The sequence below is a fragment of the Thermobia domestica genome, chromosome 8, assembly GCF_964235325.1.
Source record: "Thermobia domestica chromosome 8, izTheDome1.hap1.1, whole genome shotgun sequence".
NCBI lineage: Eukaryota > Metazoa > Arthropoda > Insecta > Zygentoma > Lepismatidae > Thermobia > Thermobia domestica.
Window position 1 is genome coordinate 89832908 of NC_137461.1, and position 72089 is coordinate 89904996.

A 72089-nucleotide genomic window follows, 5' to 3' on the forward strand; every position below is an offset into this window, starting at 1 on the left:
GATTGAAAGCCAACAACCATTGTTTGATCGCCACGTGTAATGACGTAACATGCATATTTTGTAGGAGAAGTTAACAAGTTAATTTCTTCGCCCCATGAAAGCAAATTGATCGGAATTGAAACAGATTGTTTGATCGCGAACAATCAGCATTTAATCGCCACACTTAGTGACGTAAAACACAAAATTTGCATAGAGTTAACAAGTTAACCTATTAGCCCTTTATGTAAAAGTAATTGATCAAAATTGAGCCAGATTATTTGATCCTCGTTAGATTGCGGTCGATCGCCTACAATCATCGTTTGATCACAATGCATAGTGATACAATTAGAATAAATGTGGAGAGGTTATCAAGTTACCTGTAAGCACTCATGAAATCAAAGTTCCTCGTAATTGGGCCACATTGTTGTTTGACCGCATTTTATCGTCAATAACTCTCGTAGTGACGTAATACGAATATATTTAGGGGATTCTTGAAAGCAAAATTAATCGGAATTGTGCCAAATCGTCTAATCGTAATTTCATCGCGTTTAACCTCTACGGTCCCCTAGTGCTCATTTGAGTACATTCATTTTAATACTAAGTAAATATATGTTGTTTCATTTCAATCGCATCCTTACACGTTTTGCTACTCAAGTACTTTTTCGAGAACACATTTAGTGCACTCTGGGTCTATTGGATGGCAGCATTGAGCACACAGTGTGAGATTCAGAAGAATGTCTGCAACAGGAGTGGAAAGGATTGAAGGTCCTCACAAAAAACGTGAGTATATTCTTTTATTTACCTTCGGCATGGTTCAAAAAATTATTTTCTTGTAATTTAATATCAACTTCCTGATATAAAGGTATTATTCGTAGCAGGGACGTTCTGTACATTTGAGAACTGAGTAAAAACTACCATGTACTCAAATGAGTTCTTTGGTACTTACGTATACATATTATTCCTACTCAAATGAGTTCTTTGGTACTTACGTATACATATTATTCCTCTGTACTCATTTGAGTACTTTTCATATTGCTAGATATTTTTTTTTTTATCTCTGAAAAGCTATTTTAAGTTTTGTTTTGTTTTACTTGCATTTAAAAATAAATAAGCATTAGATGCTGGATTAAGAAGATGTGTTAAAAGCAGTTGAGATATAAATAATGTAATAAAATAGGCTTGTATTGTAACATTCTCTTTATAAAGTTTTACATCTCTTTATGCTACGGGCGTAAGCCGTAATTGAGGTTGCCGACCATAACGCTGATTTTATACTTTCTCTGTTTATGCTTTTAACTTGTTTTCCGATTAAGTAGTGTTAATGAAATTTTTAACTTCTGGAATATCATGAGAGGTGATCACTATTATAATTTCTAAATATTTCTATATTAAATTGTGCTCTTTCTTGGTTTTAATTTTATCAGTTTTTCCTTGTTCGCGACTAAATTCAAATAACTTCTTTTTATGGAGTAATGTTCAGCAGTAGCTACTTAAATTCTAAGGAATTGTTCTTAATTTATTAGAGCATCTTATAGAAGAAAAGTACTGCATAATCCTGATCATATTCTACAAATTTAGGTAATGTCCTAGTGACATTTCAATATCAGACGACAATGAGGCCAGCAATAGTGACTTCACATTGAATGAAACCAGCATCCAGGGACGTACGGAGGGGGGGGACACGGGGGTCCGGACCCCCCCGAAATTTCGACTTTTTAAAAATTTAGCCTAATTTTAGGGGCAATTTTAGCAATTTTAATATAAAATAGCTTCATATTTAGTTTGGACCCCCCCCCGAAATAAATTCCTGGGTACGCTACTGCCAGCATCAGTACTGTATCAGAGTATGATGCTCAGCAGACTAAGATGGAATTAGATTCCAATTCTTGTTTTCCAAATGAAGCACCAAAAAGAGACATGGTATGGGAACAGCATGTATGAATTAGATCAATGTGATAGTTAAGGACAATAAGAGTGTTCTCGTTAAAGTTATTCTCGTGATGTAAAATGTATGATTGTTCTAATGAAACATTGACGGTACATGATTACTATAGCAGCTTATCTTATAAGGTACTGAAGGTAAATATACAATTAATAATTTTTTCTTTGTTTCTTATTTTGTTAGGATACACCACAACAATATAGCCTACTTTGTTCTAACTTTGTTGTAAACACTACAACAATATTTTTGTCATTAACATTCGATTTTTCATTTAACAGTTGCAAAAAGTCGTTTATGGTATGGAGTGAATTCATTAAATTCTCAGGAGTAATTATACTGAATGGATCTTGAATGATGTTAAAAGAAAGAATTCTGCTTGAAAACGAAAGCAAATAAATTTTTATTGATAACTAGCTGCTAATATTTGCCTCATTCCTAGCAAAAACATCCTTTATTTATTTTTATATTAGAATAAATACATGTAGTACGCCCCAAAAGTACTCAAATGAGCACATGTCCTCCCTGTGCCCCTGCGGCACTTTTTAATAAGAAACTTCTTTTAATACACCGAAATACATATATTTAACTAGAAAATATTCAGAAATAATTTTTTGGTGCAGTAAAAAAAATTCAGGTATGTAGAGGTTAATAGTCAATAATCAGAATTTGATCGTCTCAAGTAGTGAAATGATATGCAGATTTTTAAAGAAGGGGCTAATAAGTTAACCTGTTAGCTCCCCATTCAAGCAAGATTGATCGAAATTAGGCCAGATTATTTGACTGGGTTTGATCTCCAACTTGTATTAGCGTTTGATCGCCAAGCTTAGTGACGTAATACGCATGTTGAAAGTTAACAAGTCAACCTGTTCGACTCCATAGAAGCAAAATTGATTAAAAATAGGGCCAGACCGTTCTAACATCGTTTGATTGTGATTGATCGCCAATAACCATCGTTTGATCGCCAAGCCACGCGTAGTGACATAATACGCATATTTTGTAGGGGTAGTTAACAAGTTAACCTGTTCACCCTTTGAAAGAAAACATGATCGGAATTGAGCCAGATCGATTATCGTCGCTTAATCGCCAACATAAGAATTGGGTCGCCACATGTGATGAATGAGTTGAGTTGATTTTGAGTTTAACGTCCCTTTCAGCAGTGAGGGTATATGAGACCTACTGATTAACGTGGAATCCGAACCACATGAGCTCCCCGCCGGGAATCGAACCCGGGTCACCCACGCCAAAGGCGCGTACGCTAACCTCTTAGCCATGAAGGAGCTCCACACGTGATGAAGTGATACGCATAATTTGTAGCGTTAACAAGTTAAACTTTAGGCTTCCGTAAGTGTAAGTCGGAGTCGTGCCAGATTGTTTGATTCTTATTTGATCGAATTTAATCATTAACAGTCAGCGTTTGATCGCCACACGTGGTGATGTAATACACATTTTTCTAGAGAGTAAACAAATTAACCTATTAGCCTTCCTAAAGCGTAATTAATTGGAATTGAGCCAGATCGTTTAATCGTATTTGATTGCATGAATCAGCGTATGGTGGCCGTGCGTGATTGCGCAATGCGCATAATTTGTAGAGTGAAAACAAATTAACCTATTAGCCTTCCGTAACCTTAATTGATTAACATTGAATCAGATTGTTTGATCGTCGTTTGATCGCCTTCGATCGTCAGCAGTCATCAATTGATCACTACGCATACTGACATAATAAGCATAATTTTATAGGGGTCTAACAAATTTACCTGCTTCCCCACATGGAGGCAAACTTGAGCGAAACTAGGCTAGATTGTTTCATTGTCAACAATTGGCGTTTGATCACCACGTGTAGTGACATAATACGCAAAATTTATAAGGTGTTAACAAGTTAATTTATTAGCCTTCCCTAAATATTTGATCGGACTTGAGCTAGATCGTTTTATTATAGTTGATCGCGTTTAATCGTCAACTACTAACGTTTGATCGCCATGTGTAATAACAGACGAGGGGTAGCTGGTAAGTCCATGAAATCACCAAGAAGAAATTTACCTGGAAGAACCACTTTAATACACTATTCAACGTATTCCACCTGAAGCTCAATACACTTTTCACAACGATGTTGCAACATTTCTAACCCTTACAAATAGAAGGTCTTGTCCTTCTGTGCAAACCAGCCACCCACATCTGCAATGAGTGCCTTATCGGATGGAAAATGTTTGCCTTTGAGATGTTTTTTGAGATGTGGAAAGAGGTGATAGTCTGAGGGGGCCAGATCAGGTGAGGAGGGTGTGTGAGGTATACAGGTGAAGCCCGATCCACTAGCAATTGCATGGTTTAATGAACTTTGTGGGAGGGTGCATTGTGCTGGAGAAAGTAACCACCACGTCTCACTTTTCCCTGACGTTTTTTCTTCAGAGCCTCCTTCAGCTCAATCAAATAGTTTTAATAAATCCCAGCATTGATGGTTTCACCCTTTTTAAGATATTTGATAAGGATGATACCGTCCTTACCCTAAAACACCGATGGAAGCACTTTCCCATCTGATCTTTGGCTTCGGAACTTCTTCGGTCGAGGAGATCCATTGTGCCGTCACTCTATGGATTGCTGTTTAGTCTCTGGATCATAATAGTGCAGCCATGTTTCATCTTCTGTCACCATACTGCGCAAGAACTCACAAACTTTGAAACTTTGGGAAAATTTCCTGTGATATCTGCACCCGTGTTCACTTCTGGCCAGCATTAAAATATTTTGGGATCCATTTGGCACTGACCTTCCGCATGTCCAAATATTCTGCTATTATGACACCCACACGCTCACGCGATATTACCCCACACGCAGCAATGTTTTTGATCGATATGCGCCTATTCTCCATAAGCATTCATACACTCTGTCGATGTTTTCCGTGGTCACTGCATTTGAAGGCCTGCCTGAGCGAGGTTCATTTTCAGATTCATGATGACCAGTCTTAAAACTCCTCACCCACTTCGCTACTATTGTATATCCAGGAGCGTGTTTCCCCAGAGTATCCTGCAAAGTTTTATGAATTTCCATAGAGGACTTGTCTTGCAGCACAAAAAACTTGATGACACTGCGAAGCTCAATCTTCTCGAATTTCCTTAGATCCTCCGCCATATCTTCTTACAGAACCTGTAATAAAGGAAGTAAGAATGATGAAATGATCATATACGGGATGAGAGGTTCACAATATATGACCTTTTTAATAACTATGCCCTTTCTAATGATATGACCTTTCTAATGATATGTTTCAATTTTTATTTCTTCTTGGCGATTTCATGAATTTTCCACCCCAATCTTGTATACGCATAATTTTGTAGGGCTCTAACAAATTTACCTGCTTATCTCTCTATGGAAGCAAAATTGATCGAAATTAGGCTAGATCGTTTGATCGTCATTCGACCGCCAATAATCAGCGTTTGATCGTCACGCGTAGTAACACAATGTGCAACAATTGAAGAGAGTTAACAAGTTAATCTATTAGTCTTCGGTAAATGTAATTGATTAGACTGAGCCAGAACGTTTGATCTTAGTTTGATCGTGTTTGATCATTGTCTGATCGCATTTGGCCGACAAAAATTACTGTCGGGTAGCCACGTGTGGTGACGTAATGCGCATGATTTGTAGAGAAGTTAACAAATTAGTCCTCGGGTTAAGAGTAATTGATCGAAATTGAGCCGCCAGATTGTTTGATCGTCATTTGATCGCGTTCGATCACCAAAAATCGACATTTGTTCACGTGCATAGTGACGTAATAAGCATAATTTTATAGCGGTAAACGAGTGAACCTGTAAGTCCTCATTTAATAAAAAAATAATCTGCATTGAACCAGATGTTTTGTTTCTTCTTTGATCGTCAACAGTTATCAATGATCTGGTACAATTCAAAAAAATTTTGCTTCCATGCGGGTGAACAGGCTAACTTGTTAACTCCCCTACAAACTATGCGTATTATGTCACTATGCGTATCGAGCAAACAAATGGTTATTTTCGATCGAACGCGATCAAATAACAATCCAACGATCTGGCCAAATTTCGATCAATTTTCCGACAATGGGGCGATCAAACGACGATCTAGCGGTCTGTTTCAATTTTGATCGATTTTGCTTCCATGCGAGGCTAATGTGTTAAGTTGCTAGCTCCATACAAAATTATGCATATTGCATCACTATTCGTGGCAATCAAAGGATTATTGTTAGTGATCAAAAGCAATAAAATAGTCTGGCTTAATCCTGATCAATTTTGCTTCCATGGATGCCAAATATTGCAAGGTTATTAAAAGGAAAGGAAAATTACAATCAGGGGTGTAGCCATGGGGGGGCCCATCGGGGCCTGGCCCCCCCAAATGAGTTTCTGGCCCCCCCAAATGACAAGCTTTTAAAATGTTATCGTAAGATTACCTCGCTTCAGTCATTTTAAAAATATCAAAGTTTACATATAATAAATAATTTAGGGTAAATTATTTCCGATCGTTACCGATCGAAAAATAGTATGGTATTGCCGCACCTCCATTGCTTCCGAATGCGAACTGTGAATTCATGTGCCTCTACTAGATCCGAAGATTCGCGAATGCGAATCAAGTTGCAATGTCTCTTTCAAAGCTTCAATGTGAAATATTTTTGCTTGAATGTATTAATGTTCGTGTATTAGTTAAATCTTCATATTTTAAAGACAAAACAAAGAAAATACATACCTTCCGATCCAAGTTCCTTGCTTACATCTCCCCATAATTTGTTCATGACGCGTCGTTTGTGGTAATCTGGATGAGCTTGGTTCCACAATGTAACTTAACTTTATCAAAAACACAATTTATTAAAGCATCAACTTCTATTTCCATCTTTATTGGATCAAAAGATCCAATATATTTCAGGGAAAAAATTCTTGTAGGCCTTATATCTCGAGAACTACATATAGTGTAGCAAAACAAAAACTAATAATTAACTCTGTATGATGTGCTTATTTCGTAAAAAAATAATATGAAAACTCGAATTAGGGACCGATCGAAAATGTTGTGGCCCCTGATTCACAAAATTCAATATATTTCATATAATCAAACATTTTCTTGTACGCCCCATATTTTGAGAACTACATACAGTGTAGTCAAACCAAAACTAACAATTTACTTAGTATGATGTGCTTATTCCGTAAAAGATACGAAAATTCGATTTACGGGTTGTTTAAAACTTTTGTGGACCCTGATCCAAAAACATCAATATATTTCATTCAATAAAAAATTTTCTTGTAAAAAATAAATATATCTCGAGAACTACATATAGTGTAGCCAAACCCAAACTATCACTTAACTCAGTTACGAAAACTCGACTTAGGGGCCGTTCCAAACTTTTGTTAATCCAAAATCCTAATTATTGGCCAAGAGCGCAATCTTTTGACGTATTTTTGGATCATTCCTACAATTCTTGGCCACGATCGCAATCTTTTGATCCATTTTTGGATCATTCCTATAATTCTTGTTTTTATTTTTTATTTTATTTATTTATTTATTTAATATGCGCACTTCGCAACGCCGTCTGTTTTCACGCAAAACAAACTTTCTTCTCTCACGTAGCACTGTATTCCTCTGCAGACGGCTCTCCATTCGCACGAATTGGGACGAACAATCCTAGCAGGTTGGGATCGTTCGCATTCGCATCTTTTCGTCGGTTTACGCAATTCCAGATCGGAACCAGTCGAGGCACTCCAATTTATTTACACTTGCTGGGAATTCGCATTCGCATTTGCAATCGCATTTGGAAGCAATGGAGCCGGGGCTCACCCACCACATCTGCTTTAATCAATTGGTCTAGTGCTCCTGTGCGGATTGTCCAATATGAAGCATGAAACTACTTTATATAGGCTGTTTTAAAATAATTGTCTATTTATGCCAACACAAGAATTTGTTCGTGGACGGAAACGTGACCACTGAAGTTACTTTTAAAACAGGGAATATCAAATTCCTTTGACATGAGAAAACTTCTGTTTGGCAACAGTGATTTTTCAGTAATCTGCGCCGAAAAGTGTGTTTATTTTGTGCACAGGAAAAGGCGACTATGTCTTTGTTAAAGTATTTTAAGAAAGAAAGCAAGAAAAGCAGCTCAGAAGGTAATGCTGCAGCTGCAAATGGAGAACAACAAAATGTGCAAGATTTTACAAGTAAGAAAAATAATTTAGAGATCCAGTGTCCTAGTGACTTAGGGTTAGAGAAACCCGTACAGCCAATTCTGTCCTGTTACCCAAAGTCGGAAATAGGAAACAGATCGCGCTCGTTTTTCAACAAGTGGTATCATGGAAGAGAATGGTTGGAATATTCAATTTCTATTGATGCTGCATTTTGTTTCCCTTGTAGGCGCTTTAAGAAGGGCGTGGATAGTGTGTTTACTTTAAGTGGTTACAAGGATTGGAAACATGCTTTGGAGCCCAACAGGAGTTTTTCTAAACACGAAGTTTCCAAACCCCATAAAGAGGCTGTTGTTGAATTGAAAGAATCGCAGTTACGGGCTTAAATTAATGCAAGTATTTCCGTACTGATTAACGAAAAGCAACTGGAGAAAAATCGATATTATGTTACAAGTATTTTTGATGTAATTAAATTTTTGGTAGCAAATGAACTTCCACTAAGGGGTAAGCTGGATACTTGTACAAGTACAACTGAAATGTATACCGGGAGTGAAATCTTTTCAGAAGATACCGATGAAAGTAAAGTTTCGGGTATGTTTATGAAACTTTTTGAGTATACGTGTGCAAAGGACGAAAAACTTAGGCAAATCATGGACACTATTCCACAAAATGCAAAGTACACTTCACCACAAATTCAAAATGAAGTAATTCAAATTACTGCAGATATAGTTCGTGATGACATTGTGCACAAAGTCAACAATTCTGATTGTTCTTTTTATACGCTGAAAGTTGACGGTACAAGGGATAAAAGTGGCATCGAAAATTTATCTGTTGTCTTACGATTAGTTACCTCTGGCAGTGTAGAAGAACATCTTTTGGACATGGTGCAGATAACAGATTTAAGTGCAAGTGGAATTGTGAATGCTGTTTTGGGGCTTTTACGCAGTGTAGGTATCGATGAAAGACAAATTATAAGTCAATGTTATGACGGTGCAAATGTTATGGCTGGGAAAAGGGGTGGTGTACAAAAAGTGCTACAGGATACTATTGGCAAGACAATACCGTATGTGCATTGTTTCAACCATCAACTTCATTTAGTGATCATCCATGCATTATCAAGTGAAAATTCTATTAATCAGTTTTTCCAAGTATGTGATGCTCTATATAACTTTTTCCGTAAACCTAATGTTGCAGGAAGGTACAAGGGAAAATCTCTGAAGCGTCTTCTTGAACAACGGTGGACCGGGCACCTAGCAACCGTCGAGGCAATTATGTCTTGTTACGAAGAGATAATGATGGTCTTGAAACAAATAGGAAATGACTCGCAATGTGATGGAATACTCAGTATTGAAGCTTCAGGCTTATTCCAGAAAGTGTGTGAACCTAGATTCAAATTTTTGTTATATTTTGTAAGGAAGGTTTTGCAATTATTACAGCCGGCTAATGCAGTGCTTCAATCACAAGCAATGGATTTGACTGCTGCTATTCAAGTTGTAGAGTCCGTCTCGGAAGAAATTATTGCTTTGAGAAAGGAAGAGGATTTTGAGAACATAGTAAAAGCAGCTGGACTCAAATGCAGTGATGATATATCAGAACCAAAACGTAAACGTAGTCGTAAACTACCTTCATCATTACATGACATGATCATTTGTGATTATGCTGTGGAATCTGCCGTAGATTGTAATGAAGGTACTGAGTACGAAGAATTTAGAAGAATATATTACCATGTCATTGATTCTGTTTACGGTGAGTTAAGTGCACGTTTTTCTGAAAAGAATGCGGAAATTTTCAGAGCTCTCTTTTCTTTGGTGTGTGTGCACAATAGTTCTGATTTCCTTCATCCGGAGAAACTAAAGCCTTTATGTGACTTAATAAACTGTTATCCTAGTATTGAAGAAATTGCAACTTTCAAACGATTTGTCTTGAAGAAAGGTGAAAATGAGAAATTATCTGATTTTTCGATACATAAGTTAACGAAAATTGCCCATGATTTTAAAGAGGCATTTCCCTGTATTTACACCTTGTATGCCGCAGGACTGACATTCGGTGCTTCGACAGCGACGTGTGAAAATTCATTTTCCACATTGACACGCGTACTCACACCACATAGGCGTTCGATGTTACACCGTCGGAAGGCGAATTTAACTTTGCTTGCGTTTGAAAGTGACATATTGCAAAATATCTCTCCTGAGAAGTTTTTGAAACGGTTCAGTGAAAAATCAAGGAAGTTGCAGCTGCTTTAACTCAAGTGGTTTAAAAAAAAAACTATGAACTTTTTATACCTCAGTTTCAATTAAATCCTAATTGGATGGGAAAGATTTAGGTAATGAGACTATATTATTCCACACTATTTATAATTTTATGTGTATAATTCTTCTTTAGATTTGTGTTAACATAAAGTGCATAATAAACAAATGTACTTTGAAAAATACCTTTTTTTGTGACAGCAGATTAGACAATTTACTGTGGTTTATGTTTGACAGTTTGAAGATAAACGTTCTAACAAGGAACTATAAATACCGCCATAAAACAATGGCGCTAAACTGATTTGTAAGTACATTATCTTTTTTATATACTGTAATTTTTGTTTTAAAAATATTTTTTATCAGATGAAAACGTTTTTATTCAGGTTTTCAATTTGGATATTTTTTTTTCCTACGGTACTTGGTGTAAAACTGGAAGTGAGCTATAAATATTTATAGAATAATTATGGTGGTGTTTAGTTACAAATAATAAATGAAAATTTTCATCAGAAAAATTCATTCACTCAGAGAAAATAAGTCATATGTAGATAGGTTCTGCCTACAAGGGCTTAATTTGAAATAGTCATGAACAAATATATAATGTTTGGTCCGGGAAGTAGTTCGTGGTTAAACATAATAAAAACTACCTGGTACATAATATTTATGGCAAAAAGCAAAATAAAATTAAAAAAAAAAGCTGAAGAAAACAGTGTTTTGAGTTTGCCGGACGGAAATCAAACTTTTCCGTTTTTTTTTTCAGCACTCAAAATCACTAGCTGTAACACATTTTTTTTTGGCTTTGTACATTGTAGCTGCCCCCCCCCACAAAAACGACGGGCCCCCCTAGATATACCTGCTGGCTACACCCCTGATTACAATAAAAATAGCAAAAATTATAAGTATACTGGAAATTTCAGATGTATGGAAGTTAACAGGTTAAGCAGTTAACCATTCTTTAAAATTTTGTGTATTACGTTACTACGCGTGGCAATCAAATGACGATCAAGGGATCTGGTCCAATTCTTATCAGTTTCGCTTGCGCTAACAGGTTAACTTGATAGCCCCTACAAAATTATGCATACCTATTTCGTCGCTAAGTGGGGTGTTCAAATGACGATCAGCCCATCCTCCCCAAGTCTGATCAATTCTTGTTCTATGGGGCCCAATGAGTTAAGTAGATAACCCCGTACAAAATTATGCGTATTGCGTCATTACATGTGGCGATCAAATGCTGATTGTTGCTGATTAAACCCAACCAAACGACAATGGAACGATATGACCAAGTTCCGATCAAGTTTTCTTCCCTTATGGGGGAGGGATAATAGGTTAGCTTGTTAGCCCCCACTAAATTGTGCGTATTACGTCACTATGCGTGGCGATCTACCGATGTTTGCTGATTAGGGGAGAGGAAGGGAATGACGATCAGTTGGGAATGGCGATCAGCCCACTTTGACCTCTTGCGTAACCCGAGAAGAAGCCAAATTAGTGCTACCATCTGCCTCTTGTAGCAAGGTTTCTGCTGTATTGTCGAGGAAGTTGTCAGAGAAGACTGAAGTTTACAGCGTGAAAACTTGTTTTTGTCGATTTTCTTGTACATATTTCAACACACGATAAGTACAATTTTAAGTAGTAAGATCTTGAAGTTACTAAGTTTCATAAAAAAAGTTATATTTATGTCTAATGCATTGCACATAATTATATTTCAAATAAACTACGTTTTACAGTATAACCAGCTCATTTTTCAAAATGGCGCAATGTTGTGAACGCGATCAACGCGATCGGTTTACCATCATGGTGATCGCCATTCCCAACAATCTTTTGGAATACTTCTTCAACCAGAAATTATAAAGAAGGCTAGACCAAAGATAGGTAATTCGCCTACTTGAGACAAACAATGAAACTTTGGAACACAGAATTTATTTGGAATTGATAATTACTGAAAATAGAATACAGTGGTCAATGGTAATTTCAGTTTATTTAGCACATTAAATGGAAAAATGTTCATTTTCACTCTAATTATCATCAGATTAGGCCTATCGCTCATCTTGTGTGATTGTAGCATTAACTTTTTCTGTTCTTTTTATTGTTGCTCTATAATTAGACCCCTTTCTTTCTTTTGTAATTGCAGATAGTTGGAAACTATAAAAGAAAAACTGATAAGACGAAGTGGAGCCCAGTACTTTGAAGAATTCCTAGTCAAAAGTGTGATCTAGAAATTAAGATACACAAGGGAAAACGCATCGAACTTGAAGTTTTCGGGTGGCTGTTGTGTAGGGCTAATGATTGTTACGAGTGTAGCCAAAGGCACATCTGGGTTCCAAGTTACCGGGATTTGGCTTTTTGATCCCAACACTATCTTCACAGATGAAGACTTTCAATTCCATGGTTCCGAGAATCATCAAGTTGACGAACATGGATCCACTAGTTCTAATGTCAACTGAAACCATTGTCAACGCAATGTCAGAGGAAGATGGCTTAGGGGTGGTAACAATTGCGAAGACAACAATGATGATTATCTACCAGTTGATCAACAAAATGAACTATTATTATATGTGATTAATTTGGGCGTGATGACGAGCTTTGCTATTGATGTAAGCTTTGTGGAACGTGGGTGCATGCTGACTGCACTGCTGTAGACTCACCACGTGGATATATCTGTGACGTGTGTTTGAAAAATAACGTCAATAAAACAGTTAGTTGACGTTTCTCAGTCTTTCAAAGGCACAGTTTAGCCGAAATAGACATGAATTGCCTATGGAACTATGGGTGTTTATTAAGCTGGTACTGTGATCACCATTACCAGCATGTGATGGGAATGGCGACCAAAGTAACAATTTGAGTTTTTTTCCATCATGTTCCCGAACTGAAAGAATGATCCTCTTTTTATTTTACACACTTATTGTAGAAGGATTGGAGTATGTATTTACAAATTTGTTTCAATATATTTTGTAAATGAGATTGCGTAAAACCCATTTTTCTTAGATGATCGCCATTGCCCACCTCTCCCCTACTAAACGACATTCAATCGATACGGCTCAATTTTGATCTATTTTGCTTCCAAGAGAGGAAAGGCTATTGTATTAAGTTGTTAACCCTTCTACTAAATGATTCATATTACATCACTACATGTGACAACCAAATGCCGATTGTTGATAGACAAACGCGATCAAACGACGATTTAATGAGCTGCCCTAATCCCGAGCAATTTTGCTTGCATGGGTGGGGTAACAGGCTAAGTTCTTAGCCCGCCTACAACATTATGCTTACTAACTCACTACACGTGTTTATTAAACATTGGTTTGTTGGCGATTTATGGACGATCAAACAATCTGGTCCAATTTTGATCAATTTTACTTACATTGAGGGCTAACAGATAAACTTGTAAGCCCCCTATTAAATTATGTATTACGTTACTGAGCGTAAAGCGTAAAGTGTGTAATAATCTAAAATATTATTACAATTATACATATATTCTTTCTATGTCGCTGTTAAATTTTAAGAAAATTTTCCCCTTTTAAATTCTTTCTCCACAACTGCTTCTGGAATGACTACGTTATTTTACTCTCATCTCTTTAGTTTTCGACATCAAAAATTCTATTTAAGTAAAATAAATGGATATAAACAAATTATATAAATCACGGGAAAAAAAGGAAGTAATAATGTTTTTTTCCAGTCTTCTACAGACATTTAAAACTACCACAAGTTTTTTTTTTTTTTTTAAAAAAAAAGAATATTTCAAAATTAAATAGGCAAACCATTCTACCAATGTACATCGGCCGTGACCTAAGGGAAGCGCCTAGGGCGTTTCTCTTGGTTTTCCATGCTAGGACACAGCACTTCCAGTGGTCATGTCGGGACATTTTCAGTTCGCCCGATATTTAAGGAGCGGTATTCTTTCGGAGATTATGAAGTAGTTTGGATATTCAGCGAATGTTTAAACGCATGTTTTTATTAGCATGGGAAACTAACAATATCCATTTCTTACTTCTTCTTTAACCCTGAAACTTATGCACCTTTTTAGGATTAACGAGGACTACGAGTTGGGAAATTGTCTAAATTTATGCTAGTAATATTTTTGGAATAGGGCAAAAAATATATTTGGCATTTAAAACAAGTTGCAAAGAATTTTTTAAAAAGATCGACTTGCAGTTTTCGTTTACTCTCAACTAACTTCGCCTGAATTTCATTTGACTCCTTACTCTTTCTTGTCCTAACCTATTTCTTTATCTTAATTTCCCTCCTCCATTTTCCCCAAACATGTTAATATATAGAAATAAAAGTTTGAGCGTCAATTCGTAGTGGTCGTTAACATCTTTTTAGCTGCTTGTATGTTGGTTTGTAGTATACGCACGCAGATTATGTATACTCAGTGACTACGTTTCGGGCCTATCTGATACCTTCTTCGGTCGTGTTTCTGGATTGTAGCGAGCTGGGTTATTCAGTCGCAAATTAACATTTCAGTATACGTTATTAGTTTTTTTTTTTATTATTATTATTTTTCCAATTTCCTGCGGCATACTTAACTGACATCGTAATTCCTCGTTGAGCTGAGTGCAAATACCCATTCTGTACAGGCAGAATCACCATATACATCCTGATTTTATCTCTCATTATATTTGTTACAGTTGTTGATACATTAAATGAATTTAGAGAAAACTATTTCTTACATATACTATTTTTTTACTCAGTTACCTATTAATGAAATAACCTTGTTTTAATAATTTTATTCACCCGAAGACATGTTTTAAGATATATAATAAAATAAAGCTTCCTAGCACCGAAGGGCATTGCAGTGGGGACCGTAATGTGTGAAAAAGGGTTGAAAAGTAAAACTGAATTGTGGTATGTTATATGATTACAGGGAATTATAAAGTATGATGTTACAATGAAACATATATAATTAATCATTACGAAATGGTTGAAATAAGTAAAGAAATGTGAAGTTAGCCCTGTATTTTCCGATTTTACATGTTTTTCGTCGAGTTCCTATCTACCAGTAGATTGTTCGAATTGTCATTCGGGGTGCTAGCCATATTTGTTTGAGATTTCTTATATGTTTGCTCATTTTAATACAATTTACAGTACAATATTTGTTTATAAGTAATATGCAACACTGTTAAAATTTGTAAATTCGGGTGAAGAGACATAGTTATGCATCAACTTCTCAGTGAAGCAGTGATTTCAAAATCAGCGGTGGGAAGTAATATAGTAAAAGTTTAAACTAAGCATTCAGGAATACCAAATTATACTTTTCCAACTCAGTGAAATCAAAGTTAAGAAGCTGTCCAAAATTATATATTATTTACAAGAAGTTTTACGATCGTCATGTTAAGTGGAAGTACAAAAATGTTAGTTCATGAAGTTATAATTGCTTACTACATATCTCCACGAACATCATCAATTTTTTAAAATCTCATCACCATGCAGTTTTCTGGAAATGTTTATCAATTCATAGACTACAATCGACCACTTGAAAGTTCCTTATAATGACTAAATATGCTATTCTCGGATGAGACTTATGATTTATGTGTGGAAATCTAATTTTCTTTGGAGCTCCTCCGTGGCTAAGCGGTTAGCGTACGCGCCTTTGGCGTGGGAGACCCGGGTTCGATTCCCGGCGGGAGCTCATGTGTTTCGGATTCCACGTTAATCAGTAGGTCCACGTCTCATATAGTTTTGCTGCTGAACGGGACGTTAAACTCAAAATCAACTCAACTCAACTAATTTTCTTTAATTATGATACGTATTAAACGAGTAAACCGATGCAGTTGTTTTAAGCAGATCAGTGGAAGCTCTGATCAGAAACAGTGATATATATATATATATATATATATATATATATATATATATATATATATATATATATATATATATATATATATACTTCTGAAATTGTGCTGTGTACTATTAGTGAGATTTGAAACTAAAATCTAATCGAGATAGGACTCAATATGGATTTTCTCATTAAACTATTGAAGATTTAATTGGGTGTGAGCGATGAGATTCAAAGTTCCGATTAATTCCCATTTCTTCAAGGATTTTGTTTTTATTATTTCTTTTTTTTTTCTTCGCTAATTTAAAACTTTTCTTCCAAGGATCGCAAAGAACGTGGTTCACTACTAGATGCTTTATCATCAACCATCCCTCGTATAGTATCGATCATAATGCCACACTATTAGTGCAGCTAATAAACAATGTTTCTTCTAGACATACTTATCAAAACTTTACATACCTGAAAGGTATGAAACTTCCTAGAATGTGTAATGTATGTATGTATACTAATTTCACCTATGTTTAATAATGTGGTTACAGATGTGTCAGATACTTTATTCATCTCAAATTTAATACAATTTCTCTTGAAACTCATTAGCTAACTCTGTTTTGCGAATGAAGAAATTTTTGAAGTCCTACTTTGGAACTTTATTATATTCTGTTATACAGATTTGTTTTCTTTTTTCTTTTTTTTTTTTTTTTTTTTTTTTTTTTTGCTTTTCTCATGTTGAAATGAACATTTCATTTATTAAAATGTCTAGTGGAATTGATTTATGTTATTTGATTCAAAATGTATTGGTAGTGGGCAGTACCTGACCTTTGACTTAACCCTGTATTGTTTATTATAATTTAGGAATATGTAATAACCTAGTTGTGGTGTGATAAACAGAATTACTTTAAACTTGGAAGTCCACGAAGATCATATTCAATGTTTGTAACTCAATGTTGATATAAATTTACACTCTTGCGACTGTTATAATGATAAACTGTCAGAAATATCAACATATAACAGAGTTATCATCGGGTGCCAAGAGAATAAAACATGAGGTGGTGCATTATCATGACAAAAGAAAGTAGTGACTATGTCAATTTAAGTTGACAGTACCATTTTATCAGGAATTTACTTTTGAAATATGATTAGTATATTTATATCAATCCTTAGTTTACCAAGAATGGTCTCGAATCATATTCAGTTATTTGGCATAATTGAATATAAATCGGCCAAATACCAGATTACTGCTAACTTTAAATTTCTGGTATTGAAAGCAAACGATAGCATGATGTTACCTTACAAAAGGTGATTTCGTGTCATTGTTTTGATTGAAAACGACTCGTCCTCATTCCTCCAATGTGGACACGGTCATGTAACTAAAATGAAACAGAATGTAATGTTGGAAGTCTATTGCCGTTAACATGTTAAACCTTTAATACTTTTCATAAATCACTTAAATAATTGCCTTGGCGACCAACCAAACAAATAATAACCAGAATGTAGGAGGGGAGGGAGAGTAGTTTTTCAAGTGGTAAGTATTATACTACTTTAATACAATTTTTTGCACTAGCACCCAGGAAATAATTAGAGGTAAATTGGGCCCCTTAGCAAGAAAGCTCGGTCCCTTGAGTGATGCACCAACCTATATCTACGTGCACCTCCTACATACAGTTAGAAATCTAAAGCAACATGTCGAATGTTGTGTCACGCCGCGGTTTTTATCGTAAGACATTTACCGGACACTGTGTATTACAGAAGGAAAGAAGGGTAAAAAAGAAGATAGGAAAGCGCGTGAAGAATTTTTCACCTCACCATTGGCTTGGGTAGTAGGAGGAAAAACTCCGGAAATGCATGGAGTCCAGGGAAACCCCCTTTATCCGTCATGCACATGCTCAAGTTATTTACATGGTAAACCACACAAAGAAGGGGTGGGAAAACCATGTAAAAAGCATATTTTACTGCCTGTAATATTTCAAACTTTAAAAGCTGGGTGTGATTTTAATATGTTAGATGTCTAGTTTGGTGGGCTAGTTTGGTTAGTGGAACATGATGTTATTTTTTTAGCATGCGATTTGGGCTTCTTCTTCCCCATCATCCCGTTGCTGCCTGGTTTGGTTTTGTCTTGGCCGGTTTCTTCCTCTCTCTTCTTTGCTTTGGATTAATGTATTCTCGATGTGGTATATACATGTATCCGTTCGAACTGGTTTATTGGCTGTAGGTGTGCATTTAGGATTTTCAGTGAGGCAATTTTGATATCTCTAGCTAGTTGTCTGCTGGTTTCTCGGTTTGTAGCATTGGTTAGTAGGCTGGACACCCAAACTATGATCCTATTTTTGGCGTCTTTGATGGCTTCATTAACATATTGTTTGACGTGATCTGGTACTGGTTCTGGTCTCTGCTGTTGTGGTTCTTTGGCTTGTTGTCTTGGCTTCTGTTTTTCTTGTGGTGTATACGTCACATTTTGATGATCCTGATGTTGGCTTTCCACGGTGTGCTTCTTTGTGGAGATAGTCCTTGTTTGCTGTGGAGGCTCTGCATGACGAGGCCGTTTGAGGCAGCTGCCACTTCCGGTCCGATGTCCGTCCCTAGCACAAGTTGCGCAGAACATTCTTGAAATAGGTTTGTTGTTGGTGTTACTATGTGCTTTCCCACAATGGAAACAAACTCTTTTTCTGTTGCACTGCTACCTACGGTGCCCATACTGGTAACAGTTCCAGCATGGGTCTGGTCTTGCCTGTACTTTGGGTTCTTCTATTCTGTGGTGCTTTCCCTTTATGTGTATTCCATGCATTATGAGAAAATGGACCTGCTCTGGATTTGTTGAGAAGACCCGTAGTAGCGAGAGTGGTCTATCTGCTGATTGTATTCTTATTATGTTCGAGAACGCTATGCTTTGTTTGCGTAACTCTAGTTTGATGGGTTCTAAATCTTCTTCTAGTGGTATCCCTTTTATTACATAAGTAAACATTGGGGTTTTTGGCTTCTGATTGCAGTTGGACCAGTGCTTCTCTTCTCTTCTGGGCCTGGAATGGGCCGGTTCTCTTGACTTTTTGGTTGTCTTTCTTCTTCTTGATTTTACTTCTTTGAAGCTCCCAACTTCGTCTTCTTCATTGTGGCTCTTAGAAGGGCCACTTTCTCTGTTTCTCGTCTCGGTGGGAATAGAGTTTTCTGCTCGCAGTGCTTTTGGAGGAAACTCTGTTAAAAGCATCGAGTTTCTCTTTAAAAGCCGGGGTAGCATACAAGTCTTCCTTCTTCTGTCGTTGCTGATCCTCTTCTTGGTTTCTCAACTGTGTTTGGCCTCTCTCTTTGTGTGCTGGTTGGTTTCTCACCTGTGAGGTTTCCTCCTGTGTGATTGTAGCTCCGTGGCTCTGGAAAGGGCCACTTTCTTCTTGTTCTTCTTCAAAGCTCGGCATCTTCCCATTGTCGATCACGCAGTGGACACCAAAATCTTCATGGTTGAAGATGCGCAGGAATAGCTCTCAAACAAGCTGAGAGGGGAAGTGTATCATAAATCTTCTTTTTCTGACTTGGGTTACTTCCATCCCGGAAGCGTCCATTTTCTTCTTTATCTGGCTGATGACATCCTCTGAGGTCTCAAATCTGTGGCCAACGGAGAACATTACCATGGGTAGAAGTTCACTCTGTTCATTCTCTGGTTCAGCTATGACGGTTTCATCTGGATCCGTGCGCTGTGGCTCCTCTTGGTTTGTTGGCTTCTCTGCGGTAGGCTTCATCTGTCCCTCCTTCTTAGCTGATCGCTTCTGCTTCGGCATCTCGGACTGTTATTGGTCTATGTTTGAGAGTGTGGCTCTAAAAAGGGCCGAATAACTATGTTGGGATTATGGACCTAAAAAGGACTTTATTTGCTCTACTTTTAGTGTGTTTTGTCTCCATGCGAACTAAAAAGAATAGTACTGAGTTCCTGTCAGCCGACTGTCGGCAAAGCCTGTTCAACCTATACGGCCAGTGCGAATCTTGGTCCGCGATAGGGGGTCCAGCCGACAGAAAAACAATGACTATTCCTCATAGAAAGCAGTGTGTGTAGGTCAATGTTGTGTTATTGAGTTCTTTATTGCGTAAATCTTCTCTCAGCCGCCTATCTGAAAAGAGTGGCCGCTGCTCTCTTCTCTAAAATAACTCCTTCAGTTGGCACCGTTAGGTTTCCGGAGTGTTAAACTGCAGGCCATCTGATCTCGAAGTTCTACGACGACAAAATCTTCAACCACTATCTTCTTTCTGTGCTCACTACTGCTTCTCTTACTACACACGAGGACTTCTTCCAAAAAAATATATACCTGGGATTGGAGGCAAAATCAAATGTGAGGAGGGTGCACTTAGACACTATTTTGGTATATTAGCTATAGCAATTTAATTTTTCTTAGCTCTGGGTATGTAAAGCTCCCAAAATTACTCCTAAAAAAAACACTGCTACTATCAGACGCGAATTTGTGTTTTGTATGAATCACTATTTTCTTCTAAGCTGATGCGGCTAATCCACTCTATAAATTGAATTGAGTGCTGCCAATTGGAGGAATTTGTAACTATTACAGTTGCTGAGGTGGCTGCAACTGCTAGTGGATAGTAGAGAGGATAGGAGCAACTCAGGTATAAATTTAGTTTCACATGTTAAGAAACGGGGGTCTCTCAAATATGCTTAATGTTATTGAATCCAGTGGCAATGGTCATTGCAACTGGAAATATAAACCTGTCTCATTCGTTTAGTTTCTTTATATGAATTTTTTAGAGGTGCATCAATATATTTTTGAGCTGAAAAGCAAAGGTTTATTTTTACTAAAATACTACTTCAATACTTAAAAAATATTCTTTACTGTTAAAAAATGTGCAGATGCGCAACCATGCAACCTATAGCACCAGCCACTGCTGCTATCAATGAACAACAAAGCTTCTAAAAAATCATACAAGCTATCTGATGCCTACTTTAGAAATGAAAAAATTTTACTATATTGAAAAGTATAAAAGAAAATAAAGAAATGCCATAATTCAGAATCTTATCCGTACATTGGATATAATATCAACTGAGAAGAAAATGGTAAACAATGTACTAGACTTAAAAAAAAAAAAACATACTAGGTAAGTTTGCAGCCCAGAATAACAGGGGGTAGTATTTATTATGAATTAGTATATGTGGATACCATCTTTCTTAATTGAAATATTGAAAGCACTAGCCAATCATAGAAATTACTTATATTTTCTAATGGCTGTGGACTAAGTAAAATTATGTCACGAGACGCCACTGGGTGAATCGTGTTCGTGTTCTGCTAATTCATAAGGTGGTTGCATCATTACTGAACATCACACTGGCAGGAAAGTTTTGATTGCCATCAATTTTATCGAGTATGGGTAGCAGCAAATCCTATTTCCGATTTCAAACTTCGATGTTTCAGGACTCTTTGGAATTTCGCACACACAACACTGATTCGTTCCACAGTTTTCTCTGATACGCCCAGTCTTCCAGATTATTTTGCTTTCAAAATACCTCTTGCTTCGTTAAATATTTGAGTTACTTACCATACTCTTATCTCTTGGTGGGAATCTCCTATGCTCGAGACGAAAGCTACGTTTTACACTGAAAGAAGGAAATATTTTCCTTCACAATACACTTTTGCCGACATTGCACGTGCTCAAGGGTAAGAGCTTCAGAAGATATTGCAATGTAGGTGTGGCGTATTGGTTGTAGCTTTATTTATTTGCTTTCCAGCTAGGCTACAAAACGAGCTGTGCCTTGCCTTCTGCATCCCTTCCTTTCTTTTCCTTGCTGTATTTGCGATATTATTAGTCTTTGTTTTCATGCACTGGATTAAATTTGTCGTGTTACTAAATAAATAAAATGAAGTTTTTGTACAGTTTAACTGGTGCAAATGAATATGCTCCAGTTAATGTGGTACTCAATTTATATATACATATAAGAAACAAAATCTGAGCTCCTTCGTGGCCAAGCGGTTAGCGTACGCGCCTTTGGCGTGGGAGACTTGGGTTCGATTCCCGGCGGAAGCTCATGTGGTTCGGATTCCATGTTAATCAGTAGGTCCCCCTCGCTGCTGAACGGGACGTTAAATTCAAAATCAACTCAAGAAACAAAACCGTAGTAGACTTTCTCAGATAGTGTAAATTATGATATAAGCCTGTTTTTAACTAATGTATTTCTACTGATGTAGTTCACTAACCATCAGAATGTTCAAGGTAATTACAAAAGCAACAAAAAAAGTTTACAGCTTAAACTTTATTTTGAAGAAAAATAAGTTACACTTACAGAGAATAGAAGTAAAATAAATATATACAATAATAAATAAAGTTTTAATTCATTTGTACTAAGCGATGAACATGTATTTAAAAATATAATCAACTATTGCTTGGCTGGAAATACACTGTTGTGTGTCGTTGTACCTTACTATTAATTATTGTAGGTTCATGGAACATGCGGTGTTCTAAGTTGTCTGAAAAAACAAAAGAATTTTTCATTAGTCGGAAACTATAACCAAAGTCTCTTCTATATAGTTATTTTTTTAAAACATGTAATTTTTTTTTTCTAAAAATAGACGCAGTTTGTATTCATAATAGAAGGTCTTTCAACTAGACGTGTTAAATTTGGTTGCGATTAATCAAGACGAAGAATCAAAAACAACAAATGTCCCAAACGCATCACATCCGTGAACTTGTTGCTTGTGAACTATAATACGTCTCTCAGGAAATTGTTGACAAATTTTGATCAAAATTGGTATGACTATCGCAAAGTTTGTTTGTGATTAGCTAAGATTAAGTACTGAAACACACAAATTCTCAAAAGTAATATTCTGACAATGAACTTTAAATAATAACAATAATACAGTAAAGTCTTTCTAGTCCGGACTCTGATAAGCCGGACATTGCTTAATCCGGACAGAACAAAAGTAAAAAGAGGCAGAATGTAAGGTGTTAAATGTGGATAGAAGTCAACATTCAGCATTAATCACATAGCTTCGTGATGGTTAATAATACTGCACTGTGTTGACAAATATAATACACTATGGTACAGTTGGTACAACATGGTACAGTAGTAGTGGTATCTGTATTAAACCTATACCCTTTAAATGCACCATAATAAATGTGTTTTATTCCTGTCTTTCTGGTTATTTTAGTTAATACGCACTTCCTTTAATTCGGGCAACTCATCTCCCAATTTGTCTGGATTAACCAGTTTTATTGTAGTTTAAATTTTTCGTAAGCTAGGGGAAGAAAAGGAGAGAGGAAGGTACGTGAAAAGCGGTAGCTTATGAAATATCACAAACAAAATGACCGTATCGGCTGGAAACTTTAAAAGAAAAAAATTCTGGGATGAGCAAATGTGTAAATCTCATTTTCAAGTTCGAAGGAAAAATTAATCCCAGCGTATTTTATACACATAAAGCTTTGAAAAACTCCTAAAACATAATACACATACATCGACATATATATATATATATATATATATATATATATATATATATATATATATATATATATATATATATATATATAGATAGATAGATAGATAGATAGATAGATAGATAGATAGATAGATAGTGTCTAATATTGCTATCCAGTATTGTCTAAACTATATAATTAAGTTTTTTTTTTAAAAAAAAAAGCACTAATTGTTATGTTTCGACATTCTAACATATCTTCCTTAAATGTTCTCAGAAAAACAGAAGAGAAGATACATGAGAGAATATAGATAAATGAAAACCACTGGAGAAAAAGGAGATAAGTCAAGAAATGGTCGAAAATGAGTAAACAGCAGAATAATGTAGCCTGCAAGGTGTAGTTTGCATGGAGTGAATCCCACAGTCAGAGACGTACTCAAGGGGGTGGGTCCTGGAGTTCCGGACCCCCCGAAATTTCGATTTTGGTGTAAATTTAGCCTAATTTTAGGGTCAATTTTAGGAATGTTAATACAAAATATTCTCATATTGAGTTTGGACCCCTCCAGAAATAAATTCCTGCGTACGCTACTGCCCACAGTAAGAAGGCTAGTCACTAAGACATTTAATGCTAAAGATTTCGCCAACAGAGGGAAAAAGACGGTAAGTCAGTGGAAAACAGGGCAATTATGTAAAGTTATAAAAAAAAAAAAACTGACTTGCCTCCTTTTCCCCCTGTAGTCTTCATATATAAAGACACGAAAGTGGTTGAGAAGTGAAAGTGAAAGAGGCAAGAAGGGTAATAAAAATGAAGGATTAGGTGATGAGGTGGAATGAAGGATTAAGCATAGAGCAAGATATGAAAAGGAATGTCAAAGAAAACGGAAGAATAAAGGAAAAGGAAATACAAAAACAAAGGTAACGAAGAAGGATAGTCGAAAAAGAAAACTAATGAATAACAGGGATAAGAACAGAAATAAAATGAGTATAGAATGAAAGGAAAGAAATCGGAGCAAAGGTAAAAAGCAAAATATTTTGCAAGGAATATATTTTAAAAGGAAAAACTAATCGTAGAACCACCAGAAGGGACGACAACCAGGTAAAAGTTCCGAAACTTAACAAGTAAAGCGTTTAAAAGATAGTTCTTGCCTGCATTCAGTGCAACTGTTACACATAACAACAATATAACAAATATATGTGTAAAACATGATTATATATTTACTATTTATAGTACTTACATGTCTAATTCATACTCCTGAACATCCACACGGTATCTGCCAATCAGCCTCGAAGGCATAGTTACTTGATACCGAGTAATAAGCAACCTGTATCGGATCTTGCACATCTTGATATGTAAACACAATCTTTCCTTCTCTGGCAAGAGTTATTTGTCCTGTGGTTGTAATATCAATCCAGAAGCAGGTAAAGACATTTGCATTTATAATACCAGGGTAATCTACATTTCCAAGCTCTTGGCCAAGAGCAACTCGCCTGACACTGACGTGCATTGGTTCCATCCCATCACTAGTAGCACCGATTAACACTTCGTATACAGGCGAGTTAGGATAAGGATAAGGTGAATTGGAGAATCTGATAATGGCATCTGACGGAGACTTGACTGCAAATTGCATATGTATATTCCCACCATCTCGTGGAGGATGTTTGAAATGAGTGTATTTATATTCGATTGTGTTGAAGGATTCAGCTGTAAGAAACAAAAAGAATATTCATATTTTTAAAATGTGTAATTTACGATGCATTGTACGAGTGCTTTACTTTCACTAAACTAAAACCTTAAGACCCAAAAGAAAATAGTTTTCCGTGTGATTTTGTAGTATAATTGCGAGTAATCATCATCAAATCTTGTGAAGGACGTAAACTAAGATCTGCTAAATAGTGTCCCTGCTTTATCGAAATCGAGAGGTTTATTGAAATAGCTTATACTGTAATTGATACTAATTGTCCTTTCTGATAGCTCGCTGCGCGCAGTGGTGTTCAGTGCTGTGTTGCCAGCTTTTACGTCGGGTATTGAAAGACGAAATTATTCACTGCAAGTGAATCTCAGTTTTATGAAATTAAATGACACAAAAGAGAACTAAAAAACAATTCTCTAAATAACAAGCAGGTCCACTACTCAAGTTAACACAATGTGCATTTGTTTATATTCAAATTGGCAACGTGCGAAAAGGGTGGAATATTTACCATTGCAAAGCGAGAGAAATGAGCCACTACAATTGGCTGAAGGTGCTGTTTCCATAGAAAGAGTTCTTGCCTGATTGTTCTGACCACGTGCAGGAAGAAAAAAACAGATGAAAGCAACTGTTAGAAAGGGCAAGTTGTGCCTAATGAAATGTGGAAGATTGCACGGGAATTTCAAGTTCTTCTATTCAATTTTGATTTTATTCTTCAACTTCAATTAATGATAATTCTGTTTTATCAACATCTTTACGAGGTTTGGACTCGAACTTGGAAATTAGTTACTTGAAAATTCTACTTTGCTAAAAGCGTATATAAATAATATTACTTACATCCAGTCGGAAATGATGCAACCCAGCTAGCTACAATTCCAGGTCCAGAGGCGAATCCAACAGTATCCAGAGGGAAATCTCCTGCGGCATATGACAAAAATGGAATTGAAACTCCTTGGTATCCTACTTCGATGACACCTCCAAGATATCTTAACCAAAAGTGTATATACATAGTTGGATTTAGAATATTGGGTGTATTAACTCTAGTGATAACTGGTCCACTCATTACTTGGCCAATGCTAGAAAATTGATTTCCTCCGCTACCAAGTATAATTTCAAAGTAAGGGTAGGTAATATCGCCATTTTGAGTCAGCAGAATGTAAGCACTTTCAGATGCCTGCACAGCGAAATCCAGGTGCAATCCACTGCCAATGTATTGGATGGTTTCGTGTTGTAGAAATGCATAGCCTCTAGTATGCTCAATGTGACATGCTCCTGTAAAGAAGAAAAATGTAATCTTCTTTTAAATGTAATGGACATGAAGCCAACATGGAATGTGCTCTGACTTAAAATAAATCCCTATTTGTACCATGAACATATTAAGTTGTGCATAGGAAAAAATCTGCTTTGGAACACAGTAATTGAGACAACTTGAAAATGTTATTATAGTGACGCGTATAAGGACATTAATCTTTAAAATATTTATCATAATTGGGATCAGCGACGCAAGTTGGCTAGTTGTCGCCCGGGGCAAGAACTCGCCTTAGTGCCCTTCCCCTGACCAACCAAACCAAAACGCTCCCCAGCTACACCTGATATTGGTATCATACAATAATTCTCCTATTCCATTTTTTCTTCAAGTGGTAAAGCTTGATTTCAAAATTGCAGTACATAATTTAATTTTTAGTACAAGATAAAACACCAAACTAATTAGTATTTGATTGCCAAATAATCTGAGAGTAGCATGCTTGACATATTCTTATAGTCTTATCATAATAACTGCAAATCACAATGTTTTCAGAACCATATCGGAATGTGCATGTGTGTAGAATGAATCAACAATATGTTGCTTTAGAATAGAATATTTAATTATGACAAACAGTCAAGCTGTATTATACTCGGACATTTTGCAAATCTCTTAAATCGATGTAAGTAAGATGATAGCTGGAACACAGAAACACAGAAAGCTGGAACTAAAATTTAACCTTGCGGGCTCTTTTCGTTACAAAGGTTTTTCACAATGCTCACAAAAATATAGCTTTGAAGCTAACTTGTGTTCTATGGATATGATCCTAAGCTTGGTGATTCGTTGATGTCTTGTTACGTTTCTGAGGTACTTTTTTGATCTTTAGTTTTCTAAAACTCTTTCTTTGCCTTATAGTGAAAATATTTTCCCAGTTTTGCGCCCCCTAATCCAGCGCCCGGAGCATAAGCCCCGTTTGCTCCCCTAGTTATGTACGTCACTGATTGAGATAAAATGAAGATAATACTACAGAGTTAAATACATAAAACATCAAAGAGTATGATAATATATAACTAAAGTGCTTTCAAAACTAGAAACAAATTGACAGCTCAAAAACACATGCAGATTTGTTTTGAAGAAGGGCATCTACGAGGTCACTCAGTGAGGGTCGAATCATAAACGCCATTTTAGCAACAGTGGGTGGAGGCTGGAGGGTTTCCTTGGCAACAGACCTCAACATTCCAATGTTGCCGCTAAATAGTAAACACATGTTTCCAGAATGAAAGAAGTGTCTTTCGTTTCGTTGTACTTGGAAGTGATTTTAAAGAAAAGCATCCCCTCCTTCCCAACATGCACAAACTGGGACTGCAAACATATCCTTTCATCCATTCCAAACAAACCAATATTTACATTTCTTTTCCGTTAAGACTCACAGAATAGTTCCAGCTGATGACTCACGATGCGCACGAAGTGGCAACACCGTAGCACGTGCTTCTCCAAACGTCAATTTGTTTCTAGTTTTGAAAACATTTTAATATACGTCATTTTAATAATGAAAGTACACAGCTTAGAGTTTTTCTTAGAGACAATAGGCAAATCCTCATAATAAAGTTTTATTACAATCAAATCCGTAACTCTTTACGTAAATTTTCCCTAGAAACTTAACAACGAGAAATAGTATAGTAATTTTGGAAAATATGCAATTTAATTACCTAGCATATTAACCGCTTAACTTAAAACCACGAATTATTATGTTATTTTTGTTTTGCCCTAAAATTATGAACACGAATATATTCGTGCAAAGAAAAAGAGATCTAAATATTAATTTAAACGACGAATCCTTACGTTCGCCATACGCAGCTGAGTGTATGGGTGTTCGCTAGATGTCGGTAAGATTCATTTAACTATTTTTGGCTAATATTTTGTATTGAAGGCCAATGCTTATTGGCGAAATGACTAAATTGAAATAGCATATTTACATTGTACCGATAATTCATTTGTTTGTTATTTCTCTTTGAAATAATGGTATTTTTTGCAAAACAGAATACAATAATTCGTGCTACATTGATTGGAATATTGACTTATATTGAGCTCATTTTTCCCCACTGAAGTTTTGTCAAGATGGACAGTGAAAGTGACTTCGATTTAGAAGTTAGCGGTTCCGACTAACTCAAATGTATAGAGATTTTCTGATATCTGTCATTTTATTGTTATTAGCCTGCGACATTCTATTCAAAAATATTCTAAATAAATAAAAACGTATTAGAATATATATTTCTTTCCCTTTTGCTGAATATGCTAGTGTAATTTTGTAATGTTTATTGTGGAACGTACATATTCCGGATTTTAATATTTTTTGCAGGAAAATTTAAATCTCAATTTTGATCAGCTTGAAGTTCAAGTAAATTCAACGAACTCCATAAAATATTTTAAAAGATTCGTTGCAGCTTCTTGTACACAAAAAATGTTCAAAAAATTAAGACTAACAACAAGATTCATTTGCTTTCACTACGAACGAATATATTCGTGGTTTTAAAATAGGTGATTTTCAAGTGCCTAATTCAGGCCTAAATTTTGGACAGTTTTAGTAATGTTTGCTTCCACATACCTCTACCTTCAACGTAAAATAGAAATAACAAATAAAAAAAAATATATAAAATTTGGAACGACTTTTGCGAAAAAAATTATAAGTTAAGCGGTTAAAGAGAAAGTGATCTTATGTGTGATCGAATCACAGATAAACGGCTGAATCACTTGAAATAAATTTTTGAATACACACATACACACTGTGTAGTTATCGACTACCTCAAACTGGGTTTTTATCATGTTACTTTTGTTAAAATACATCTTTTAAGGGGTGGGGGTGGGGAATCATAATTATGCGTTAATAGAGTATCTCTCGAACCCGTCAAGTTCAGATGATCAAACAGTACATAAACTCATTAAAAATAAGTTTAAAAAAATCAATTTTAAGGGAGCATTTTCAATCTATATGTATTTATAAAAATGAAAGATGAAAATGCTTGATGGTTAACTCCTAAACCGCTGAACTAATTTTGGTGATTTTGTGTTCATGCAAGAGCCATGACTTAGATGTTTATTTGCATCAGTTATCAAAGCCGATTCATAACATATTATCGGCATGCAGTATGAGAAGTAATAAGGGGAGGAGGTGGTCTAACATGTAAAAATAATCGTACTACCGATAATAGTGTCTGATGCATAGTTTTCGGGATTGGTGAGATGAATAGTGACACTCTTGGAGCTTTTAAGGTCCATATTCATCTTCTATCGGCATAGAGATGTTAGGGTAAGGGAAGTAAACATAATCGAAACGACCGATATTAGCATGCAATCCACACTTTTCGGGGTCGTTGAGATGAATATTGACTCTCCCGATACCGTTTAAGTTCAAACTCATAACAAGTGGTCATGGAACGGAAAAGGTATGAAGGGAAAGAGGTGACATATAAAAATAATCGATAACTACCGATACTAGTGTCTCATAAATTGTTTTCGGAGTTACTTAGGTAAATAGGGACATTGCTGATGCTAAATATTTCTACGTTTAGTAGATTCGAGACTGAGACTAATGAAGCTATTAACAATCTCTTGAGTCTGTGCTAATTGATTTGACACACCTGACTTAAGTGTATTAAATAGAGTGCCATTATTTTATTATGAATAGAATTTTTTAAAACTAATAAGCAAAACAAATGTATATTTCTTGTAGCTACTCTCAATAAGTTAATGTCGTTTACTTCTGTTATTTAAGAATTTTCTCTTTTAAAATCAACGAATGAATTCAGATTAATACATTACAGTATAATTTTCTAATATACAGCAATAATAATAGTGACTTTAGCAACAGTAACACGAATATATAGCAAATTTTCTGTATTGAAGGTTATAATCAAATATGAATACTAATGTAGAATAAATATCGGAGCTGATGCACTCTACTTGTACTATTTTTGTTGTGTAATCTCCAACCAAAATGTTTCAAATTATAATTATTTTCCAACTTGCATAGTATAAAATGGGAGGAAGATAAACGAGGTCAAAACAAAGAGGTTAGCACAAATATCTCGTATGGAAGGTACTCAATTTGCGGCAAGTGGCTTGTATGACCTCTCAGTAAGTACCTAATACTCAGTTATGATGACACCTAAATAGTATAATTAATATTATCTGAAGACCATTTACCAAGGAAATTTAGGAACTAGATATACCTCTTTAAGTTCCAAGATTATAATGAATTTTATTATATTTTTAGTCACGTATTTTCTCCTAATGATTTTTAAAAAATGTTCTCTCCCAATATTTTTTTTCAGTTACGCCCTTGCGAATATTTGTTACTATTTGATTTGAATTATGGCAAAGTGTGTACTTACGTGTCAAGTTTCCCCCATCTATTGCCAACACAGGTGCAATAACCAAAAGCAGAGCAAGTCCTATTGGCAGCATGATTGCTGAAATACAATAGAACATAAGACATTAACAAATACATAATGCAGTTATGTTTCTCAAAATTTCAATCCTCATTTACGTTATTAGAATATCATTCCTTACACATATTCTTCCGAAGACTTGTAAAATTCAGAAATAATTTCTTAATATCTACTTTATTATTATTATTATTATTATTATTATTATTATTATTATTATTATTATTATTATTATTATTATTATTATTATTATTATTATTATTATTATTATTATTATTAACTATACAACAACAATATGAATTTGAATACTCGAAGTTTCCCTCACAAGAGCAACAGTGTGATATTGAATCTTTCTTGCTCCAAGACAATCAAGTGAAGAGTGTTGTTAGCCCTACTTACTACACTGAGACCCATGTTTACATTATGTTCCCATATACATAATCTTGGGTTCGACCCATAAACTAGCAAGCTTATACTTGATGAAATGATGTTTAAACTCTATAGCCTCCTTGAAACACACACAAAGTCTTGATTCTTGCTGCGAATATTTTTTTTTCCCTAGTAGCTGCAGTTAATGAACAAGATGCTGTCGAGGTATATTAGAATTTTCCACAGAGCAAAGTTTCTTTGAAAGTATTAATTCTATTTACACATTCTAGTTTTGATTGATGCTTAATGGTGATTTCTTGGTGTTCGTCTATTAATGAAATTAATTAGTTTCAGTGAGTGCCTATATTATTGAAATAGCTTACAATGTGTTGTATGGTTGACAAATCATGAAAACTGCCCTATTGTTTCTTAATTTACAAGCATGTCTATGATATGGTAACTCCAAGAACCATTTATTGTACTTCATTATTGGGAAGAAACAAACAAGTGAGTCCACTATATAGGACTCTCCTTTTAATGGACAAAAGCTAGAAATGTGCATGAGACTATCGGACCATGTTCCAAATAAGTAAAGAACCATCAAAATTGGTGCACAATGTCGGAGTTATGCGCGATCACATCGCAACATACATTGAGTAGAACTGAGAAACTCGTTCTTATTTGAAGCTGATTAAACTTTGGAATTTGACTGAATTATTATGAGTTTTGATCCTCCCTAAAATGCCTTAGCATTGGCGAAAGACCTATCCATTGGATATTGACACATCTTTACATTCACTTTTATATAAGTAGTAGAAAAATTGTGTTGTGAATTCCTTAAATTCTGGCTTTGGTTTTTAAACAAAGCCAGTTCAAGTAAAATTCACTATATAAATTATTACTGTACCTAGGTACAGTATATTTGTCGAAAGAATTGGGAAACAAACTGCAATTTTCCTTCAAGAATATAACATCTAAGGCCTAAAAAATACTACGAACTGCAGTGATATAATTTTCTTAGACCTGATGCTAAAAGCAATAAAATATATTGTAACCATATTATATGTCAAGTCATAAACTGACTCCATGACGTATTTCTTTTTCTATAATGATATTAATAAGACTATTAACACTCTATTTCAAATGTTGTTTAAATTCTAGGATACTACGTGTATATTATTGAAATTTTATTTTTGCTTTTTATTTAAAACATAAATTAAACTCGAAAAAACTCTCAATTTCTAAAGAATAACTTGATAAACATATTACTGTTAAAAGTTTTAATCAGAAATAGAAAATATGAACTAATTTATAATAACTTGATGAATCTACTAGAAACATACATTTGCGCTTATTTTAGAATAAGTTAATGGAGCTATTCTCCAAGACAAGTTAAGAGTATTGTTAGCCCTACTTACTACATGGAGTATTAAACATATTGCTATTTAGAATATACTTTAAATAAAAACAGAAAAAGGGTAATTTTAGAATAACTTAAGAATGCTATTATTACTTAAAATTAGTAAAATTAACTTTAAATAGAAAAATGTTGATTTTTTAGAAAAATCTAATGAAAGTGTTAAGCGTACTATTATTTAGAGTTATCTTAAAACGATATTTTTAAAAAATTGCACAAAATACACATTATTACAACAACTTAAAAAAGGCATTAAGGACGCAATTAAGCATTTTACAATTTAGAGCTATTTTAAGTAACAAAAAGGAAAATATTATAAAAATTTTACTTTAAAATAGAGAAAACTCTTTCTTAAACAAACTCATGAAACTATTATTTGAAGTAATTACAACTATACATTGTTAAAACTAATTAATATAGAAACTAACTTCATTACTTTCTTTACGCATTATTGTTCACTTAACTATAAGTTTAAATTTAATAGAAGATACGATAATCAATATATATTCATTTTCTTTCTAGTATAGCGAAATAGACACTATAACATATAAACTTACTTCCGCAGAAATATTTTAAGAAAGATGAGTGAAAAACCTTGCTAAATACTAAGTGAGAAAAAGGAGACTTATATGTATTTATTATCTTACTAAAATCATGCAATGCAACTGATAAATTATTTTACATATTTTAATCTGTCTTTTTTTTTAATAAAACTGATATCTATTGACGTAATAAATCAATGTTAACAGAACAATTGTAACTATCTTTGTCTGCCAATACTTAATAAACAATATAAACTGTGGTAAAGGTAAAAGTGATTAGGGAACTTTTTTTAAAATTTGTTATTGAAGTGGGTGACATTGCAACATTAATTACAAAAGGTTAAGATAAAGGAGATTGACTTGATATATATGAAAACATAATCACTAAACACCTTAGCCTAATAATAATAATATATTAATTATGAATTTAAGTATTTAAGGGTTAAATAAAATCATTAATTAACTGTGAATCCTTTCTGTTGACATTTTGACATGAATGTAAACTTTCCATCTTACTCTACATATTATGACTGTTTTGTAAATACTCGTGACACTGAAAAAGTCAAGGCCATGTTATCAGGATTATATCTCATAACAGTTAAACCAGATATTAATTACCTAACGTAAGATTAACATATTATATTGTATCACATTTCCCTATATTTCCTGCAATACAAAATAACTTCCTATTCCCTCAGCATGTTAATATACAGTACGTAAAGCTAATTAATTATAAAATAAAAGTTTATTGGTGAAACATGTAAATAAACTAGTAGCATTTTCAGGATACAAATAATGTACAATTATGCTGAAAGGAACTGGCCATCCGTCTGAGTTTGAAGAGTCCTGTATTCTCATCCAGAACAGAATTTATACCAATCAAAGACCAATTTATCGAATATGCCCAGGATTATAGGTGGGGTATTTGGTTGAAAGGTATTTGAACTTCATATTGATTAATTTTATACAAGGCCATTTAAACTAAGTTCTCTTTTATTTTGCCCTCATCTTCACTCGTCCTCATTTTAGTAAATAACGGTGGGTGGTATCAATATGTTTTGAGAGCAAGAAGGAGTGAGGGCAACAATATGTTTTGAGAGCGTGAATACATTTTGAGTTCGAGGAGGGTGAGGGTGAGAATATATTTTGGGCGCGAAAGTGAGAAAACGTTTGAAGAGTAACCGAAAATGGCTGATAGGGAAAATACCCACATCTAGTTTAAATTATATTCTCACTCATATCTTTTAAATTCCACATTAGAGGTACGAAAACTTACAAAAACACAAACTAGAAATGGGGGGGCGGTGGCTCAGTGGCAGAGCGCTCACCTCCGGTGCTTGGGGTCCCTGGTTCGATCCCAGTTCGCGCCGTGTGGACTTCGTGGTGGACAAACAGCGTGTTCGTGGGTTTTCTCGGGGTTCTTCCATTTCCTCCCACTTTATTCTTTCCACAATTTCATTTATTTGTCATCTTAACCGTCTCCTTTAGCCTAACCGGTATAATCGTGGGACGTAAAACTCAAAGATTTCATTTCATTTACAAACTAGAAAGTTGGAAATGATCCTTGAATTTTACCTTAGAAACTGCTATATTCTTCTTATTATTATTCGTATTATTATTATTATTATTATTATTATTATTATTATTATTATTATTATTTAATAGCAAACCTTTTTTATTTGTTTTTTACCTTGACAGAATATTATCTTATATTATTATTAATTTTTATTACAATTCTCTCTTACAATTTTTAAACAGAATTTTTCCAGGCAATTACAAATTGTTTCTTATTAATATTTGATTACGTAATGTTCAATAATTATTTTCTCGTATAACTTGTGATTACTTTATTTGCTTGTTTTTTGTATAATTTTAATTTCTCTCTAAATTTAGATTTTCATTTCTGAGCCAATTCTAGCAAAATTTAATATTTCACACATGCCTTTCTCTGAGTTCTCACCAAGTGTACTTTTGTGATGGTGAAAAAACACTACATATATATTACGAATAACGATATGACGAAATTAAGTATAGATTCTCGTTTCTGAGAGACTTTTAGTGTAAATTATTGTCACGCTTGCATCCTTTCATACTATGTGATTTAGACAGAGCAGTGGCTGTGACGTCATAGAATATACAAAAGCAAACAGTTCCTATACACAATTTTCCATCTGGTTCTTCTCTATTCATTGCTGTCTGTTTTCAAGTGACTTATGCACAAAGCTGTAGTCAACTGTAACCTCTCAGAGCACTCATTTCCAACTCACAGCCAGTGTTGGGTAAGTTACTTGTAAAAATGTAACGCGTTGTAAGTTACTTGACTTTCCCTTAAAATGTAACGGTTACTTTTAGGTCCGAAACTTTGAATATGTGAAAAAAATCTCATTACTTCCATTTTCCATACTACTATTACTACCATTATTATTATTATTATTATTATTATTATTATTATTATTATTATTATTATTATTATTATTATTATTATTATTATTATTATTATTATTATTATTATTATTATTGCACGTTCTGAATCGCTTCTTATGTAGATGCAAGAACAAATTCTTACTTGGCAGCTATATGAACATTTTCATATACCTAGGTAATGTAACACTGACTAAAATGCCATACTGTTACTCGTAGGGATGGGCTCGAGCGAGTTTGAGCGAGTTTTCTTTGAAACTTAGGGGCCGCGGTGCTTAGTGGTACAGCGTTTATCTACTGGTACATGGAGTCCCTGGTTCGAATCCAGCTCGAGCCAAGTGAATTTTGTGGTAGACAAACACCGTGTTCGTGGGTTTCCTCGGTGTTCTTCCGTTTTCTTCCTTCCACCACTTCATACATTTCTCATCATCACCGTCTCCTTTAGCCTAGCCGGCATAACCGGGGCGTAAAACTCGAAGATTTCCTTTGAGACTCAACTCGAAACAGACATCTTTTAGCTCGACTCGAAAACTTGGCTCGAAAAATTTCCTCTAACTCGACTCGAAGTCGGGTCGAGTTTCGAGCCGAGTCGAGCCAAATCCTGTGTGTAGTTTCAAGTAATCTCCTCAAGTATCCTATATAGACAACATAATTGTTATCAGTGATACTATTACTACAACTTATTATTATTAATACTAATAATAATAACAACATTATGCATAAACATGAAAGATAGATGGTTTGTATCTGAATAAAAAAAAACTGGTTGATTGCCAACCGCGGTAGTCGTGAAGTATAGGAGTCAAGAACGAGCTTCTGAATTTGGGTTGAGGGTCTAGGTTATTGAGTATTCGAGCTCGAGCTAAACATTGTTAAAAGTTATAGGGCGCTGGCCAAATATGTTCAAAATTGCTTGGCCCGGGTTTAGAATTGTCAAGGACTCGAGCAGTTCGGCTCGCAGCTCATACACTATCGAGCAGACCCGAGAAGTGAGCCGAGCCAACAGCTCACCCAACCTAGCCGGTTAGAGCTCTCGGCTCAGTTGAGCCGAACCGAGCAATGGCTCATCACAACCAAGCCGGCTCGAGCCGGTGAATCACCTAAAGCGAGCCGGCTCAGTTGAGCCGAACCGAACTGAGCTCGTTATAAAAATCTCTTGTAGTTTCGTTATCGAGACGAGAGAGATGCGAGCAGTCTCCTCTCTCGTGAGCAACACTAAAAAAGTATTTTATATTACTGTTTACATTTCTCATGGCTTTCGCTTTCCAGTGTAATCAGGCTGACTTCAAAACGAGCTGGACGAGCGAGCCATTTATGAAACTCGACTCAACTCGAAACTCGACGTCACAAACAGTGAACGGCTCGGAACTCGACTCGAGAAAATTAACCTTGACTCGAGTCGAAACTCGACTTGAATTCGAGTCGAGTTAACTTTAGGTCGACTCGTGCCCATCCCTATGCGTTAGAAAAATGGCTGCTTATTATTATTCTGTTAAACAATTATATAGGCCTAATAATAACAATAGCAAACCCGCACGTCCTGTGCAAGTGCAGGACACTATTGTTGTCTGAATGATTGAATATGATACAAAATTAAAAATATTTATGGGTAGCAAAGTAGTTTAAATAACACGTTAATAATATCTTTAATTAAGAATTTCTCGATAATTACTCGAATTTAAGACGTCCTCGAATATAAGACACGCCCTGATTTTCCTAGATTAAATTAAGAAAAAATAATAATATGTTCCGTTTTTACTATTACTAAAGCGCTCTTTGAAATTGGTCATTTTCAGTGATTTTTATATATTTCTCTACTCTCCCCATGTTGCGGGGCACGGCATGATAAAAATTATTCCAGGCCCGAATGTCATGCATGTTGAAAATTTGATCGAGATCGGTTTGGTGGTTCAAGAGTTAAGTTCTATTTATTTTTATATATTAATCTCCCCTTCTCCTCCCCCTGCTCTAGGTTCTACTGTCAACGTGAAAATATTTTTAAAAAATCGAGGCTCGAACGTCATCTATGTTGAAAATTTGATCGAGATCGGTTAGGTGGTTCAAGAGTTATTAAGTTTTATTTATTTTTATATATCTCTCCCCTCTCCTCCTCCTATCCTAAGTTTTACCATCAAAGGGATATGATAAAAACCACTCCAGGTCCGAACCTCATCTATGTTGATAATTTCATTAATATCGGTTCGGTGGTTTAAGCGTGATGAAGTCACAGTCATTTTTTTTTTTCATATATGTTCCCCTTCCCTCTTTCCTACATTGTGCCGTGAAAGTAAAGTGAGGAAAACATTCCAGGTCCGAACCTTATCTATATTGAAAATTTGATCGAGATTGGTCGGATGGTTCAATAGTTATTAAGTTTTTATTCATTTTCATATATTTACTTTCCTTTCCTCCCCACCCCTAAGTTCCGCCATCAAAATGGAATAATAAAAAACTTCTCAGGTTCGAACTTCATCTATGTTGAAAATTTGATTGAGATCGATCGGGTGGTTCAAGAGTTAAGTTTTATTTATTTTTTATAATTCCCCCTTCTCCCCTCCCCTAAGTTCTAAAGTCAAAGTGAATAGCTAAAAACATTCCCAGGCCAGCACTGCATCTACGTCAAAAATTTGATCGAGATCGGTCGTGTGGTTCAAGAGATTAAGAGCCAGAAACAGTCACTTTCAATTTGAATTTGAAGTTTTTTGTTCATAGACACCGCTATTAATATATAGATGTAATGTAAAATTAAAAATACGGAATATAGAAAAGCATTATACTACATCTAATAAAATGAGAATACATGAACTGGGAGTGAATCAAAATTTACCAGTAACTCTAAAATTGGTACATGCTTTTTAAAGCTAGTTATTCCAAACTCTACAATCAACGGGACTTTAGGATACGCACCCTAATCTGAAAGAACTCCAATGTTACACACCATCAGCAAACTATTTTCTGGTAATAAAGTAGCCCGCTCATCAGAACACAGTTTATTCATATTAACCACTTACTCAGTGGTGCTATTCAGCCGGTTCTAACCGGTTCGCAGTACCGGTTGTTAAAATATTCGCATCGCAGATCTGTTTGTTAAACCCAGACACAAACAAACATGCATACATACGATGACCTAACCAAGAGTGGAAGAAAGAAGCCAAATAAATTTGTGAAAACACTTCTGTACTTTTCCCGTTCGCTTTCATTGTTGTAAAAACAAACAACTTTGAATTGTTTCAATTCGACGGGTAGATAGAAAAAATGAATGAGTGAGTGTCAAAAAATTTAGAAATTTATCTGATGCGACCGATAAAGTCTCGGTCATTCTAATGAAAGATTTATCAGGTCTTAATTGTTAATTCTTTTGTGTGTTCCATATTCGTATTGGTAAGAATAAACATTTTCAAATTTTCAGACAACAGAAAACTGGTTTTGGTAAAGCTTTGAAGCTACATGCACTAAATTTTACTAACAAAAGCACTCTATTGTATATTCTGTCATGTTTTCCTCTCTTTCAAGCCGGTTTTGTTTGAACGTGTAACAACATATAATAGAAACAGTTTTTAGTTCGAACCAAGATGATAAAATTCGTGTTGTGTTCTACAACGTAAGAACTCTTGTGTCTACTTTGTATGGCTTGTTTCCTAAGAAAAGTATATCTACCTACTAGTGATGGCCAAATTTTCCGGAATCGGAAATTTCACTTTCCAGATTTTGGAAAAATCCCGAATTCACAAAATTCCGGAATTGGCCATCGCTACTACCTACCTACCTATCCATCTACTCTCTATTCTCTCTCTCTCTCTCTCTCTCTCTCTCTCTCTCTCTCTCTCTCTCTCTCTCTCTCTCTCTCTATATATATATATATATATATATATATATATATATATATATATATATATATATATATATTGCAATGAGCACTTCCAGGCTCATTGCTAGTTTTGTATATATATATAAATATATTTTAAAGCATTTTAATATTCATATTATTTCTTTGATTTTATTAATACATATATAATTAGCAGTAAGTACCAGCGCTGGTAAAAGCATGATAGAATTTGGTATATACTTATTAATCTTTTGTATAGATATATATATTTCCTGTTGTTCATTTTATGTATTGTTGAATGTGTATATATATGTATATGTTAATCGGAAAATTATCTTTTTCAGCTTTAGAGAAATATTTCCAAGGGGGGGCGCGGTGGCTCAGTGGTAGAGCGTTCACCTCTGGTGCTTGGGGTCCCGGGTTCGATCCCAGCCCCCGCCAAGTGAACTTTGTGGTGGACAAACACCGTGCTCGTGGGTTTTCTCGGGGTTCTCCCGTTTCCTCCCACTTTCTTCATTCCACCATTTCACTCATCTCTCATAATCACCGTCTCCTTTAGCCTCACCGGCATAACCGTGGGACGTAAAACTTAAAGATTTCATTTCATTTCATTTCATATTTCCAAGTTAGGCTAAAGTTTGCTTTGGTAGATAGCTGGTACAGTTTGAAACACTGCTAAACAGAACGACAGTTTCTCTCGTTGTTGCGGAGAGGGGGAGGTTGTAAAAATCATATATAAGAAAGAAGGGAAATAACAGAGGGATGGCAGATTCTTGATTCTTTTCAAACAGTTGAGACGGAATTTCTTTCGGGAGGAGCCTCCGTGCTCCATAGGTCTCGTTTTTCTTCACGACTTTTTTTTAAAAGTCAGAAGCAGTGTTGCCACACTTGGTACAATTGTACCAAATGCAGCCCTTTTTGTGATTCATCGGCCCGTTGGTACTGCGCTGGCATTTTCAGCCCCTTTTGCGAAAAAGTTGGTACAATTCTACCCAGCAATTCTACCCAGTTGGTACAATTCAGCACCATACATACAATTGTGACTTAAAATTATTAATGTGATGTCTTTCAGGAAAGGTTCTAGGATCCTGGATAGGTTTTATATTTTTTACAAATGCCAGTTCTCCTATTCTTATTACGGTCTATTATCCTCCTTCGGTCGTGAAATAAGCGAGAATATGGTGCAATAATTTATATTATTAATATTTGATTATTACATAGGCTTATTGTTTACACACGAATTCAAAGATGATTGATTTGTTCCTCGTTATATATATATATGGCCATAGTACCGTTTTGGTTTATTGGTCACTTTGAAATAATTAGAGGCGTGATAGGTTTCCTTACAATACACATCGAAGATGATAATTGTTTTCCCATTTAATTTTGAGGTCCCTGTTATACTTCCTACTTGCGAGAAAAGTTTCATCTACTTCTACGGTTGTTCGGGATCCTCCTATTTGGATTAAAAAAAAAAAAAAAAAAAAAAAAGATCACTTGCTTGATTTTGACTCTTGGAAGAAGGGGAAAGTGTTCTAGAACTTTAACTTCTTTTAGTTTCGTGTTATAGAGTCATTGTATTACACTGGTATAAAATAATGAATTCAGCCCTTTTTCTTTCAATTTGGCACTATTTTTCAGCCCACTTCATAGCTAGGACTGTGGCAACACTGGTCAGAAGAGAGGATGTAGAAGAGGAGATGGCTGTGGTTTAGGCCCAAGCTTTAGATTTGTTTTAGAGGAATACGAATCGGAATATTTAAATTCTGGTTGTATGTCCTTGGGGTTTAGACTAAGGATAGGTGCGATACCCGGATAGGAATTTTGAGTATGTATTTTAGTAGGAATCATTAGATTTATTGTAGGCAACGTCCGATTTGGGCGCTGACTATTGCAGAAATTTTAAATGAATTTTAGGGAAGACCGTTGCTATGGCAACTGGAGCCGAATAAGTATTTTTTTTTAACAGTTAGTTGAGTTAGACTAGCTGGGATAGATTATTGTACACAGCTGATTCCTCACTTAAGGGGATGACAGGCTGTTGGTTTGTGATTGTTTCCTATTACCGAGCCTGAATGAGGGTGCTATATTCCTAGATGAAGGAAATGTCCCTATTTTCCCCTTTTCCTTATTAATGATTATTAGTTAGTTGATTTTCCTGAAGGTTTGTCCAATAAAGGGCGATACTTGAAATAGGGATTTAGGCCAGACAGTGCTCAGAATGTTGGGTCTGTCTTTAGAGACTTCGAGGTTCATGATGGCTTGTACGAGGACGCATGTTCAGAACCTCTTTTAGAGAAATCTTAGCTATAATTTGATGGAAAGCTTCCGGACTGAAGCAATCAGAATTTAAGGCTTTAAGTAGGTGGAGACCTCTAGATATAGAGGTCTACCTAACTTTATATATTTTTTTTTAACAAATTAGAGAACTCAAAACTATTAATTAAGAATCTTTAGTTACGATAAGGGATTTTTTTTTTATTTCTGAATAAATTTTAGTATAATTGGAAAAGCCTAATTTATATAAAATTCGCTGAACCTTGGGTATTAAGATTAAGTTGTATTTGTTTGCTAATTACTCTAGACAATTAGTAAACATATTTTATTTATATTATGTAAGCGTCTCTTGGATTTAAGTCTCAGATATGGATGCGAAGAGGAGGTAGAAGGGGCAATTACAATATATGTCGGTTGTTAAAAAATTAGAATAGCACTACTGCCCTTACTGTATATCGTTAATTATGGCACCCGAGTTGTTGATAAATATTTCCCGCCGGGGCACTTCAGACACTTTACTTTTAAATTCTGGCCACCATCATCCTCAGCTTTTGAGAAAAAGTATTCTTTCAAATGTTCGAACGGTAAAATATGTTTGTTAAGTTATAATATGAGTAGCTACTATAGATTCCAAACCATCTTTGTTTACGCCTATATTCAACGTCGCTTTGCGCCTACTCCCTACAGGCTCAACCCTGCACAGGCCCACAACTTTCGTCCAGCCGTGAATGGGACTATATATACACAGTTAGGGATGCGCACGAGCCAAGTTTTGTGGCGGTCTTGTCTCGAAAATGTGCTCTGAAAGTGATGTCTCGACTCGAAAAATGTATATTTCTCTATTGGAAGAGCCGCGTCTCGAATCGAATTTTGTCAGGAAAATCCTGTCTCGACTCGTCTCGTTTGTTTACATTTGTTAACGTTGCATTGTTTTGTCATGAAAATATAAAAATGCATTACGTATGTACAGACGACGACTGAAGGCCGTTCGGAGTACCGCAGCGTTAGGATTACCGTGCACGCGGATTAATGAGTTTTTACTGTAAAACAACATTAGTTTAGAGGATTCGGATACAATGTTAATCTTTAGTTAAACATCTTGTATAAGTTTGGTGTTGAAAAAATATCCTAACCGCCAAAACACTTACCACAATTGCATAGGTCGTTAGGCTAAACTGTAATCGAACAGCAATGTTTTAACAGTATATTTGACAGAGACTCATTGAAATTCATTGAGAAATATACGGACAAATATTTTGAATATTTTGAATAGGAACGGTGAGCACAATTGCGCATTTTTTAGATCTGATAATGGCTATGTGGTTAGCGTGCTCGATTTCGTCGGTGATACCAGAATGTTATTTCAAATTGTTTTGGAGAGAGGGTAGTATCTGTGCAATATACAGAAAAGATTTTAGTAAACTTCATTTTCTGATAGAGCATGAATTAGATGAGGATTTGTAATAGGTATGAGAACGTAAATTCAAACACTGAATAATATTCAAAAAAAAAGTTTATTAATAAATATTATAAATTAGTAACGTAACACAATAAATTATGTTAAATAATTCCTCGTAAGCCAAGATATTCATAGAGAACATCTGCGTGACCAATATGAAAGAAAGTTTTCTATGAATCCAACTTCTGAATCTTGGTCAATGTCTGAATTGAGTTCGTCTCTGGAAAGAAAGAAAAATACAAATGAATGAGATTTAATTGAAAATAATAATAAATGTGTATATTTTAGGTTTTTACTAATTCCTTATTGAATTGGAGTAACTTCACAAAGAAATACTTTAAAATAAAGGATATACAAATTCTGCAATACTAGGAGGATATTATATTTTATTAATGGGATATACAAACAATCCCTAACAAAAAAAAAAAACTCTAAACATAAGATATATTAATCGATAGATCGTATGAAACTGAACAAAAATGATACAGTTTCAGAAAAAGTAGAGAAAAACTAAAATTTTATTGTAAACGTAAAACTTCATCTTATGCGATAACCATCCCACATATTAAGATGGAACTGATACTGAAATATTCCTTCATTTAACTCTTCATTATGATACTAGCAAGACGACAGTACACAATACCTTTAATAAGATGTAATCTACAATTATGACTAACTCTTGAAATTAAAATATTCGAGGAATTTAAAACTTAAAATATATAAAATGATAATCATGCCTGTTGTACTGTGTGGTTGCGAAATATGATCTCTTACTCTGAAGGAAGAACACAAACTGAAAGTATTTGAAAATAAAATACTTAGGCGAATATTCAGAGCCAAGAGAAACGGAGATGGGGAAATGGGGAAAAACTTTATAACAAAGAACTGCAATAACGTTTACCAGACATTATTAGGATCATCAGGTCTAGGAGGCTCAGGTGGGCAGGTCATGTAGCCAGGATGAAAGTAGTCGAGATTTTAAAATTTTGAACTGAAAATCCAATCGAAAAACGACTATTAGGAAGACTTAGGCTCAGATGGGAGGACAATATTAGGATGGATCTAGCAGAAATAGGGATGCAAAGTACAAACTGGCTCCAGTTGGCTAAGGACAGAAGTCAATGGAAAGCCTTTGTGAATACGGTATTGAACCTTCGGGTTCCATAGGCATACTATAAGCTATAGGCCATAGACCATAGGTTCCATAGGGTTAGTTAGTTAACTCTTTAACTTTATTTTATGTTTAAGTATAACTAATTGAAAAATGATATACTAAACATCAATCTATAGGTGAGGCCGCGGTGGCTCAGTGGGAGAGCGTTCACCTCTGGTGCTTGGGGTCCCGGGTTCGACCCAAGCCCCCGCCAAGTGAACTTTGTGGTGGACAAACACCGTGTGCGTGGGTTTTCTCGGGGTTCTCCCGTTTCCTCCCACTTTCTTCATTCCACCATTTCATTCGTTACTCATCATCACCGTCTCCTTTAGCCTAACCGGCATAACCGTGGGATGTAAAACTCAAAGATTTTCAATCTATAGGTCACCTCGAGCTGAACCAAAATAAAATGCTCGAGGGCAAATTGTCATGCGCACTTTTTGAGAAAAAACGAGCTAAACTAATTTTTATTGCCTTAATTCTTTGTTGCTAAATACTAATAGTAATTAGTTTATAGAAAACCAACAAAGTTAAGTAGCTCAATATATCTATTGCTGTTTGCCTTCTGACTGACACATATACACTTAACTATGGTATAACATATATTTGTAACAGTGACACAAATACTATTGTAAAGATATCCAAATAATGACACATGGTTAAACAAAAAATGTAGTTTTGATACATACCTTGAGAATATTTAGAAACTACAGCCGCAGGGCTCATGCCAATCAGCCGTGTATATATAATCACTGGAGAACGCATAATAAGCAGGATAAACTGGTGGAGACGCCGGATCCTGGAACTGAAATATTGGCACTGTGCTTCCAGCCTTCCCGAGTGAGATAAGTCCTGTTGTTGTGACATCAAGCCAGAAACAAACGAATGTTCTGGAATTAAGGATGTCAGGAGTAGCAGTAGTTGATATTTCAGGACCGTTTTGTGTCCTTCGAACGCCTGTGTACATTGGAGTTGTGCCATATTTTGTTCCACCAATTACAATTTCGTAGACCGCTTCAGTGGCAGAAGGAAAAGCATGTCTGGATAGCAGTACAAGGGCATCTGAGGCAGTGCGTACTCCAAATTCCAGATGAATTCCAGGAGCACCAGTTCCTACATCTGGAGCTGGGATTGAGTAGTGGACATAATTGTAGTTCGCTGTAGTAAAGGTCTCAGCTGTGGAAGAAAAACGGAAGATACTTTAGTTCGTATGTTAATGAACATCAATAATGCAGTAAAGAATGAAAAAAAAATTAAGAAATATTAATTTACTGTGGTTTACGGCGATGAAACAACTGGTAGAAGTGAGAACGGGTCCACTTAGGGTCATCACCTGCCCGGCTTTTGCACGACATGTCAGTTTTTTCTTTTAAATCATGTTTTATCATGTCCAGTAGGCATTTCTCGCACTATTTTGAATTGTCAGGCATTTAATTATATTTGTTTTCCATTTTATATTATAAAAATTATAAGAATTAATAGATATTTTTAACAATTTGAAGCATGTCAGTAATTGAGAACTTAATGTAACCTACATTTATGAATTGATAAATGCTATTTCCTTGGTCTGGTATGCATTTCTGGTGTAGATCAAACTTGATGAACAGTGGAGTTAAAAAAATCAGTAAAGTTCTTAAATTTTGCCAATTTTATCTTGTAATTCCAGGCAGTAGTGCAATGATTGAAAGAATATTTTCCCTAATAAACATTCAGTGGATAAACGAAAGAAATGATCAAACATTGCAGATCATTGTAGTAAAATATAGTTTCAAAGCAGTGGCGTATTTACGATTTTGTTTCGGGGGGGCTTTGCTAACTTTCGGGGAGGCTTTGCCTGAAAATGTGAAAATTTTGCAAGATATGTCATATACTTTACTATAGTAAGTAAGATTTCGGGGGGGAGCTTAAGCCCGGAAGCCCCCCTTCCTAAATACGCAACTGCTTCAAAGTAATGTCTTGTGAAGAATTTTACAAATTTTACTTATTGCAAAAGCATAATAGATCTCTTCTATCAGAAGTGAGGGATGAAAACAAGTATTATTCTGTTCCTGTAAACAGTGTAGCGTCAGCATCTTCAACACAATCATGGGGTAATTGTTTTCAAACTTTCAAAAAAATGAAAAATTAGGCATTTTTTTGAAAGATAAATTTGATATAATAACCCTAGGTTCACCTAATGAAAATGAACACATATGGAACATGGTTCATTATAAGCTCACATAATACAATCTAAATTAGAACTTGTGATCCTTTGTATCAGAGATGTGTTTCAGACAGTGGATCACCGCAGCTACACAAACGTTACTGTTGAGATACGAATCATGATTCATAGCATAAAATAACATTTCTGAGATTAATGCCAGATTTTCTTAAACTACGAAGTACATTTACAAAATATATAGTCGAACCCGTATACCATATCCAATTTCTACTGAATAATGTAAAACAGTCAAAAATTTACAAGGCAACACAATGTGTACATGTCTAAAATTTCAGCATTTGAAAGAAGATAATGATAGCTTACAAGAGATAATTTCCCACTCCCTTTTGGCTTACCTAAAGATATAAGTAAACAAAATCAAAATTTCGGTCTACTATCTCCGTAGAACTTGACTAATTCTGAGATCAGACAATAGCAATTATGTTTACATTATAACACGAATAACCCCGATAGCACATTTCGGACTACATCCCTGATTGAAATTTATTGGATATAACGACATATGATATAGATAAAAATGTTTTGTAGGTACTATGAATTATGTTAATTTTGCGATAATTTTACTTACTTCCTGTAGCTGTAGTAACAATCCATTGTGCTGAAGTGCCTACCCATGATGAAAATCCAACGTAATTGAAGTCATAATCTCCAACGTACAGATGTAAAAACGGCACTGTCGATGAACTTAATCCAACTTCAATAGCTCCACCCAAATATCGAAACCAAAATGAGACATAACCCATAGGATTCAAGATGTTTGGCGTAGAAACATGAACCAATTCTTGACCTAGTAGAGCATCTCTAATGCTTGAGACTTGGTTTCCTCCAGCTCCTATCAGAATTTCATAATTTGGTAAGGTCAAGTCTTGGTTTGTTGTCAAACGCAAGTAGGCATCAGAACTGGCCAATACAAGAAATTCCATATGTCTTCCATGCGTAATGTTGATTATTGGCTCATACGTAGTATAACTATATCCTGTTGTATGTTGAGCACAAACGCCTGTGAAACAGAGAAGATATACATGAAAAGAACCCTCTAATGTCTTAACAGCAAAATATATGATTGTTTTAGTGTGAGTAGGTTATGATTTTCGTCAAGTTAAAAGACATTATTCTTTCAGTTTAAGATACAAAGATCTCCTAATGCAAGCTTGAAAATGTAAACTGAACAATAAACCAGCGTCGTCACTTAAAAAATTGCTTTGTGGCGAGGGGAGCTATAGACTCTCCGATATAAGTAGTTTTTATTATTATATCGGTTAAATTTTGTATTGATATTGTATTTATAGTATTGATTAACATGTATACACACCTCCAACTCAAAGTAAAGTGCTGGAGGCTGAAATGACGCTATTGCAATAAACATTTCAAACAATTCTAAAAGTTCTTTTCTCGATTATAAATATTTACTAGATAACAAATATATATATATATATATATTGATATCTATGTGATTTCCAGCATATACATCGTAGATTGTCTGAACATTTCGATTAAGTAGGATATTGTGATATATTTAGGGTCATACAGAGGAGTGAATTTTGCGAATCTTGCGCTCCCTGAAATCCCGACTTCTCTGTAAATTTAATCTGACTTCTATTAATGATTTGTTTTTTTTTTACAAAGTTTGATATAATTTATCTTCATATTGAATTTGGACCTCCCCGAAATAAATTCCTGTGCACGTGCCTGGATATAGTATCCCTTATGGAATGTTCAAGTTTTATTACATTTATATTGACTGTCGATTGTTAGATACAGAATTTCTTTCAACAATTCACCAAAACATTATTGTAAATGCATTCTTCTGAAGTTAGAAACAGATATAAATTTAAACATCATACACACATTAAGAAAATGGCGTTGTACTTCACTAATAAGCATATTTAATTTTGAATAATGCGTAGTCGGTGTATCGGTTTCCAAAGACATAACTCTTAACTTTTTAGACTGCAGTTCACTACTTCTTAATTTAAATAGCTCCCTCAATTGCACCATGATGCTGAATGACAGCTGAAAATTCAGTTGCTTTACCGGGAATCAAGTCCTCTACCGTGCGGACCAAGGACACGTGTACAAATTACTTGACTAATCACGAATTTTACAAACAAATTGAAGGGTTTTCTCTATGTACATGCCACATTTTATAAGATGTTTTTCTTAGAATAATCACTATCCTAGACTCAAAATTTAGGAATATAAATGTATATTTTATTTCCTGTTTTGTGTTTGGACAACATTTGATAAATGAAGAATGTTAAATTTTCTTTTAGCATTCCAAGTCATCAATTACTGCAATATTTATTTATTTGTTTAAATATAAATATACTCTGGTGAAGACACCAAAGATGCACGCGGAACTTACATTCATGAATAATTCTATACTGGTAATTGAAGCGGTCAGTACTGTATACCCTTTTATATCTCAAGTATGTAAGGTTAATTGAATCTCACACACATTTTTTTGAGATTTAACCAAAAAATCTTATATATACGATTAAACTGATGCCAGACAACAATAATACTCCAATCGTTATATATCCTCCCGTATTCCAAGGTTTTAACCTCGTCACTATTTTTTTTTTTTTTTTTTTTTTTAGGTTTAACCAAAACATCTGATTTTTTAGATTAAACTGATACCAAACAACAACAATACTCCAAGCTTTATATATCCTCTCGTATCCCAAAGTTTATAACCTAGTCAATATTTTTGAGGTTTAACCAAACAAAATCTTAAATTTGAAGTTCAACTGATGCCAAACGAAAAAGATACTCAAAATGTCTTATATCTTCTCGTATCCCAAGGTTTTTAACCTCGTCAATATTTTTTGAGGTTTAACCAAATAATCTTATATTTGAGGTTCAACTTATGCGAAACAACAACAACACTCTAGGCTTTATATACTCTCTCATACTCTAAGTATGTGAAGTTTTAATGTAATATATCATCAAAAACTTTTTAACCTCAAAAAATCTTTTACCTTGTAACCCCAAAAATGATAAACTCAACACTATTTCCGTATGTGTAGCATGGATAACCATTGTTAAAGTAGTCGTTATGCGTGGAAGTATTAACGGATTGCCTTCATTAATGAACTCAGCCGAAATAATAGCTCTAAAAAAATAGAGTTAAAAATTCACTTTTGTTCAGGAATTATCATGTGAAGTAACGAACGGATGGTCCGAGTTTTGTTTATTTTTTTGGATTATATTTTCCTACTAAATGTGAACTTCCTTTTAATCCTAGCAAATTTGAATTCACAACCAAGCTAGAAATAGTATATCAAATTTTTGAACGCATAAACTTTGGATGCTATATGTATGTGTATTTCGAGCCCTAAGGAATGGTGAGCAAGAAGGTATCCGTACACCTGGATAAGAAAAAGTTTACATTATTGTATTCCGAGACTGTTACAAAGAATCGGTGAAGAACATTCCTTTCTTGTTTGCACAAATTGGCAACATTGCTGCACATTTGTTTAGCTATTATAGCTAGAGATAGAACAACGAAACTTTAGCAATAGCAATAAACTACAAAAATTCAACATATACTTACGTGTATCTATGAATGGTATATTTTTAAAATTAGCTTTTGCAAGCGCCAATCCGATAATGGCAAGAGCGAAAGGAAGATGTTTCAGCACTGAAAATAGAAATAGATACATTTATTATTAACAACTACAAAATCAGCTACATGTCTAATTTTATTTTCTAATACATTGGTTAAGCGATATTTTGCAAGTTTTCTGAAGCGTTGCATGGTTTTTCCCGTAATGATTTTTTATTCGTGGTTACCGCCCGAGAGTCACGAGTCTCGTAGTCGATTCCGAGCCTAATGTTGAAGAACTAATTGGCTATATCAGAATCTTGAGTCGCGAACAAAACAACACAAGAAGATAAACGAACTTGATAAAGTTTTTGAAATTGCTTTTCTTTCATCTTTAACTGAAACAAGACGACACGTCATAATCGAAAAAAATGGTGTATATACTCTATATTGCCAAAAGTCACCGGATATCCGGTACTGTTGGTTCGAAAGCCACTACACGTATAACTAATAGGATGTTGATCCTCCTTTTGCAGCCTTTATCTTTCGGGGTAGGCTAGCTATTAATTTATGGTATACTGCTGGTGGAATTCCTCCTGTAGCATGATGAACAGTACACGTTTGGTTGTTAGTCGAGTGGGTCTGGCACGCAAACGACGCTTCAATTCATCCCAAAGATATTCCGTAGAGTTCAGATCTGGGTTTTACGCCGGCCAGGCAACCACTTCCACCTGAATACTCTCAAACCACGACTCAATGGTGCGTGCTGTATGAACAGGAGTATTATTGTGTTGATAGAGAATGAGACCTTTCCCAAACATTTTCCTTAGCGTGGGAAGCATGCTATTGTCTAAAATATCTTTGTACACACCAGAAGTCATCGACCCAGCAATTAAAAGACGCGACAGCCACAAACCATGACACTACCACCACCAAATATCACGGTTGACACAATACACTCCGGCAAATGCCGTTCGCCAGGCATTCTCCAGGTCCATACAAGCCCATCATAGTTCCAGAGTATGTATTATTATTCATCACTCCACATTACATTTCTCCACTGCTCCAAAGTCCAATTACGGTGCTCTTTGCACTATTGAAAACTCATCTGCGCGTTAGTGTGTGTGATTAGGGGATTTCTGGCGGCAGCGCGACCTTGGAAACCAATTGCTATCGCCTCTTGCGGACAGTTCTGTCATGGCCTGTGTACCTGAGCTGAGACGGAAGTCCTCTCCAACATCTGACAAAGATGCCTGCAGGTTGTTTCGCACAGCACGCTTCAGGGTTCTCCGGTCTCGATCACTTAGTTTCTTGGCTCTACCAGAGCGGGACTTTGGTTCAGTAGTCCCATGGCGTTTCCACTTGACATGACACCGCTTCACGTTTAGCTGCTGAGAAATTTCTCTGAGCGTATATCCATATTTATGGGCACTTACAATCATGCCCATTTCGAATGCGCTCAACTCGTTCCGTTGACTCATCATGACAGACAACATGCGTTTGATGCTCCGTCATTTATATGGCGTCAGTGAGGTGTACTGACGTCATTCTGGGATCGTTTATTTGACGTGAAGGGGTGTCCGGTTACTTTTCGCAACATGGTGTATGTATTATATTTTAGATAAAGAGCTATACATTTTACATATTATATTTAAAATAAGAGAAACACAACAAATTTTACAGCTCATATAGTTTATTTCCTCTCTGTTGGATTGTATGGCATCCTTAGCTGTTTTGTTCATTTCGTTGAAAGTTAAGTGTTTTTCAAGAGTAAGTTTTATTTTGCATTTTTCAAAAGTAACTTTTAATTTTAAACTTGTTTGCAACTATTTTATATTAAAGAAAAGGTCGGCATATCAAAGGATATATAGTTTGTGCGAAACATGAAGATATAATTTCATATTTTCTTTTATGTTCGTCCATGGATGCAGAAGTTCTTTTATTGTATTTTTATTACTCTTTTACAGTTTTATTTTAGTTTGAATATTTTTGTTGTACTGTTTATGCCTAATAGGTGTTTTTTATTGTTTTTTTAAATTCATGTGAAATTTATACACATTGCGAACCAGATCTGGCAAAACATTCCCTAATACTGCTCATAACAGTGCACAACTGTGATCAAAATGAGAAATTTTGTGCCAAATTTTGACACTGGAAAGTTGCTCGATGTAAGTTCAATAATCCTTAATTACAATTATCTCAATGCGTTACTAGCGAAGCAGGAAGTATTGAGAGGAAGTTGAGTGTAGTATTGAAATTTTTCTTTGTATTCCTTATGAACTTAATGGGTTGAATAGAACATACAGTATCTTAGTAGTGATTTACAGTATACTGATACTAAATAGTAGTTTATATTCAGAATTTACTTTTTTTTTTTTTTTTTTTTTTTTTACATAGACCTCTTATATTACTGCAGTAGTTTAACTTCAAAGTGTATTTCTTTGTTCTTATTAACAGTGCAAACTTTAAATGCAGTAAAGATTAAGATTATCCATTAAAATATATAGCTACCTGATTCTCCTGCAATTGATTTTGTAAAGTGATTCAGTTCCTGTGATTGAACTTGATCAAGACCAATCATCTGTCTTCTTTATTCTAACGAGTAAATTCGAGTGGCATTAAACCGAAAGACTTCATTCCATTTCCATTTCGGTTCAATAATTAATTTGTTTAAGTAATATTAAATTTATGTATGCAAATTCATTTTGAAAAGTAATAAAAGGTCATTAAGTAGACGAAGAAGAAATCTGTGAATTTACACCATCAAAATTACACTTGAGTTCACAGGAAACCGAAAAAATAATTCTACATATAAATCAATTGATTAGAAAGAAATGTCGTAAGTAGTTAACAGGGCTTTAACTATTTTCTGTATTATTTAGCTTATAAAAATAAATGTTATTTTCATTTTTAAATAGTTTGTTATAAATTGCTGTGATGAACATATTAAATTTAAATCATTGTAAATAGACCTCAAACAATTTGGTTTTGTGCAGCGTGGACGTTCCTTATATCTAATTAACCACACGCAAGCTATTTATTTCCGTATTTTAAGGGGAAAAAATGTAAAAGAAGGAGCACGTCCAAAAAGATTTTCTTTTAAATTTTTCAGTACAAAATACTACCTTTTGTGACTTTAAGATATTGAAAATTAACTCTTACAAGTTATTTTCTTATGTCAGTAGATACAACAGAGTAAACGTACTGAGTATCATACTAAAACTGAGTAGAAACTCAGGAAGAAGTTGATTTCTGACTTCAATGTCTCTGACAAATCAATAGTTTCTCATTAATGGACTAAATGGAACATAAAATGTCGTGCATTGATTTTTATAAATTTCGAAGAAAAAATTCCGAAATTTATCAAATGAATTTACTTAAAAATATACCAAGAAATATAAATAGCTACGTTATGTCAGTATTTTAAATAGAAATGTTGCAAGTGTAAGAATAATAGAAAAGTAGTCATAATAGTTTAACAAAGATATTACTTACTGTTGGACAAGTTAGGTGTTATAAATGATCCCAAGACTAGAGTAAAATTTGATGTACGAAAATTCTTTTTATATGATTTTGGAAAGTTAAAGTTCAAGAGGATTAAGATTGTATCATGTTATCATAGATATTTCTTCAATTTGAAATAAAAAAATATGAGATAATTCTTCATATTTTTTGTAACAGTTATACATATTTATAACAAAATGACATAATCCTCTCAAGTGCTGATAAAATTAGTCTAGTATGTTTATAATCTCTTTGAACTATATAAAAAGTAAAAGATAAAATATTCACCTCTCAAATATCTCAAAGTCGGAGGTTATGATGAATGGGTTGAATGTTTTAAATTTCACTCTTATGTGTTGTGCCTTATTGATAATAAAATAAGATGAATTATGTGACATGAGAGAAAATGTTTAATTACTGTATATTGTTAACATTGTATTTTAACCGGAATAAAAATGGCAAACTTTATTTAGTTCAAAACCTTTTGTCGTTGCGAATCCTGTCGAGGAATTTGAAGCTTAAAATATATAAAACGATAATAATGCCTGTTATTCTCTATGGTTGCGGTCACTTACTCTGAGGAAAGAACGTAGAATGAAACGATTTGAGTACAAGATCCTGAGACGATATTCGGACCCAAGAGGAACGGAATTGGGGAAACTTCATAACCAGGAACTACGTAACTTATACCGTTTACCAAACATTGTTAGGATTACCAAATTTAGGAGGCTCAGGTGGTCAGATCATGTAGCCAAAATGGCAAAAAATAGGGACACTTGCAAAGTTTTAACTGGAAATCCGATCGGAAAACGAACACTAGGAAGACATCGGCTAGGATGGGAGGACAATATTAAGATGGACCGTGTAGAAATAGGAATACAAAGTAGAAACTGGATCCAGTTCGCCAAGGGTAGAAGTCAATGAAGAGCTTTTGTGAATGTCTCCGAGATCCACAGGCCATAGAGTTAGCTTGTTAGTTAAAAATGACAAACTTATCATGATGAAATTTTGAACGAAGAATCCTCTTAAAGATTAAAAGTACCACATGTTATTAATATATGACGCTTTATTATCCAATTCAGAGGTGTACTCACAAAGGAGGGCTACATAGGGCCCATCCCTCCCGAAATGAACTTCGATTGGTAGGTGTTTTACTTTCAACGTAAGCAAATACTCACAGTGAGCACTTTCTGAATAAAAAAATCGAAAATTTTAATATTGGAAATTATTACTCTTTAGGAGCCGAAATTTTGAAAAGGCTTAAGCACATTTTCCACCAATGTAGCAGACTTCTTACCTTGAACATAATCGATTACTCACCTTAAGTTTTTGTGTGTAAAGAATCCGGAATTTAAATCTTACGGAAATTGTTCTCTTTTGTCATTAGAAGCAGAATTATCGAAACATATACCCCCTTATTTCTAATTGAGAGTTTAAATACCGAATTTCATTCCTCTAACTTGAGTGAATTCTCATATTTGGCAAATTTTACAATAACGACATTTGTAACATAGAAATTGCTCTCTTTTCCCTATTTAAGAGCAGAATTTTCGAAAACGCCGAAACTCAAGTTCAGTTATTTGTAATGGGAAGCCCATGTGCCAATTTTACCTTCTCAAAGTGAGATACTTCATTTTTTTTTAAAAAAAAAAGACCTCCCCTTTAACCTCCCTTAGGGTACGTATTTTTTAAAAATCCATATGTTTTCATGGCAAGAGAATTTCCTCTCCAAGTTTTATGTGTTTAGTTATAGTAATATGGTCTTTACGTCGATGAGTGAGTCACTTTTATATAAATAGATATTAAAGGGAGAAATTCTAACAGCGTCAACACATAATAATTACAAAATTCCCAAATGCAAAAATTAATACAAAATTGATTAGTGACATAACCAGAAATATATCATGGAGAGCACTAATAATTGCCGTAACGAAGAAATACGTTTACACACAAGCATACACATACATCAAGCATTATGTGGCGTCATCGGCTGAAATGTGGATCATATTGTCTGCCAGAGTACCTCATGGTCTTTTGAGACTCGAAATTTAGCATTTTATTTCAGCACATAGAGCTAAGGCGAATTGCAGATGAGACAGATAAGAAAAAAAAAATCTTTTCAGCTTTCTTTAGTTATACAATATTGAAATACTGTTGAAATTTGCTAGGAGGTAATACATCAACCTTCCTGATAGTACAACCATGAAAGACTATGACCAGTTATATGGCTCACGTTCAACTGAGGGATGAGTGCCCAGCGCATCGTGTAGCCTACCTTATTTCTGGCTTTCTGGACCTCTTAATTCAGGTAGCTTCCCAATTGCCTCATAATACTGGATGAATATCAGAAAATGTTAGTGCTCCCAACGACAATAGAACCAGGAACCATGTACATCGAGTTCGCGCATGCTAACAATGCTGCCAAATCGGAGCTAAATAATAATAAAATTTAAACATGCACTTTCTTTTTTAATGCCCTCTATTCCCACCCACAAATGTTAAATTGTGATGCTCATGGTAACGAAAAAGAGTTAAGAGAGACTAAGAATATAGTACAGTGAAACCTGTCAACTTGGCCACCTCTCTAAGTTGGCCACCTGCTTATCTTGGCCTAGTTCGTCTTGAACCTGCATTTTCCCATAAGACATTCGTTACTTACTACTCTATAAGTTGGTCACCTGTCTATCTTTGAAGTTGGCCACACTGAAGCAATGTTTACCCTATGATGATAATGGTAAATTTACCTGTGTATTTTGGCCACGCAAAATACAGTTTTGTTATTTTTCTTAACTCTTTCGAATTCCCATATGAGAGGCAGATGTTCTGTATTTGTGACTGGACACAAAGAAGCATAGATTCGCACGATTTGTTCTTGGAGGTCAATGACCAGATCACTGCCCTCATAAAGGGGTGGTGAAGGATGGGGTGAATAAGAAAAAGCATGTACAGGAATTCAGGAAATGGTTGTACGTATTTGTTTACCCTATCTTTTTTTGGTAAAATCATTAGCTATATCAACTCCTCTCATCAGTGGGGAGCTTTAGTAATTCCGGAAAATTCTCAAGGTTAAAACTAACCATCTCAATTGTCAACTATTGGCACCTGTTGGCTTGTCAAAAGATAGCGGAGTTTTTGAGGTATGAATTCCCTTAAGATTTTCCCAAAACATCTTTTGCTCCGAGGGAAACACTTATAGCTCATTCACAAGAGGAAGTTAACTACAATATTAGAATGTGCATATCTACCAAAAAGAATAAAACAAATACGTCTAGAATGAACCACCATTCAGTAACAATTAAAAAGAAGTCATATAAATTGCATATAAATTTCTCAATTTATAACAGCTTTTCTTGTTTTCAATCTGAATAACTCAGTGTGCTATAATATCAATTTCAATAAACTGCGTACATACACTTCTATTTCATGGTTGTTTGTGTTATTGTGTTTTCAATCCGAATAATCCAATGTACCAGACTAGTTTTCAGGAAGAGAAAGGTATGCACATATATTAAACATACGATAGTAATATTTTCTAGTACTGTATATTTTTATGATTACTCTATATACATTATTTATAAGTAGCTGTCGTGCCACTGCTTATTAAAATTTTACAATCAAGTAATACTGGAAATCCTATTCTAAAAATATACAAATCACACTTATTTTCTGTAAGTTGGCCACCTGTCTAAGTTGGCCACTTTTCGATGGAACCGATGGTGGCCAACATAGATAGGTTTCACTGTACATAACTAATTTGCTGAAATATTGTGTAAGGTTAAGAGTCAGTATAAGAAAAGTCGTAACATCTCTATAAAACAGTCACAAATAGACCATATTACATGAAAGCAGAAACCATTTCGATATCACTGTACTATAGGGGGAAAATTTGAGCCGAACCAGTTCCCTGCCTACGCCACTTATGCTGTTTATAATCATCTTCGTTACTCTCATTTATGTAACTGGATACACACACACTATTTTATTAGCCTACTATAGTATTGCATAATTGTCTGATTGTGATCTTGTTTTTCCTTCGATTTTTCTCTATTTTTACTTTCGAGCGACGTTAGGAGAGAATAAAGTATGGTGAGCGTAAAAAAATAGAATCCATGATTTCAGGTGATTCACACATTTCATGGCCTCTACATGGTGAAAAACGGATTTTTTTGAATGTCTGTCCATACCGGTGTAAAGATGCATTCGCCTAGAGGCCACACCATTCAACGTATCAAGATCAAATTTAAAACTACAGTTTTTATAAAATTCCCTACGTTTTTTCTTTCTTTCTTTTCTTTTTTTCTTTCTTTTTTTTTTTTGTTTTCTTCCTACCTCTAAAGATAAGGGTAATATACTGAAGGGTGAAAATTAAAATTTGCGATTTTCTCATAAACGCCTCTAACGATTTCATTCATATTTCATGAACCAATGTTCCAGTCGATTTTCTAGCAAAAATCCGAAAGAAATTGTTTATTCTTGGGTTTAGTTTTTCAGACTGATTTATCAAAAACGACAAAAGAGATTTTTTTAATACTTCGTAAATAATTATTACATTAATAAGCTGACAATATGGCATAACTCATTTGCCTCGAAACACTCCACACAGTGTGAGTGAATTTTTGGGAGTGATTAAAAAAAAAAACAAAAAAAAACGTGATTTTGGCCATGTGTTATTAATGACTGTACATTAACGCATATCACTTGTCACAAAATATTACCAGGGTAATAGCTTTATTATTATTATTATTATTATTATTATTATTATTATTATTATTATTATTATTATTATTATTATTATTATTATTATTATTATTATTATTTACTATATCTCAAATAAGACTCAATTTCTCGATAGATAGAATAAGATACTTCATAGAAAGGAAATCGGAAGTGCAAATAAGATGGAATCAAACCAATGGGATCAGTACCATGTAACATAAAGAAGAAAGTAGAGTTATGGACCATATAGAGTATATCGATGACAAACATATAACAAATGGTTACCAGTTCTGAGACAAATCTCACAATTACAGCGGGGATAAGAACTTTTCGGAGACAACAAAAACAGATAGGAATAGGTGTAATATGTAAGCAAAGATGCAATATTAAACGAATTTGAAAGGTAGAGAGATGTAGAAATAAACCAAAGAAGAAAAAAAGAGACGTGGGGTATTGCCAATACCGTCAGCTCGTAGGACTTTTTGAATTATAAAATTCCCAATGACGTATATGAGTTACGAAACCTATTTCTCCTTTCTCTGTAAGTTCGGTTTTATTTCAATATCGGGAATCGGGTGTAGCAACGAACCTAATAAACGGTTTTCCCGAAAATTGATTTCTTTTCCGGAACCAGAATGGATTTTCTCAGAAATCAATTTTGATTAAGGGCCCAGTTTTGTCGGAAAATTGTATTTGGTACCGAGTTTGAATTTTAAAAAATCAGCAACTCTCTTTCGGTTCATCACCTGGAATCATTTGCTTAAAAAAATTGTTTCCGTTCCGGAACCGAAATCCAGTAGAACCCATATACACAGTGGCGTATTTAAGGGGGAGCTTCCGGGCTTAAGCCCTGCCCGAAACTCAATAAACTATTTTAAAGTAAACGGAATATCTTGCAGAATTTTCACATTTCTAGGAATAATATTAGCAAAACCCCCTCCGAAACAAAATAGTAAATACGCCACTGCATATACACTAATTGTTTCCGTTGCTATCAACAACTTGAAGTTGATTCTTTCTTCAACGGGAAAAAATATTAGGTTTTGTATTTGAAATTAGTGTTCCATTCCATTCCATTTCGGCCTTCAGTAGGACGTCGTCTTCGTAGGTTCGAACGATGTTTTAAAAAACACTATTGTTCAATTCAGGATGATTTCTTAGATTATTATTTCAACAATACATGAATCTTTATTTCTGTGGTGGCACACTACAGTTTTCAAAAGCATTAAACCATATGAATAATATACTATCTTTGCCACGTGCAGTACTTCAACTGCAGTCATAGATAATTTTATTTTATAATCAGTTGTTTTCAATCTTCTTAACCTCTACATAACCATGAGACATGACTTCCTCTGTTTTATAATGCCACAAAATATCAGGTTCCTCAGTTTCTATAACGAGAGAATTTTACTTTTTTGTTTTCTGGTTTTTATAATCACGAGATATGACGTTCTTTATTTTCAGTAACATTAGGATGACATTTCATAGTTTTTTTATATAGGGTGTTTGAGAAGTCCCTGTACTCCTAGGTATGAGAATAACAGAAAACGATGGTTCTGACGTAGTAAGCATTTTACACAAGGGGGTAAGATTATGAAATTTTTTTTCTACTAAAGTCAGCCATGAGATTTTTTAATATAATGGTGCGAGATGTTCACTGTAATTTAAATCGGAAATAAATCTAATGCATGCATTTTGCACTCTTTGCAAGCGCATTAATAAACTGAGTCGCAATAGTTAAGATGTGGAAACACGAGTACTTTGACATGTTTGATCTTCAGAGATATTGGTAAGAAATTTCTTAGCTGATTTAATGAATGCAAGGAACCAAATGCTCTTTTACAAACTCCATTTATTTGATCTGAATAGGAAAGTTTTTGTTTTAGTGTGACTCCCAAATTTTTGACTGTTGTGGAGAATTGAATAACAGTATTGGACAACTTTATATTTGGGAGTTGATAGGTATTAATATAATAGAGAATTCTTTGGGAGCCAATAAAGATGCGCTGCAATTTTTTGGATTTAATTTTAACCCGTTAGCCGTAGACCAGTCGCTGATTGTGCTTAAATCTCTATCTATGTTTTCAATCCCATTATTAATATTTTGTTGGGGGAAAAGAAGCATATAATTGAAAATCGTCCTCGTGAATATGGTATTTAAAATACCACATCAAAATTTTAGGAAGATTATTAATATAAAATGAAAGAGAAGGGGCTCTAACACATTACCTTGCGGCACTCCACCGTAGATACAATGCAATATCGTGATTGATCACTACTCTTTGTTCACGTTGCTGTAGGTAAGAGTGAAACAATTTAACCACTGATTCAGAAAGATGAAGCAATGATGATAATTTCTGAAGTAATGTCAAAATCAATTATTTGAAATGCCTTATTATAGTCAAATAGAGCAAGGACCGTCAGTTTTCTGTTATCAATAGCCAATCTTATATCATCCGTTACGTTCACTAGCGTAGTGTATTTGCTGTGATAACTTCGAAAACCAGATTGAAGTGTATCTAACAAGTTGCTAAGTATTCCCGAATTTGATCATTTACAATATATTCAAAAACTTTAGAAAGCATGGAAAGGCACTGATAGGAAGGTAGTCTGCAATATTGTCAGCGTTGTTCTGTTTTGGAAGTGGGCGGATCTTAGCGAGTTTCCATACTCTGGGGAAGGTACTTGAGGAAAAGAGTAATTAAATACGTCTGTTAAAGGATTAAATACATGCGGTAGATTTTCATGATCATAGTTATTGAAATATCGTCTATACCAATGGCTTGAGATTTAATTCTTTGAATCGACTTTAATACATGTGCAGACTGTATGTGAGAAAACGAGAACAGAGAGTTGATTCCTGGAGCTAAAATGTTATCTATTGTTTTCAGTTTCATGGAGGCTGGTATCATTTGGCTTTGGCAGAAAAATTTGTTAAATTGTTCTGGTGTATAGTTAATTGCGTTATTGGCTATGTTCCTTCCAACTACTTTGAGTGGTTTCCAAAGAAATGCTCTTTTGTTTTCGAATTCAAGTATTTCATAGGTAAAGCGCCATTTAGTCTGCCTAACTTCTTGAGTACAACAGTTTCTTAATATTATATAGTTTTCAAATCTTATTTGTGGTTTTTGTTATGCTAACATTAGAAGAACCATTATTTTTAACATGTCTTCTGCTATATGCAATGTGTCTATATGCTTTATTTCTTCGTGCCAATAATGAACGTAATTAATCAGTTATCCATGGTGATGGAGGTCTCGAAAGTGGTTTTTTTTTTTTTTTTTTTTTTTTTTTTTTTTTTTTTTTTTTTTTTTTTTTTAACTACAAGAGCGTGTCTGCCATTTACATTTATTATTAACCCTTTCCGGATGCTGGCTTTTTGGGCTGTTTTTTAGACTTTCAGTCAAGCAGCTACTGCATCGTCACTATTTATCCTAGGATCATGGTTCATACCTCATTCTCTTCAGAATAAAGCTGGCTTTCAAATGGTATCACTTGCATGCCCATACCATATACCAGGAAAGGGAAAATTGATGTCGAAAGGAAAATTTTGAGGGGGAAATTTTTTTGTCCAACTTTGGGTCCCCCTGCCCCCCTCCCTGTGTGAACGTAGAAACTTCCAAAAAATCTGATAAATAGTACTTGGTAAACTAAATGCGTGTACCAAATTTCAAGTTTCCATCTTGAATAGTAAGGGCGGGAGAAATTTTATCAGGAATTATCACAATGCCCAAAATTACCACAAAACACTATGATCTCAGGTAAAAAATTTCCTGAGACATCCCTAATTACCCTAGGGTCATGTGTCGCCTATATTCTCTTCAGCTTAGAACTGCCTTTCAGGCGGTATGACTCACGTGTCTTTATCATGTATGTAAGGCGGGAAAATCTCGAAGAAAGGGATTTTTTGGTCTAAAAATCCCTTTTTTCAACATTTGCCCCTCTGGACCCCCTGCTTTTACGCAGAAAACGGAAAAAAATCTGGTAAATACTACTCGGTGGACTGAATGTTTGTGCAAAATTTCAATCTTCTACGTGAAAAAATAGGCCCGCCAAAAAAAGTGCCGACCATGCCCCATTTTTACCCTATAAAGAAGTATATTCCCAGACAACACGTACGTGTACGACAGATGTACCATATCCATGCCTAAGCCGTACATGTGCACATGTGCATTTGTGTAGATGAGGATCACATACATAACCCGTGCATAAGCCGTACACGTGAATTTGCGTGGATGAAGCACACATATATAACTTGTGTATGTGCACATGTGCATTTGAGTGGGTTATGCACACGTACATAACCTGTGACTAAGTCGTGCATGTGCACATGTGCATTTGCACGGATAAAGCACACATTTATATAACCCGTGCTTAAGCCGTTATGTACACATGTGCATTTACATGGATGCAACGCACGTACGTAACCCGTGCTTAAGCCGTTGTGTGCACATGTGCATTTGCATGGATGAAGCACACATTTATATAACTCGTGCTTAAGCCGTTATGTACACATGTGCATTTGCATGGATGCAGCGCACGTACGTAACCCGTGCTTAAGCCATTATGTGCACATGTGCATTTGCATGGATGAAGCACACATTTATATAACCCGTGCTGTAGCCGTTATGTACACCTGTGCATTTGCGTGGATGCAGCGCACGTACATAACCGATGCTTCAGCCGTGCATGTACATATGTACATTTGCGTAGATGAAGCACATTTAAATTTCCGGTGCTTAAGCCGTTATGGGCACATTGCATTTGCACGGCTACTGCACGTGTGTATGAGACGACCATAATACCGTGCAAGTGTATACTTTTACTCTCATTCTCATCAACAATATAAAGTAACCTCCATTTTTGGTAGGTGTCGTTTTCCTTCAGGCGGTGTTATAGAGACTTTTCGACGAAGGATAGCTGAATGCTTGTAAAAACTCCATAACACTCCACTGAGCTAGGATACAAGGTCAACAGGTGGCAGCACTGTACTGTTGTAACTACTGTCAGACAGTTCATAGGTTTACAAAATTATTTTCGTAACCGATTACAGCAGAATATGTTGCGTTATTTGTTACTTTGCAAACATGTCAAAGATACTACTAAAAAATTTGCTCGTTGCAAATAATAAACTCTAAAAGTAAAATTCTCACTGACAATTATTAGTTACTTGTGATATACTTTGAAGGTGATGTCTTTGGTGTTTACATACTTCCACTTGGCTCTCAACTCTCCGGCCGAGGTACCTAGGTATCGAGTCTAGGCTTTGATCGATCCTGAGTTGTGGACGCAACCAGGCAATCATTGCTACGGGCGTAGTGGTGCGGCGAGATAGAGGGTTTCACCCGAGAGAGGCCAGTTATTTTTGGCTATTGCATCATTTCTTCTTCTCATTTAGTCTACATTCATCTGAGTTACGCACTTTGTTGATTCATCACATCGATCTAGACGACCATGGATATCGACACCGGGCAAACAACACCCTCATCTTCTGCTTCAACTGGTGCTATCAGCAAGACTGATAAACGCAAAAACAGCAAGGGTTCGCGGGCAGGTGTCCGATCTCGGTCGCGATCTCCAGGCCCAGTGCGAACTACCCGCAGTCAGCAAAAATCGCCACCGCCAAAAAAGCACCATTCTTCGCAACCTGTGCAACCTCACACTACCGAGATGGAGGTACCATCTCCTGACGATAGGCAGCAATTTCCTTCTCTAGAAGATATCTCAAAGCCGACGTTCTATTCTTATCTACTTACTAATTATGATCCGAAGTTCCAAAACGAGAAACAAATTTTTCTTCAACTAACAAAGTATTTCACTCGAGCACAAGTCACTCAGATCACTAAAACTCGCAACGGGATCATAATTAAATCACCAGATCCTAACTTTGCAACGACTATTCGAAATAAATACTCATTTGAAATTTTTGGGAAAAACGCTAACCTGCAGAAACTAACAGATAAACATATAAAACAGCAACCTCCTCCACGCCGACAACCTGCTTTATCAGTAGTCATACGTGGAGTCGAACCAAGTATAAGCGACGATGAAGTCAGCGAGGAACTAAAAGCTGAAGGGCACTCCATTCTCAAGTGTTTACGCATCAAAAGCGTACATGGCGCAACTTACATGGTCCGCGTTTTGACTAGCTCTCAAGAGACCATTGACGATCTACTTTGCAATGGAGCTTTCATTTATAAAAAACGCCACAGAGTGGAGCCATCACACACTCCAGCTCCCCTTCCATTGCGTTGCGAGAAATGTCAAATTTATAACTCGCATAGCACAGCGGAATGTCGTAATCCTGCGAAATGCGGATACTGCTCGCAACTTCATAACACGAAAACCTGTCCAAACCTCCAAAATCCGCCAGCATGTAGTACTTGTGGAGAGGATCATCCCACTTTTAGCTACAGGTGCAAAGCACGGCCCCGTCCTGAACCAAGCAAGCCAGAACTAGTCGTGCCCTTAAAGGTTACGGCACCTACCGACAATCCTATGGATACGCCAACTTCTATTTTTCAACCAATTCAAATCAACCAGTTTCTTTCTTTTCTCACCACAGCACTTCAAAATATTCTTCCCTTTCAACGGCAACACGTCTTCCTACAAATTCAACTGGCAGCCAAAAGAATCCTCAATGTTAACTTCCAAGCTACTTACTCTGGTCAAAATGTATATTTTCACTCTTCTATTCTCAACACTGACCTTGCAACTGATACGCATTGAGTTTTCAGACATGGACTCTCATATTAGTTTATTGTTTCTGAATATCAGCTCCTTACAGGAACACAGGACTTTGTTTGAACAACTTCTTTTGGAGGAAACCATTCATGCATTCTTACTAAACGAAACTCACCTTACAGCTGCACGCTCTAGCAAAGTTTCAAATTATCATGTTCTTCGCCATGACAACGCCATACCAGCCCGCAGAGCAAATGGTGGGGTAGCTATTGGTTTCCCTCGAAGCTTACCATATCGCATCTTTCATCCTCCAATACAAAATCTGTCTGAAAACTTGGTTGTTACGCTCTATTTTTCAAACCTTTATGTAACCATTGCCACAATCTACATTCGCCCTGGTCATGAGCTTCCTTATGTGTTTTTTCAATATATTTCCAATAACTTCAGAATGTTTGTAATCATGGCTGATATCAATTTTCACAGCCGTACCGATCGTCAGAAACGCCACTTCCAGGATTTCATCACCACTCACACTACCGGCACTATTCTGCAACTACCCAAACCAACTCGACATGTTTCCAACACTACACCAGATGTAGTCATAGTTTCGCATAATCTCATAGACCGATGCACTGTGCACGTACTCGATCCGATGGGCAGTGATCACCTTCCAATTAAACTTTCTATCACACGCAGAGTCTCCAACCCATCCAATTCTATTCCATCACGTGAATTCCCACGTTTTGATAAAGCAGACTGGGAAGCATACCGCATTTCTCTTGCACGCAATCTTGAACACTTAGAAGCCCCTACTACAGAAGAAGGTTTATATCATGCGCTTGACGTTATCACATCATCTATTCAGGCATCCGCAAACTCCCATATTCCCAAGTCAACTATTTCTCCTCATCATCCTCAACTCCCACCCCATTACCTTCCACTTATTCGTCGTTCTAGAGAACTCTATAGAGATTATCAACGCACCGGCAATATCGAATCCTTAAGGCTTCATAGACAATTTCAACGGACAGTCCGAAATTACATACGGGCATATAAACAACGGCGTTGGATAGACACTTGCAATAAACTTTCAGATACTGCTCACCCCACGAAATTTTGGAAAAGATTCAATATCCTAACAGGTAAAAAGACACATACGCCATATCCATTAATCAACCATGACAAAGCTCTTCATACCGATAAAGATAAAGCGGACGCTTTTGCCGATTATCTACAAACCATTTTCACTCCTCTACCACCTACTAATCAGTCAAAAACTCATCCAGTCGAAAAAGTTAATTTTCAGTCCCCTCACCTTCAACCAAACCCATCCCACTCTCTTCCCGCTAACCATCCACTTACAGCTCCTATCACCACAGTCGAAATTCAAGACACCATAGCACGAAAACGCAATACTGCCCCTGGACTAGATGAGATCACATATCGCCATATCAAAGAAGGACCGTATATTCTCCTACACCTCTTAGCTCTCATTTTTACATTTATACTCAGAACAGGTTACATACCGTCTCACTGGAAAACCTCGAAAGTTTTAATGTTTCAAAAGCCGGACAAACCTGCCAATAGCGTTGCTTCTTACAGACCAATTCAATTAACATCCATCTACAGCAAAATTCTTGAACGTATTCTCGTTTACAGGCTCCACCAACACCTCTCTGTTAAAAACCTTCTCCCGAATCATCAAGCAGGCTTTCGTCCAAATTACTGTATCAACGACCAACTTTTACGAATGCTCACTATCATAACTGATCATTACAATACCATCAAACCATCCTGCTTAGTATTATTTGATCTTGAGAAAGCATTTGATAAAGTTTGGCACCAAGGTCTCATTGCTAAATTGTTGAATTTCAAACTTCCTCTCGCCTACGTCCGTTTTATTTATAATTTTCTCTCTTGCAGATTGGCTTATATCTCAATCAACAGTGCTTTTTCACATCCCATCTTTCTACATTCCGGCGTGCCTCAGGGTTCAGCACTTTCTCCTTTATTATACCTTCTATATGTTGCAGATTTACCGCCACTTCCAGACAACATCCAACTTTTTCAATACGCAGACGATACAGCCTTTCTAGCCTTAGGGAACACAGTACAGCAAATTAATACCGCTATGCAGTCTGCTATCAACTCCTTCGTCAGCTGGTGCAACCAGTGGAGGCTCAAGATAAATCCAGATAAAACACAAACATTATTTCTTCTTCCTCCCAGAAAACGTAGTAAAATTCAGAAAAATCCATCTTATCTCAATTTAACCGTCGACGACACTCGCCTGAAACCCGCTAATTACGTTAAATATCTTGGTCTCACCATCGACAAACACCTTACCTGGCGTCCTCATTTAAAGACTGTTGTCGCTAAAGCTTATAATAGATTGAATCTATTACGACGCTTAACTGGAACGACTTGGGGCCTCAAATCATCTATCGTCCTAAACACATACAAGGTTTTTCTCCGGCCAATACTAACGTATGGGTTCGTGGCTTGGATCAACGCCTCTCCCTTTTATTACGAGAAACTAAAAATTCTTGAACGCCATGCCTTACGCATTGCATTCCGCATTAAATTACCCAGCCCTACACATGACCTTTATGAGCGCCTAACTTTCCCCCATATTTTATACCACCTCGAAACCCTCCGACTGAAGTATATTACTAAACGGTTCGAGGAACGACATACCCTCCTCTTAGATACTATGAAATTTGATATAGCTTATACCCCTTCTCACCCCCTTCATTATACTTCACTTTCCCTTCTCTTTTCATTATATCATTACACTTTACCCCCTGATCATCCCGATCTTCATGCCGTTGCTGCTTATAAAACCGACTATTCTTCACCTCTCATCTTTCCATCCTATGTTGCACAGTAGTCCTTTTGTTCTAACAGGGTTCCCACTGTCTCCATCATGGTCCTGAGCCACCCCAGGACCGGAAGATAAGCTCATTCGTCCACTAACATATCCCACGTGTTGTGATGTCCGATGCACTTCATTTTCATCTCATATATTCCCCTCATTTATGATTATAGCATTAAAGCTATAATGTCCTTCATATGATCTCATAACCAAATAAAGGCAATGCCATCGCTTGCAATACTACCTACTCCCCATCCTTATGATTATAGCATAATGCTATAATGTCTGCTGTTGTATCCTACATTCACATCTATTTCTATATTTATCTTCGTAATATACCTGTTGTTTATTTTGTTTGTTTGTTTGTTATTGAAGCTAATAAATAAAGATTGTACTCATAGACCAGCACCATATTCCTTCTATCCACAATCCTCTTCCTTCTCTTCCCATATAAAGGGCATAACCCTTTGGGGGAGCTAGCCATCAAGCTAGCACTAAATAAAAAAAATTTGGTGTTATACACTTTCGGTCACAAGCGTTTGTGCTAGTGACAACCACAATAGCTTGGCTATTGTGTATTTTGAAACCTTCCTTTTCCATATCCCGGAGATTTTTCTGTGTCATTCCTACGAGCCCTGCACTCCAGACTGATCAAGCCAAGGGTGTGCAGTGCTACGGGTCTGTCCGGAAACTTCCTCCTACCTTGGTGGCTATCCAAACGGGTCACCTCACCTTCATCATCTCTCATCGCATCATTGTACTCTGTTTAAGTACCTTAAGTTCGGGCTTCGGCCCACCTGTTGATCTCCATGGCGGATCCTCCTCAGATCACTGGGGCTTCGATGGATGGTCGTCACGGAGGGTTACCCCCAGTCTTTCTCGCTCCACCGGCTCATGCCACGAAGGTGGAAACGCGGAAAGAGGGCAGCAGACATCGTAGAGCCTCAGAGCGCTCCAATGCCTCCACCATCTCGAACGCTTCCAGTCGATCAAGATCGCCACATCGCACTGCGAATTATGCTGAGCGTGTAAGAAATTCACCGCCGGCTAAGAAACAACATCTGTCTGGAACATCATTGTCAGCACCTAATGCTATGGATTTGGAAACGGCGCACACATCTTCACAATCACCTATGATCACTCCAACATCCGAAAATCAACTACATTCCTTTTTACTCCAGAATTTTGACCCGAAATTCGAAAATGTTAAGTTTCTAGTTCTCCAGCTTCGGAAGTATCTTCCAAGCATCAATGTCACTAGAGTAGTTAAGACTCGCAACGGAATCATCCTGAAATCAACTGATCCCAAGTTTGCCATCACTGTACGCAATAAAGCCTCGTTTGAAATCTTTGGCAAGAACGCTACAATGAAAACTCTTAGATCATCTCAGCGCAAACAACCACCACCTCCTAAGAAACCTCCCCTTTTGTCCGTGGTTATCAGGGGAGTTGATCCGTCGTATACAGACGAGGAAGTTTCAGAAGAGTTGCGGGCAGAGGGACTTACCATCACGAAAGCACTTCGCATTCGAAATGATCAAGGACCGACATTTATGGTGCGGATATTAACTTCATGTCAAGAAACAATCGATACCTTACTTGCAAATTGTGCTTTCATCTATAAGCAACGGCATCGAGTCGAACCCTCTCGTTCTTCACCACCGTTACCAATTCGTTGCGAGAAATGCCAAGTTTACAACCAACATACAACTGCAAACTGTCGTAATACTGCCGTCTGTGGCTACTGTAGTGGCACTCATCCTACTCGTTCATGTAATAATCTAAAACTACCACCTCGATGCGCTACTTGCAATGAACAACATCCCACTTATAGCTATAAGTGCAAAGGGAAACCTCCACCAGAAACTTCCCATCCTGAATTAGTAGCTCCATTACGAACGCATGATTCATCCACCAACACAGACTTTCCAGTGGAATCCACACCAGTCACTATCGATAAACTTCTGGCTTTCACAACTCTCGCCTTACAAAATATCCATCCTTTTATCCGCCCACATATCTTACAACAGATTACTCATGCCGCCCGAATCATCTTCCATGCTTCCTTTAATGCTACGTACTCGAACACCGATGTATATTTTCACACAACAAATCTTCCGTCCGACTTCTAACTACCTCTGCATACTTCATATTATGGGTATTGTGTTCTTATTTCTAAACATTCGATCCTTATCCAAAAACAAGCTGCTCTTTGACACGCTTCTGCTAGAAGAGAAGGTGAACGCCTTCCTTCTGAACGAAACCTTCTTAAAACCTCGTGATACTATCCACATACCCCGTTACAACATACTTCGCTGTGACAGCCAGCTTCCTGGTCACCGAGCTAACGGTGGCACCGCTATTGGCTTCTACCACGCTTTACCATTTCGACGCCATACCTGTCCACTTACCAATCTTCCAGAGCATGTTATTACAACATTATATTTTCCCAATATCGCAATCAGTGTCATCACCATCTATATCCGTCCTGGACATCAGATTCCTCTTGCTTTTTTCCTACACATTTCACATAACTTTAAGCACTATTTAATCATGGCAGACATCAATCTCCATAGTCGAACTGATAATGAACACACTACGTTCCTTCAATTTATTTCTTCGCATACAACAGGAATTATACATGATTTACCCACACCGTCTCGTCCTATCTCTCAGACAACGCCTGACGTTATTATCACTTCTAATACCATAGCTTCCCACTGCACAGTCGAAGTTCTTGATCTCATTGGCAGCGATCACGCACCTCTCAAACTTATTTATCACCACAATACCGCCAACAAACCTGTTAATGCACCACCTCCTCGTACATCACTTCGTTATGACAAAGCCGACTGGAACAAATACCGTGAACATCTTACCCAATCACTTCAAAATCACGCACCACCATCTACGGAAGAGCAGCTATACCAAAGCATAACTACAATCAGCTCTACTATTTCTCACGCATCCGAACTCTATATTCCATGTTCAGCTTCTGTTCCATACAAACCACAACTACCGCCTCAATACTTAACCATGATTCGCCGCTCTCGACAGCTTTATCGCGAATACGTTCGTACTAGAAACCCAGAAACCCTTCACCAACATCACCAACTGCAACGCACTGTTCGTAATTATCTCAAGGCATATAAACTGAGAAACTGGGTAAAAACTTGTAATAATCTCAATGAAACTAGCCACCCTTCTAAATTCTGGAAACGTTTCAATGCACTCTGCGGTAAATATACAAAACCTCATTATCCTCTACTTCATAATAACACACCACTTCAAAGTGATCAGGAAAAAGCCGATGTCTTTGCAGACTACCTGCAGGAAATTTTCACACCTACACCTCTTACTGATCTCACAGCTCCGCATCCTGTTGACCATCTACCACTTGACTCTCCTCATTTACAGCCCAGTATCAATCATACGCTTCCAAATCATCCGCTCACAAAACCCATTTCCGCAACCGAAATTCGCACTGTCGTTAACCGCAAACGTAACTCTGCCCCAGGTTTTGACAATATAACATATAGGCACATTAAAGAAAGCCCTCCTATACTTCTGACGCTTCTCGCCCTCATCTATACTTTCATTCTCCGTACCGGATTCTTCCCAACGGATTGGAAAACTTCTAAAACACTTATGTTCTTGAAGCCAAACAAGCCACCTACCGCCACATCTTCTTATAGACCTATTCAACTGACATCCACTTTTAGCAAAATTCTCGAGCGCATCATCGTTAAAAGATTGCACCCGTACCTAGAATCCAAAAATATCCTTCCTATTCATCAAGCAGGTTTTCGCCCGGCTTTCTCTATCAATGATCAACTCCTTCGCCTCACCAGTCTCATCACAAATCATTATAATTCTGTCAAACCTTCTTGCCTACTTTTATTCGACCTCGAAAAAGCCTTTGATAAAGTCTGGCACCTGGCACTTCTCTATAAGCTTTTCCATTTTGCTTTTCCCATTACATATATTCGCTTCATCTATCACTTTCTTGTATGTCGTCTCTCCTACGTCAGCATCAATAATCAACTTTCTCATCCCATCTTCCTTCTGTCAGGAGTACCACAAGGTTCTGCTCTATCTCCGCTGTTATATATCATTTTTGTAGCCGATTTCCCTCCACTTCCTCCTGATGTGTACCTATTTCAGTATGCTGATGATACTGCCTTTCTAGCCTTAGGAAATACTATCCGTCAGATCACTCGAGCTCTCCAAGAAGCCATCAACCAGTTCACCCATT

The 72089-nt window shown here is 35.9% G+C and overlaps 3 protein-coding genes across 3 annotated transcripts; 1 reads left to right on the plus strand and 2 right to left on the minus strand.

The window, feature by feature from the left end:
* The first annotated feature begins 8573 nt into the window (after positions 1–8573).
* On the plus strand, positions 8574–10280 carry LOC145692212 (zinc finger MYM-type protein 1-like). Its single transcript, XM_081767507.1, has one exon. The coding sequence runs from the start codon at positions 8574–8576 to the stop codon at positions 10278–10280; it is 1707 nt and encodes a 568-aa protein (XP_081623633.1).
* Positions 10281–22265: 11985 nt separating this feature from the next.
* On the minus strand, positions 22266–33253 carry LOC145693059 (uncharacterized). Its single transcript, XM_081768730.1, has 5 exons — positions 33164–33253; positions 30767–30844; positions 25970–26404; positions 24680–25146; positions 22266–22499 (listed from the first exon to the last, which is right to left on the minus strand). The coding sequence occupies exons 2-4, from the start codon at positions 30837–30839 to the stop codon at positions 24689–24691; spliced, it is 966 nt and encodes a 321-aa protein (XP_081624856.1). The 5' UTR covers positions 30840–30844; positions 33164–33253; the 3' UTR covers positions 22266–22499; positions 24680–24688.
* Positions 33254–43167: 9914 nt separating this feature from the next.
* On the minus strand, positions 43168–53603 carry LOC145693060 (uncharacterized). Its single transcript, XM_081768731.1, has 5 exons — positions 53548–53603; positions 50062–50148; positions 47074–47505; positions 44974–45460; positions 43168–43351 (listed from the first exon to the last, which is right to left on the minus strand). Coding segments are annotated over exons 1-4 (996 nt in total). The 5' UTR covers positions 53549–53603; the 3' UTR covers positions 43168–43351; positions 44974–44984.
* Between the last annotated feature and the right edge of the window lie 18486 nt (positions 53604–72089).

Coding starts and splice junctions, on each gene's coding strand:
- LOC145693060 (XM_081768731.1), bottom strand. Junction 47,506..50,061: donor TATACCATTCATAGATACAC/GTAAGTATATGT, acceptor TCTGTTTCACAG/GCGTTTGTGCTCAACATACA. Junction 45,461..47,073: donor TGTTACTACAGCTACAGGAA/GTAAGTAAAATT, acceptor TTTCTTCCACAG/CTGAGACCTTTACTACAGCG.
- LOC145693059 (XM_081768730.1), bottom strand. CDS start 30,839: ATGCTGCCAATAGGACTTGCTCTGCTTTTGGTTATTGCACCTGTGTTG. Junction 26,405..30,766: donor AGATGGGGGAAACTTGACAC/GTAAGTACACAC, acceptor TCTTCTTTACAG/GAGCATGTCACATTGAGCAT. Junction 25,147..25,969: donor TGCATCATTTCCGACTGGAT/GTAAGTAATATT, acceptor TGTTTCTTACAG/CTGAATCCTTCAACACAATC.
- LOC145692212 (XM_081767507.1), top strand. CDS start 8,574: ATGTATACCGGGAGTGAAATCTTTTCAGAAGATACCGATGAAAGTAAA.